Source organism: Heloderma suspectum, chromosome Z, assembly GCF_057233095.1.
Source record: "Heloderma suspectum isolate Gila_16-S chromosome Z, 16-S_ref, whole genome shotgun sequence".
In the NCBI taxonomy this organism is placed as follows: domain Eukaryota; kingdom Metazoa; phylum Chordata; class Lepidosauria; order Squamata; family Helodermatidae; genus Heloderma; species Heloderma suspectum.
The window spans coordinates 2212966-2284710 of record NC_139476.1 but is presented as its reverse complement, the minus strand read 5'-3'; the positions used below and the strand labels follow the sequence as shown (position 1 = coordinate 2284710).

The window sequence follows — 71745 nt, the reverse complement described above, 5'->3', positions numbered from 1 at the left end:
TGATCAGCATTCCCTGCACCTCCTCCTCCAAGTCATTAATACAAATGTTGAAGAGCGCTGGGCCCAGGACTGAGCCCTGCGGTACCCCACTCGTTACCTCTCCCCAGTTTGAGAAGGTCCCATTGATAAGCACTCTTTGAGTCCGATTCTGTAGCCAACTGTGGATCCACCGGATCGTTGTTTCATCTAGCCCACTTTGAGCTCATTTGCTCATCAGGAGATCATGGGGCACTTTGTCGAAAACTTTGCTGAAGTCAAAGTATATGATGTCTACAGCATTCCCACGGTCCACAAGGGAGGTGACTTGATCAAAAAATGAGATCAGATTTGTCTGGCAGGACTTGTTTTTGACAAATCCATGTTGGCTTCGAGTGATCACGGCATTGTTGTCAAGGTGCTTCCAGATGGATTGCTTTATCATCTGCTCCAGAATTTCCCAGGGATTGATGTCAGACTGACTGGTCTGTAGTTCCCAGGTTCCTCCTTTTTACCCTTTTTGAAGATAGGGACAACATTAGCCCTCCTCCAGTCATCTGGCACTTCCCCCGTCCTCCATGATTTCTCAAAGAGAATAGACAGCGGTTCTGAGAGTTCTTCTGCCAGTTCCTTTATGACTCTAGGATGCAGTTCATCTGGCCCTGGAGATTTGAACTCCTTCAAAGTAATTAGGTGTTCCTTGACCATATGCCTGTCGATCTCAAGCTGCAATCCTGCCCCTTCAGCCTGTACTTCGCCTTTGCCAGCGGGGTCATAGACCCTCTTTTGGGAGAAGACGGAGCCAAAGTAGGAATTGAGCACCTCTGCCTTTTCTTTGTCATCTGTTATCGTTTTGCCATCCTTATTTAAGAGCTGAACCACCATTTCTTTCCTCTGCCTTTTACTATGCACGTAGCTGAAGAAAGCCTTTTTGTTGTTTTCAGCTCATTCTCAGCTTTAGCCTTCCTGACACCATCCCTGCAATTCTGTGCTATCTGCCTGTACTCTTCCTTTGTTGCTTGGCCTTCCTTCCACTTCCTGTATGTGTCCTTTTTTGTTTTGAGTTCATCTCTAAGCTTTTTGTGAAGCCACATTGGCTTCTACTGTTGTCTTCCACCTTTTCTTCTTGTTGGAATTGTTTGTGATTGTGCCTTGAGAATTTCCTTTTTTAGAAGCTCCCACCCATCTTGGACTCCTTTTCTCGTTAGCGTCGCTTGCCATGGGACCTTACTGATCATTGTTCTGAGTTTATTAAAATCAGCTTTCCTCAAATCCAGGGTACGCGTTTGACTACACTCAGCTTTTGCTTCCCTTAGAACCAAGAACTCAAGTGTTGCAGAAATCTGAGTCAGAGAGACCACGGAGTGAAGGAAAAAGAGCTTTCTTTATTAACGCGCGGGCTTTATGGCTGGAATAACTTCCAAAGTGCCAAAAAGCCCCAAAGTACATTAGCAAATTGCTTTTATAGATATTGTAACTCATAGGCAAAATCTCCCCTGCCCCTTCCTTTGCGGTTTTGCAGTATTCAGCATTTCCTCTTCTAGCACAATTGTTTATGGTGCAGGAAATGTTTTATAGGACATGATAAGCAGAGAACATGATAAGCAACTCTGACCTTAGCCTTGTTGACAAGATAGGAAATTCCTGCATCTCTTCAGCTTGCAAAATGTATTCAAAAGAGAAAGAGCTCAGCAAAAGCATGAGGCTACTTAGTCTGACCCTCTACATTGCTACTACACAAGTGCAACATGGTCGCTTTCCCCCAGAGTTCCTGTAACTGCTACTTTATCCACTAAGTCATCTCTGTTGGTTAGGATCAAGTCAAGGATAGCCGATCCTCTAGTTCCTTCCTCTACTTTCTGTAGGAGGAAGTTATCCGCCACACAAGTCAGGAATTTCCTGGAGGGGCCATGTTTTGCAGAATTTGTCTCCCAACAAATATCGGGGAAATTGAAGTCCCCCATTACTACTACATCATGCTTCCTTAAAACATTGGCAATTTGCTTTTCAGAAGTTTCATCCTTGTCTTCTCCTTGATTGGGTGGCCGGTAGTAGACTCCGACCACCAGGTTCCTTTTATTCTTTGCTCCATTTATTTCAACCCAGATGCCCTTGATGGGGCTACCAAGCTCCTCCTCCTGTAACCAAGCTCCTCCTCCTGTAAATGATGCTGTCAAGGTGATGCATGCCATATGTCAGCAAATTTGGAAAACACAAGAATGGCCAACAGATTGGAAAAAAATCAACCTATATCCCCATACCAAAAAAGGGAAGCACCAAAGAATGTTCAAACTATCTAACAGTGGCATTTATTTCACATGCCAGTAAGGTAATGCTCAAGATCTTGCAAGGTAGAGTCCAGCAATTCATGGAACGAGAATTGCCAGATGTACAAGCTGGGCTTAGAAAAGGCAGAGGAACTGGAGACCAAATTGTCAATATCCGCTGGATAATGGAGAAAGCCAGGGAGTTTCAGAAAAACATCTATTTCTGTTTTATTGACTATTCTAAAGCCTTTGACTGTGTGGATCATAACAAATTGTGGTGAGTTCTTGGTGGTATGGGGATACCAAGTCATCTTGTCTGCCTCCTGAGGAATCTGTATAACGACCAAGTAGCAACGGTAAGAACAGACCACGGAACAACAGACTGGTTTAAGATTGGGAAAGGAGTACGGCAGGGTTGTATACGCTCACCCTACCTATTCAAGCTGTACGCAGAACACATCATGTGACATGCTGTGCTTGATGAAGCCAAGGCTGGAGTTAAAATTGCTGGAAGAAACAGTAACAATCTCTGATATGCAGATGATACCACTTTGACGGTTGAAAGCGAGGAGGAGCTGAGGAACCTCATGACGAAGGTGAAAGAAGAAAGTGCAAAAGCTGGGTTGCAGTTAAACCTCAAAAAAACCAAGATTATGGCAACCAGCTTGATTGATAACTGGCAAATAGAGGGAGAAAATGTGGAGGCAGTGAAGACTTTGTCTTTCTAGGTGCAAAGATTACTGCAGACGCTGACTGCGGCCAGGAAATCAGAAGACGTTTACTTCTTGGGAGGACAGCAATGACAAATCTTGATCAAATAGTGAAGAGCAGAGACATCACACTGACAACAAAGGTCCGCATAGTTAAAGCAATGGTATTCCCCGTAGTAACCTATGGCTGCGAGAGCTGGACCATAAGGAAGGCTGAGCGAAGGAAGATAGATGCTTTTGAACTGTGGTTTTGGAGGAAGATTCTGAGAGTGCCTTGGACTGCAAGAAGACTTCGTCCCGTGCGCCTTTCATGGGGGGGGGCGGGGGCTTCGTTCCGTGATGGATTTCGGGGGGGCCGAATGCACTGGCATTTGGCCTCACTGAGATCCATTGCAGAATTCTCTGACATCCCTATTGTTTTCTGCCTAATCTGGCCCATCCATTTCCTTGATCTGTGGTTCCTTCACGTGGCTGGATTCAGCCTTCACATGGGGACACAAGGCATCACTCAAAGCCTGGGACTCTTTCAGTACAGGGTAGAGCAACTTGGACAGAACCCATGACTCTATGCTTCTCTCAACTTGGAGAAAAGCGAAAATGGGCAGGGCCAGATTACATCAGTGGCCATCAGTGGTTGTTTAAGAAAATTGGCAATAACATTATTATTAGCAGTATTAGTATTATTTCTTAGCAGAATGGGATGAGATTTTCAGGGATAGTTTCCCTTTCTGCAGGGATCTGCTCTGCCAAGTTGCAGATGAAGAGGTTCCAGGATTTTTCTGCAAGCGCAGACTTTACATTTTGAGTATATGACATGTGTTCTCCTACGTCCTTTGTGGACCATTCCTTTGAAAATGACAGATAGCAAAGAGGTGGCCTGTATTATTTCCGATTCCCTCCCCCTGTATTTTTTGTGGAAATTCCTATGAAAATGGTAGACCTCATAGAACTGTTTCCAGGCAATAAACTTGCCAAGTTTCAGAAGGATTGGTGCCCTGGCTAGGTAGTTACGATGATTGAAAACCAGTTTAAGGATTTTTTTTCATACTGAAGCCTGGTAGTATTGGATGAGTGTTTGTCTCATAGTCCCACCTGTGCCCTCCTCCAAAACACAGTGATTGGAGAGCCCCTGGTAAAATGCCCTATAATTAGAAGGCAGACTTGTCAGTCAGTCGACCCATTTCCCCTGCCCTCCCACACACACATCAGTATTTAGAAAAAACAAACAAAAACCCAACGGATGCTATTTTTAAAAAGCTGTTTTTTGCCTTTGTGAAGACATATAGTGAATGAAGCCTCATGGAGGATCACTTCAGAGTGAATTTGCCTCAGGAAGCACCGCAATGGTCTAAAGGGGTCTAATTTGGCTGGAGCATCAGGGTGCAACTGGATCCAATGCATAGCCCTACTTGATGTTATCATAATCTTGGATGTCACAGGGCAAAATTTCATGTGACTTTCATTTCTTACACGTGTAACCCAAGTGCTCATAATGATGTAGGCCAATGATTGGGGTACTTCAGTTCCCATCAGCTGCAGCCAGCATGATTAATGATTGGGGGTTATGGAAGTTGTAGTCCAGCAACATCTGGACAGCTGTAGATTCCCCACCTCTGGTGTAGGCAGTCCTCCGGATAACCTGGTCCATTTAGGGCTTTGAAGGCCACCAGTAAATAAACTCAAGTATTATGGTACCGCCATAAGCCCTCCGAGACCTCTTCCTCTGAAGGAAGCCAAACCCAGGTACATAAGCAATGTGCCCATGTAATGTCTCACTGCATGTAGAAGAGGAGTGCATTGATAACTCATTTTGGCTCTCCCTCTTTCACAAGGATGTCCATTATACATTGGTGAACAGTGTTCTCAGACCAAGAAGCAACAGTTCAATGTGTACCATGGTTGAGACAAAGCTGGCGGGTGATGGAGGCTGCCTGGTTGTGCACAAGGATTTTATGTGGGTGTTTCAATGAGTCCTACAACTGACTGACCAAAGGAGACTTAAGCTGAAATCCTAAACCCACTTCCCTGGCACAAGCCACACAGAGCCGAATAGGACTTACTTCTAAGTAGGATTGCACTGGTGTTCCCCCCTCCCCAAATATTCAATAAAACAACCTCAGTTTTGAAGAAATCTGTTATACTGCTGTTCCTTATCTCAGCCTAATTTTCCAGTATTGCGGTAGCCCAAATTATCCATAATTTAGCATAATATACTCTTGCTGTTAGTATCATTCACTCTAATACAGAACCCAGGTGGAGAATGCCGACAGAAACTGAGCCAAAATGGGGCTACTGAGAAACATGAGTCGGTATTAGCATGCTCTGGGGAACACTGACATTTGCAGAAGAATCCCTCCACCCCCAAAAATAATATTAAAAAGAAACCTAGCCCATGAAAAACAACTCAGTGAGAAGGACTTTGAATGTTCAGTACCACAAAACTTTATGTCAGTTGGAAGAGAAAAACAGAAAACCATTGTGTCGTGACATAAGTGGAATTGAGTTCCATATAATTTATAATATCCCAGAAGATAGCATGACTGGCTAACATAGGGTGGAGGATATACTGCAGCACTCTATTTCATGTGCCATGGGAGATGACTATATATATATGAGTGTGTGTATAATTTCCTGATAATGCATTCGCGTGAATTTAAAATAATTCAAGAATATTTAGAGGTAATATTTTCAATAGAGAAAATAGAGAAAATCAATAGAGAAATCTATTTTTTAAATAGAAAATCTATTTTTCAATAGAGAAAACCATATTAAGTCTTCTGGGAAAGAGGAAATGGCTCACCAGTGGGCAAAGGGACCCTGTGTGGAAGGGACCACATTGTTTAACAAATAACTCAGCACAATCTTTTTTGAGTAATTGTATTTGCCTTCCTAAATAGATAAACTTGTTAGGAAACTAGACTAGCAGGGCTTGCTCTGCAGTGTTAGATGCATTACTTTTTTTTCCTTATGAGTTGATCCCTGATGTTGAGATTGGGCATCAGTATAATAATGTAGCATTTGGGGAGAAAGATGCAACCCAGGAGACCAGCCCCAGAGGCCAAGATGGAGAAGACCTCCACGGCCACCATGGACTTCCCCTTGGTGCTCAGGTAGGTGGGCACAAAGGAGACCCAAACGCTGCAAAACACCAGCATGCTGAAGGTGATAAACTTGGCTTCGTTGAAGCTGTCCGGCAATTTCCTTGCTGGGAAAGCCACTGTGAAGCTGACAAGGGCCAGGAAACCCATGTAACCCAGGATAGTGTAAAACATGGTGGCTGAGCCTTTATTGCACTCCACTATGATCTCTCCATCCAGGGAATGGAAGTCCAAGTTTGGGAATGGGGGAGAGGTCAGCAGCCAGACAGCACAGATCACAGCTTGGATGAGGGGACAGGCCAGGACAATGGCGTTTGTCAGCTGTCTCCTCAAGAGTTTTCTTGCCACATTTCCTGGCTTGGTGGCCGTAAAGGCCAGAACCACCATGACAGTTTTTGCCAAAACAGAAGACATGGCAACAGAGAAGGTGATGCTGAAGGCAACTTGTTGTAGAAGACAGGTGGTTTTCATTGGTTTACCGATGAACAGAAAGGAACAGAGGAAGCAGAGCAGGAGGGAGAGGAGGAGGACATAGGTGAGGTCTCGATTGTTGGCTTTGACGATTGGTGTGTCACGGTGTTTAATGAAGATTGTCAGCACTAGAGATGTGACCAGAGAAAGGAAAAGGCCTAGAGAAACTAAAATGAAGCCCAGTGTCTCTTGACAGGAAAGGAAGTGGATCTTCTTGGGGATACACCGGTCTTGGTTCTTGTTTGGGTATTGATCTTTTCTACATGGGGCACAGAGACCTGCATCTAGAATGAGCAACAACTATTGAATTACCACAGTCATGACACAGATGCTCTTTTTTTGGTGGCCAGTCCAGCCCTTAAAGGTGGTGATGGAAATAGCCATTCTCTAACTTATTTAAAACTTTGATTCTTTTCTGCTTAAATTTCAGCAGTCACAAGACCTGAGTCAGAAAAGTTACAAAACGTTTTTGTTTTGTTTTGCATATGACAGCCCACTGTACCACACTCATGTTCAATATTCTGCGAGGAAGAAACTCAACAATTGTGTTAGAAGAAATGAAAACCAAGTAACTGTAAGAACTAAACCACAATCTGTCAGCTGCAATGCCATCTGAATGTGCAAACAAATAATAATAATAATAATAATAATAATAATAACTGCCTGTCATTTTTCTAAGATTATGCACAGTCCCCTGAGGACATGTGTTGGTGCAGAAGCTGGGGTACGTATTACAGAAATCACTATAGATGAAAAGGTCAAACTGTTTGGCATTGGGGTAACATGCACAAGTTCTTACAAGGATGACCAACCACCTGCTTTGATCAGCATTTTGCCCAAATGGCTTCATGTCTGATGCCAAAGCAACTGAGGTTGGAAACATGGTCTTTAAAGAATTATGGAAAGGTGAGCCAGTGTGGATATGGAAGAAAACCAGACAGATTCTGTACTTCTGAATATTACTAATTTACTAGTATTACTAATTTAATAGTTATTAGTTTATTATTTAAACACATGATTTCTTTAGGAAATTGTGAATACTTTGCAAACAAGTAAACCACAAAGATATGCAAATCAAAATGCCTTTTATGCAAAAAGTATTCCTAGAGGAAATGGTGGACTCTTGTCCTTGTCTATGATCTTCCCTTTGACCCCACTCCACCCTTACCCCAGTAGGTTCTGCACTTTTATATGGCTCTCAAAGTTTGACGTACCTGTCAAGTTAGAAATTGTCCTTTCCAGACAACGATCACATCTGTAGCAGCAAACTGACTTCCCCTCTGGAACTTTTCTCCAGTGCCCTGGAGAACATCTCTTCACACACCTGGCAAAGGGCATCTTCTGAAAGGGAAAGGAGAAACAGTTGAGGATTTTCATGCAAGAGAAAATGCACTAAATGGAGTTACTCAATGGAGTTTCCCATTACATGATGGATAGGATCACCAATTTAAGAGGCCCAAATATCTTCTGGATGTCTGCAGGTTCCTTAGAATTCTCATAAAAGAGGCTCATATGGAGACAGAAATTGTGACGATGGAAATTTCTGTATCCTGATGATATCAAGGGGACAGGCCCCCACCACAAATTCCCTCTCCCACTAAGGGAGTCCACCCACCCACCCACCCACCTCACCCTCCCTCCATGCAGAGAGGGACATGGAGCTCCATACCATTCTCTTCATGGAGAAAGCAACCTGGTCCTGCAAGTCCATCCGAGTTGGATGTCTCCTTCCCACCACACTCATGTCCCAACTGGGGCATGAGTCTGATACAGAATATAGTCTGAAGCCTTCTACAGAGTCAAGCCCTTTGTCTACCTACCCCACTATTGTCTGTATACTGACTGGTTTCAGGCATGGGTCTTTTTCCAGCTGTACCTGGAGATGCCGGAGATCGAATCTGAGACATTTTCATGCCAAGATTTTATTTTATTTTTTACCACTGGAGAAACCTCTCCTTGAGCTCAATAGGCCTTTGGTTCTATCTAGAAAAAATTATTTAGTTCTCAAGGAACAGAACTACAACATTCTTTAGTTCTGCCATGACCCTGGAACTAGAGAAGACAACATTTCCGGGCCCACTGACACATTTGTTTTTTCAATCCTGAGGGCGCATTTGTTCCACAGCACTTTGGGCGTGTGGGCATTTATTTCTTTACTTGATCCCCCCTCCCCACTTGGATTCCCTCCTCCCTCTTCCACTTTTCCTTCATTGCTTCCCCCTGCCGCCACTGACACTTCTGTGGGGTTTGGGGTGGGGAAAGGGAAGGGGGTGAGGAGGGGGTCTGGTGGGTGCCATCATGTGTCTTGGCAGGTGCCCCACTGCTGATTAGAACATTCACTTCAGCCCCACCTTTGTAGCCCACACGATCGCATCAAAGTGAATGGTGAAGTCTTGGCCTGGGGGAGCCCGTGAATCCACTCCTCCAACTTTCACAGGAGAAAAAGATCCATTTGGGAATAAGACCCAGTTCAGAATATCATATCTGTTTCCATTTTCAGCAAAAGAGATTTCATCTCCAGCACTGTTGTTAAAACGGACATTCCTCAAAGAGGCAAGAATCTGAAACAGAAGAGAGACTTAGAAAATGGGGTACTTGTGAGTGAGTTTTGCTGTCTAACATGCTGTGACTGCCATCAAGTTAGAAGACTGCTTTTTCTTGCACTCCATTATTCAGTTCAATGCCTAAGTTGCTTCTTGATTGGGCACTAACTGCTTGGGTATGCTTGCCCCATAAATTGGGCTTTGGGGGCTGGTGTCTACTTGCTACAACACAGCCTCATATGTTTGAGTGGGAGCTGGATGGATGTTGCTCAAAGCACCAAAGAGGCCAACACTGGGTGGGAGGGGGTCAGCTGGCTGTAGGGATGTACGAATCCCTTACCTGGTTCCGCGCAGGGGCATCCGCGCTGGGGTGGGAGGCGCTCCTCCCTCCTGCTGGAATCCTCGACGGGGGGGGGAGGCACTCCGTCCCTCCCCCCAGAATCCTGCCCGGCTGGCTCCGCTCTGCGGCTAAGCCGCGGAGCCGCCGGCTGACTCCAGCCACCCACAGCCAGACATCCGGCCGCTGGGCAGCCCTGCAGGGACGCAAATGGCAGCTGTCGTAGCTGCCGCCATTTGCGTCCCTGTATTGAGCCATGATAGGCTACATAAATATTTACGTAGCCTATCACAGCAGGGGGGAAAACCCCAGCATACGCAAATGGCGGTAGCCGCCGCCATTTGCGTACGCTGGGTTTTTTTCCCCCTGCCATGACAGGCTACGTAAATACTTACGTAGCCTATCACGGCCTCTGCAGGGACGCAAATGGCGTCCCTGCGTTAGCTGTGATAGGCTACATAAGTATTTACGTAGCTTATCATGGCTATGAAGAGGAGGAAGCGAATGGCGGCCGCAGGATGACTGCTATTCACAAAACAGCGCGGACGGGAGCAGGTAAGTGCTCCATTTCGCACGCCTTTCGTGGGGTGGGGGTGGCGGGGACTTCGTCCCGCGTGCCTTTCGTGGGGCGGGGGCTTCATTCCGCGATGGATTTCGGGGGGCCGAATGCACTGGCATTCGGCCTCACCAAGACCCGTCGCGGAATTCTCTGACATCCCTAGCTGGCTGTGAAGAAGGAACATGGGACAGGGGGAGCTGCATGCTGTTTTGGGGGGACCAATACAGCTTTGTAGACTAGAGCTAAGTCTTTGGGGAGGGGGGTGCCTGATACCTCCATCAATATCCACAGCTGTAAATCCACAATTATTAGAGAAGCACCATAAGTCTCCTTTATGCCTTACTTCTTAATGCTCTTTAAGGGAAATGACAGCCATGGAAGAATCTCTTCCATGGAATGTCTTTCTCTGGAGATTTAGAATGAACTAATAGCCCTTCTCCCAGGCTCACCCTTTGCTTCCAGGATCAAACCACTGAGAAGCCACCAAGGCACCATTTATAAAATTCCCAACTCTGAAGGAGGATGTTACCTGCCATGGCTGAATATTCAGAAGGCTGTTATCTTCCCCCAGTCATTCCACATTTGGATTCAGATACAGCATGTAATGTGGGTGCCACAGAATGCACACCATTGTAGATGCTGTAGCTGCATTTGGACATCCTCCTTTGGAGGCTTCTTGCTTCTCCTTCCCAGTATAGTTTCTCCACCCTCATGGAGAGCTTTGGCCTGATTTCAGAAACTGACAGAGAAATACGCTTTCTTTTCTCTTCTGACAGAGAAATATGCTTTCATAGGATCTTTAGAATGGATGTTAGAGTAGATAGGGAGACATTTTGCATAATGCTAGAACCCAAAGGTCTCATCCCATGAAACTGAATGATGGAACCGATGTCGCTCTGGCAACTTCCCCATGGGTTCTCCATGGGAGCTTTCTCAAACAGCTTTTTAAAAGGTTGAAAAACCTGTTCATCTCCCCGCTGGAATTAAAAGGGGGGGGGCAAGGCAACTCTGGATAACATCTTGGAAAAAAGTATCCCCCACGAGATAGTGGCGGGGCTGGGTTCCAGGATAATCTCCCCAGAGCTTTACCAGTGCAAAAAGCTGTACTGAGACTCCTATTTCATAGGAGAAAACAGGGCTGATGTGTTCCATAATAATATATGCTTTAAGAAATATCAACAATTTCTGAGGGATGATTTAAGAAATGTTAACAATATTTGAGAACATCTGAGGACCTGTAAGATCTGTTTGAGAGAAACATGTCTGCGCCGAAGAGAAGAAAGGAGCCGGCATCGACTTCCCCCGCATCCTCTGTGTCAAAAGTGTTGAGAACAGAAGATATAGGGGAATTATTTACACTGATAAAGACTTTATCTTTGCAATTTATGGAGCAAGCCAAAAGGTTGGATTTAATCCAAAATTCCATCACCGCCTTGCAAGGAGCTGTAGATTTAATTAATGCGTCACGGCAAAAAATTGAGACAAAAATTAATGAGCTAGAAGCCCGAGTGGCAGGAAATGAAACTATGACACAAATTTGTTTTAAAAATACTTCTGATAGAATTTCTCAACTGGGGGCTTTCACGAGGAGATCCAATGTATGCATTATTGGGATTAAAAATCTGTCTAATGATGTAAAATTGCCTATTTTTGTGGATAAACTTCTGCATGAGATGCTCCCTATCCCATCTGATTATTTACTTGATATTGAGCAGGTATTTCATGTGCCAAATGCTAAAGGGACTAATTACATGATCACAGTTCAACTTGCAAAAGTCTCCACAAAGAATTATATCTTGCGTTTGGCAAGAGAGGGTGGAAGCCTAGATAAAGTTATGTTATGTCCAGACAACATCAAAGAGGTGGCGAATAAAAGAAGGCAATTTATCGAAGCAAAGAATATAGCAAAACAAATGAACTTACAATATTACTTAAAATATCTTGCTACACTTTGCATTGTGTCTGAAAGTCAGATGAAGAAGTTTCAAAATCATGAAATGGCATGGGCATGGCTGAACGTAAAACTGCGTGAGAATTCTGTTACAACCCCATGAACTGGAAACTTTAAGCAAGCTTTGTTAACTGTTCATGTTTAGTCTACATGATCCAGGCTAGCTCAGAAGAAAAATGATTATACATATATTCATTTACTGTCTTTCATCTTTTGTTTTTCCTAGAGATGTCAGAGAATTTCTCCACGAATCTCTGGGAGGCCAAATGCCAATGCATTCGGCCCCCCGAAATTGGTGGAGAAACGGTCCGCCACCCCCCCACCCCCCGGGATGGGACTTACCTTGTGCGAATGTCCCTCCCGGCGGCGGCTCCCGGCAGCGGTACAGCAGCAGCGGCGGCGGCCGGTCTTCCGACTGGCTGCCACCGCCACCATTTCCAAGTAAAAAAAACAAAACAAAACAAACAAACGTGATAGGCTACGTAAAGATTTACGTAGCCTATCACGGCTAGATTTTCAAAAAACACTATGATAGGCTACGTAAATGTTTACGTAGCCTATCACGGTTGACTTTGGGGGGACAAAAAAAGTGTGTACGCAAACGGCGGCGCCCATGGGTGCCGCCATTTGTGTTCCTTATTTTGGCATGGGTAGTCTACGTAAATATTTACGTAGACTACAGCGAAAATAAGGGCAACGCTATTTGCGTACGCGCTTTTTTTTTTTTTTCAAAGTCAGCCGTGATAGGCTACGTAAACATTTACGTAGCCTATCACGGCTGACTGCAGGCCAGGGACGCACGCGGCGGCGGCTACGTCCGCCGCCATTTGCGTCCCGGCAGGAGCAGAACTTTTGCGGCTGGAGAGGCGGGGCGCTCCCCCCCGGCCAGAATTTTGGGGGGAGGGACTGAGCGCCTCCCCCCTACCACGAAGCAAGCTTCGGGATCAGGTAAGTGACTTTCGTCCATCCCTAGTTTTTCCTAGGGATGTATGAATACCTTACCTGGCTCCGCACAGGGGTATCCGCAGTGGGGGGGAGGCGCTCTGTCCCTCCCCCCAGAATTCTCAATGGGGGGGAGGCACTCCGTCCTTCCCCCCGGAATCCTGCCCGGCTGGCTCCGCTCCTCCGCTCTGGACATCCGACCGCTGGGCAGCCCTGCAGGACCGCAAATGGTGGCTGTCGTAGCTGCCGCCATTTGCATCCCTGTATTGAGCCATGATAGGCTATGTAAATATTTACATAGCCTATCACGGCAGGGGGAAAAACCTCAGCATACACAAATGGCGGTAGCCGCCGCCATTTGCGTACACTGGGTTTTTTTCCCCCCTGCCGTGATAGGCTGCGTAAATACTTACGTAGCCTATCACAGCCTTCGCAGGGACGCAAATGGCATCCCTGCGTTAGCCGTGATAGGCTATGTAAGTATTTACGTAGCCTATCATGGCTGAAGAGGAGGAAGCAAATGGCGGCCGAAGGACGGCCGCCATTCGCAAAGCAGCGTGGACGGGAGCAGGTAAGTGCTCCGTTTCATGCGCCTTTTGTGGGGTGGGGGCGGTGGGGACTTCGTCCTGCGCGCCTTTTGTGGGTTGGGGGGGTGGGGGCTTTGTTCCGCGACGGATTTCGGGGGGCCGAATGCACTGGCATTCGACCTCACCGAGATCCGTCATGGAATTCTCTGACATCCCTAGTTTTTTCTTGCTTTTCTTTATATTTTTGATTTCAAAATAGATAATATATCTAGTATAAAATATATTACTGACTGTTGAAGGTTTATATTAAGGTTTATTATTATATAACTATATTTTATTGTTATTATTAATAATAACATAGGCTTCTGGGAATGAATTGTAGACCTTTTTCTGTGATATAAGATTGATGATATGATATTGAAATGTAAGGTTTTTTATTAAACTGTAAGATTGTTAAGGTTATAGATATAGTTTTTTTAAAAAAATGGCATTGGAGGCTGGGGGTATTGGAGTTTAAATTTCATTCTTTAAAGGGGAGGGAGAGGGGGAGGGAAGGGGAAATAATCTTCTTTTTTCTTCACTTCCTTTCCTCCTCCCTTTTCCTTTCTTTTTCTTTTTCCTTCTCTCTTTGTTATTGTGGTGTCCTCATCAGAATATTGTATTATTGGGAAATTGTAGTATTGATCAGGTTGTTGGTAATTTTGGTATTGTTTATTTCAATTATAAAGATAAAATAAATAAAATATATTTAAAAGAAAGTGAATGGTGGGAGATCCAGGGTGGATAAAAGGAAGTCTTTCTTAACACAGTGCATGGCTAAACTGTGGGATCCACTACCACAGGATGTAGTGATGGCTTTAAAAGGGGATTAAACAAATTCGTGGAGGATGAAGCTGTCAATGGCTAGTAATCCTGATGGCCTTGTGTGTTGTGCTACCTCCAGGCTAGCATCACGGGCAGTATGCCTATGTATACCAGTTGCTGGGGAACATGGACAGGAGGGTGCTGTACCATTCACGTCCTGCTTCTGGGTTACCTGTAGACAGCTGCTTGGCCACTTTGTGAACTGTGGACCATGCTCCAATCCAGCACAGCTTTTCTTAAATTCTTATGACTAATAGCCTTCTCCCAGGCTCGCTCTATGCCTTAAGTATCAGACCACTGAGGAACCACCAAGGCACTTTTTATAGGACTGCCAAACCTGAAGGTGGATGTTACCTGCCATGGCTGAATATTCAGAAGCTTCTTGCCTTCCCCCCTCATGGTATGTTTGGATCCAGATGAAGACATGGCATATAATGCATGTGCCACAGAAGAAACACTATTATAGATGATGTAGCTGCGACTGGTCATGCTCATATCAAACATGGTGGCTGGCAGGTCCTCTAGCTTCTCCTTCCCAGTACACTGTTTCTCAGGCAATTGAGAGGTTTGGCCTGAGCTCAGAAACTGACAGAAAAATGCCCGTTCCCACCAGTCACGCAGGAAGACGTCTCCTTGCGGCTGGAGTGGATCTAAAGCCAGGAGAAAATGCGTGAATTCTGGCACATCCCTTCTTTGGATGCTGAAGTGCAAAGCACCATGCAAGTTTTGTAGACTTAGGTTGTCCAAGTAAGATGCCGTCCTAGAAATTTCCCAGTGGGATGTCATGATCCAAACCTTCCTAAATGGGGTCTTAGTCTTTATTACATGAACCGTCAATAGCCCTGTTAATGCTGACATAACAGCAGGGTCCCCAAAGACAATAAAGACTTCGGACTCAAGCCAAGAACTAGGAAGAGAGCCAGTTTGTATTAGTGGATAGAGCTGGTTCATTTGAAATACCATTTCGGCAACGGCCACACAGATGTCATTCTGCTTGAGAATTGGTGTCAGTGTCTGGATGAAATGTTCACCACTGTCATCCTTGGAAGCTAACAGCCCAATCCAGTTCCAATGGAAATGCAGGAGCAGCCGGACTAAGCCCACATATTGAGGGGTTTCATTGGAATCAATCCGCTGAAAGGAAGGAAATACCCTTTGCGCTCCCTGAACAGGATCGAGCAAGCCATAACCAAGCTAAAGGAAATAATTTCCTGTTATTCTGTAGCAACAGAGTTTTGTGGCCTTTAAAGACTATCACAGTTTTATACCTTCAGCTTCCCTTGTCAACTACAGCCCACTTCATATGCATGAAGTCTTATCCTGAAGGAAGACACCCACTTTAAAAATGGATATGTAAATATAAAGTGAAGCTCTATGATGTCTCTAAGGGTCTCTTCCCCTGCCCACTTCCTTAGTAGGGATATCACCCCAAAAGTCAGGGCTACCATGCAAGTAACCCTGATACACTTGAATATGCCCTTGTGTGTATATTCAAGAAATCTGACTCATCGTATGCATATTGGGGGTGTTGTGTCTTTAGTGCTCCTTCTCCAAATACGTCTGGTCAAACTGGTTGCATTCCGTATCAAAATGCATCAGGACACACAAAACTCAAAAAGTTGCACAATGTTAGTGGGGCTTAATCAGACACCCCCAAAGAGCCCTCACCCCAAATACTCTCTGTTTACATCCTCAGGCTGGTGGCTAAAACGCAGGCCATTTTATATGGAAATAAGAACATGAGACGAGCCGTGCTGGATCAGATCAAGGTTCTTACATTCCAGCAATGTGTTTGCACACTGGCCACACAAGTGCCTCTGGGAAACCCATAAGGAGGACATGAGTGCAACAGCACCCTCCTGACCATGTTCCCCAGCCAACAGCTGTGCATAGGCATACTGCCTCTGAAAGTGCTGGAGGTAGCATATAGCCATCAAGACGAGTAGCCATTGAATTCCCAGTACATAAAAACAGACAAAATTTATATTGGCTTATGGGGGCAGGGGCGGCATCCCCCAAACCCCAGGTTAACTTCAGCAAGAACAACAAGGAGTCTTGTAGCATTTTGTTTGATTGTGAGTCTTAAAGGTGTCACAAGTCTCATTGTTATTTCTCCCAATCCTAAACCTTTTTCTTACTTGACAGACCCATTGCTGGCTATGATTAGTAATGTAATAGCCACCTGAGATGCCTGGCAACCACCAAGGTTATCATGTGGTATATTAGCTAAAGTCAGAAGGCTCTCTCCCCCTGCCATCCAAAATCAAGTCAACCGACTGCAAGGGCAAATCTGTTTTCAGAGTTTGGCATTTCCATTTTAGTGATCCTGAGCTCTGCGGGTTCCCCACATCTCTCCCCAGATGAATCCCCTTACCTGTGGGATCTTGAAGATACCCATTAAGGATGTGATCTCCCTTGAGGATTTGGAGTCGAGACCCCCAATAACGGAGAGCAGCTTATCCTGCCTATCACATTTATAATTGGGAACCAACGTCCACCGAGTGGAAAGCAGAGAGAGGCTGTTCTCATGGATCTCTCTGACAATTTCCTTGTGTTGATAGATGCGGAAACCGAGTGTTGTGTTTGGAAGGAGAGTAGGATCCTTGTTAAGCTCAGTGATGGCGAACACCAAGGCCAGGGAGTGCTGGTAGTTCTTTATCAGAGACCTGTAATGATAAGAGTTACATTGAGAGGTGGGTGAGGAACCCAACAGAACTGCCATGAAGTGGAGAGTTAAAAACCCCATCTGGCTCAACCCTCTTTTACAGAGACAGAATCTTCCAGACCAAAGATGTCAAAGAAGTGCTGGTAGTCATACTGCAATGGTGAGAGCGACATTGGGAAGTGGGTGAGGATCCCAACGGAACTGATGAGAAGTGGGGAGTTAAACAATCTGTCTGGTTCAACCCGCTAAGAAGTTCAGAACGAAGACAAATCCTTCTAAAGGCATCTACGTGAAGGATTCACAGAGAAATCCAGATTGTTCTATTGACACTCAAAGACACAAAGTGTTGCTAGATGCATTTCATAGGAACATCTGAAGAGCCCTGCTTGATGAGAGATCTAACTCAGCACATATACAATGTATATATTTCTTATCTATGTTCATTATTTATGTTCCACCTTTCAGGATGCAAATGCTTCCAAGGTTGTTGTTGTTCAGTCGTTCAGTCATGTCCAACTTTTCGTGACCCCATGGACCAACACCAGTTTGAGCATTGATCTAAAAGCAAGGGTCGGGCTGTGATAACACACTTCCTGACGATCTAACTGATAGGAGAGCTTAGCCCATAAACAAAACAAAACATTCATTCATATTTCATTTCTATACTGCCCAATAGCCGAAGCTGTCTGGGTGGTTCACAAAAATTAAACCCAAAAAACACAATAAAACAATATAAAATATAAAAACATCAAAGGAAAAGGAAACGTTTCTCCTGTGCAAGCACCGAGTCATTGCTGACTCCTAGAGGGACACTGCTTTTGCTGGTGTTTTCATGGCAGACTGTTGCTGTTGTTGTTCATTCGTTCAGTCGTGTCCGACTCTTCGTGACCCCGTGGACCACAGCACGCCAGGCCATCCTGTCTTCCGCTCTCTCCCGGAGCGTGCTCAAGTTCATATCCATTGCATCGGTGATGCTATCCAGCCATCTCATCCTCTGCCGCCCCCTTCTCCTTTTGCCTTCAGTCTTTCCCAGCATCAGGGCCTTTTCCAGAGACTTTCCTCTTCGCATTAGGTGGCCAAAATATTTGAGCTTCAGTTTCAGTCTCTGTCCTTCCAATGAGCACTCAGGGTTGATTTCCTTTAGGATGGACTGATTTGACCTCCTTGCAGTCCAGGGGACTCGTAAGAGTCTTTAGCGGGGTCGAAACATCAAAACCACAATATAAAAAAAATACCAAACAGGGCATTTCTATTCTGCCCTCTTGAGTTGATGTATCAGCCTGGGTGATACCTCTGAAAGCCCCCAGAGGCCTAAGCCAGCCCCCCTTTCCTTTGGGATTATATGAATAACTAGCTAAACTCTTAGGCCCCGGGCTTCTCACTCCGGAACTGGGCACCAAACTCTTCTGGACTGCTTCTGATCAGATTCTGACTGTAAACTATAGAGCCTGTTGCCGCACTGGGGCTGGGCCCTGACATCCAAGAGGTTTCCTTCGAGCCCCACAAAAAAGAGAGGAAGGCAACAGCCCTCCTTTCTTCTTCTCCCCCACATAACAACTCCTGTTCTGTGGTAGACTGCCTCTCGTAATGGAATCTCTATGTAGCTATCATGGGTCAGAGCTGCCAAAAGACCTGTCCTCCAAGAACTGGTCTGATCCTTTTCAGAGCAAACTTAACCTAGCAGCCTAATCAATGCCAGCAGTGTTGACCTAATTGCTCCATGAGGACATGTCGTTGTCATTACCACATGGTCAACATGAAATTAAATTGTTAGTTAGCTCTGCTTCTGCTTCTTGCACAAAAAGCAGAGCCAGTGTGGTGTAGTGGTGAGAGTGCTGGACTGGGAGCCAGGAGATCGGGGGTTTTGTCCCTACTCGACCATGGGAGCTCACTGGGTGACTTTGGGCCAGTCACAGACTCTCAGCCCAACCCACCTCACAGGGTTGTTGTTGTGAGGATAAAATGGAGAGGAGGAGGAGGAGAATGTAAGCCGCCTTGGTTTCCTTGAAAGAGGAAAAAAGCCGGGATATAAATGCAATAAACAAACAAACACCATCAGAATGAAGCCAGAGAAGATCCCTCAAGGTTCTGAGTGTCATGATGGGTAAAGCCAATCATGACATGCCTCTGAGACTCGCATATCAAACTAGCAAATTTTGAATGTCAGCAGCATTGCCAAAGTATTTTCCTGGAAGTAGCCCTCTAAACTAAAAGCAAAGCAGGTGAGCATCCATCCCAGAAAGCTCTTATGGAAACTTACAACAGATCAGCAGAGAATTTTGATGGAGCCAAACTACGGAAGTCACGTGTGTTCATATACTCAAAACTGCCAAGTGGTAAATTCCCACCAACAATGAGGTCTCCTGGCCTGTAATAGTCTCTGTTCAATGCATACTTCTTTGTCATGGGGAAAGCAGACCTCAGCAGTCTCCGGGTAGCCTGAGTCAGGTGCCAAAACAGCAGTAGCACTTGCAAAAGCATCTGCAGCACAGGGACCTTCCTTTCCAAGACAGACACAAACAGAACCTTCAAGAGAGTGAACTTCACAGGCTCCAGCAGAGGAATTAGATCTTAGCCAGAACTGACCAGGTGCCAAATGAACAGATGCCATCCCAGCCCCACATGGAATGACTTAGGGCATGTGTGTGTGTGTGTCTGTATATATATACATATATATATATATATATAGAGAGAGAGAGAGAGAGAGAGAGAGCGATGTTTCCTCCAGGATGTCTTTGTTATTGACCTGTTGGTTGGAAATCCTCCATAATTATTGTCATTTTGATAATTCCAGACTAGCAAAAGAACTACAGCCCCAGAGAGCTGTGTTTCCTTTGCACATTTGAGGGGGGAAAACAGGTTCGCATCACTCTTTGCTTCTCTGTGGGCCACTTGGACTTGACATCAGTTGTCAGGTTTTGTCCTTCAGCCTGTGTAAGGCTGACCACCTAAATCCAAGATGGCATCCAGGCTGGGTCCAACATTCACTAGCCCAGTTGGATTGCTGGGAAAGCGAGGAGTTGGTGCCTGATTATACCAGGACAGTGGGCGAAAAGGCATTGCTGGATGGAAGGACTCATCTGTCTGCAGGTATAACAACCTGCAGGGTGCAGGACCTATTACGACGGTGTGCCCTGAAAGGACTATGGAATCTAAGGAATTCCTGAATGTTTGGAGGGAGTTTTCTTTTGGCATGGCAGTGTCTCACCGTGGAATAGAGCAGAAGTGGTGCAAGTATTGGCACATATGTGGCCAAGCACTGGTGAGGGCACATTATCATGCTACCAAGTGGTGGTGGTGGTGGTGGTGGTAGCGAAACAGGCCTACTTTGTGGCCACCATTGCACCTTCAAGTCTATGGATTTGACGTTGGATGTCAGGGTCTGCACTTGGGCCCCTGCGAAACTGAGCACCTCAACTCAAAATTGTCTTGGCCCCGGGTGGTGGCATCTTCAGAGGAAGAGCTGTAGCTCCCCCAGGCAAAACGCAATGAGGAGCAGATCATGCCCAGAGACCAGGATGTGGAGCGGAAGGAGCCTGGGCCCTCAGGGGAGATGTCTGTGGGTCCACCCTGCAGACGAGGACACTGTGGGAACAGAAAGGGGGTAACCACCCCACTCTCCCCTTTTCCCTGCTTCTTATAGCGCCCAACAGCAGTTGCGTAGGACACACCCAGCTTCACTCTCATAGGTTGGATGTCCCAAGATCTCTGGGCAGCTGGACAACATCTAAACATGGGGCCATGAGATCCCCACCGTTACAGCAAGTTGGGGTAGGGGAGCCATCACACAGATGGAATGAACGAGGACCCCCACACTTTCCACATCGTACATTATCCCGACATACCGCAGACACGGGCCCAAAGGCTTGACAACGAAAACAAGGGGGGGGAGGGACATATGGCCTAATCCTAAAAGCCTGATATCCAAGCTATAAATGCTCCGGGAGAGTTTGTCCCTTGATAGAGAAAAGAACAGTGGTTGAGGGAAGAACCTCGCCACCCTGTTTGTACGCAAAATGCTTAAGTTGAGTAACTATGTCTCCCCGCCAAAGCCTTGTTAATATCAGCCTCATTGATTGATTGATTGATTGATTGCATTTATATCCTGCCTTTTTTCCTCTTGCAAGGAACCCCAGATGGCTTACATTATCCTCCTCTCCAAGTTATCCTCACAGCAACAACCCTGTGAGGTAGGTTGGGCTGAGAGTCTGTGATGGGCCCAAAGTCACCCAATGAGCTTCCATGGCCGAGTGGGGACTAGAACCCGGATCTCCCAGCTCCCAGTCCAACACTCTAGCCACTACACCACACAGGCTCTGAGTATGAGGCAGAACTGAGTATTCCCACTGAAAGCAGTCCTTTATTATGAGCCATGAGGACTGGCATCTTGCTTGAGTTTTAACCAAAGCACCAGAAGACCTCCTTTACATATGGAAGCCCCCAGGTTCAATCCCCAGCAGAATTTCTATGTAGGATGGGAAGGAGAGCTGATAGAGAGTTGCTGCAGGGGAGACTGAACTAGATGGACCAATGGTTTCTCTCAGTAGAAGGAAGCTTTCTGGATTCCTCAAGCAGTTTTGTTTTGCTTCCTTTACAGAGAGTCTGGAGAGGAATTGCTGAGTCTTTTGTGGTCCAAAATATCTCTTAACATATATGTCAAATGATACAGATCGATACGTAATTTTAAAAAGGGGTCCAATTTGTTATTTTAGTGGGAAAATGGCTTTGTGCATAGAAATGGAGAAGACTGCTAGGATAATGAAGTACAAAGTTTTTTTTTTCTTTTATTTTCTCTGGGGGGTGGGGTTTTTCGAGAGGGGAGCTAATCTCTCATTCTTCCATTAAATGTATATTTCAGTATGTTTTTTTTAATGAGCGCTTATTCCTTGCTATAAATATACAACTAACTGTTAATTAGTTCAGCTTTTGATTACTGGAGCCTTATTTCTGCCGCTACAAAAAGGTTGTTATACATATTATAACAACCTGCAGGGTGCAGAACCTATTAGGACGGTGTGCCCTGAAAGGACTCTGGAATCTAAGGAATTCCTGAATGCTTGGGGGGAGTTTTCTTTTGGCATGGCAGTGTCTCACAGTGGAATAGAGAGCACATTATCATGCTACCAAGTGGTGGTGGTGGCAGCAAAACAGGCCTACTTTGCGGCCACCATTGCACCCTCTTGAGACTTCTGGCATTTCTGTGAAAGGAGATTTATTTACACACGCATACAGGCTGTTCGTAAGATTAAGTTCCGCAACATTAACACTCCAAGAGATCCCTTTTCCAGAGGAACCCAGAGTACCACAGAATTTCCGCAGAGAGGGAAGTCCACCCTCTGCCCCCTTTTCAGATCCAGTTCCATCTCAGACTGTCAGTTACACACATGGGCTTAGCTGGTTTTTCTAGATGCCTTGAGTGCCATTTTTGGTAGAAAGGCCGGGTACAACTCAAATACCTTGTTATCACAACAAACTCAGCTAGGACATTCCTTAAGGAGGGGGAAGAGAAAGGTAAGCCCCCTCCTGCAACAGTCCATTAGGGGGAAGAAAAAATAAATAATTTCTCCCCACCACATCTGCCTACTTGACCCATCCTAGTTCCCATTGGATGAGTCTAGCCTGTAACCATCAACAGAAGCTAACAGGCTATTTGTCTCCTGTCCGTTGTCAGGTCATTGTGATGCATTACCTCCAGGCATCTACTCTACTTAATGAAATCTTAGAATCAAGTCACAGAGTTGGAAGGGATCCTTAAGGTCTTCGCACTAAGAATCTTTGGACTGCAAGGGGTGCCTGAAAGGGCATGCAGACCAACCCCAAATCCATAACAGTATTACAGCTTTCCATAACTTGAAACTAATGAACAAGCAAACAAAATGCTATTCCACCCAGCCGGTATAAAAATCTAGAGCAATAACAGACATGTTTAAATAAAACAAAGCAAATTGGGATCACAATAACTCCTGTAAGACTAAATATAGTGTTAAATTGTGACTGACTGACAAATGAATTAGCAGGGACTTTTCCAGTGTAGTACGATCACAGCTCCTTTCTCCTTATTAGGTGATCTTTACAATTGAGATTGGGCCTCAGGAGAATAATGTAGCATTTGGGGAGAAAGATACAACCCAGGAGACCAGCCCCAGAGGCCAAGATGGAGAAGACCTCCACGGCCACCATGGACTTCCCCTTGGTGCTCAGATAGGTGGGCACAAAGGAGACCCAAACGCTGCAAAACACCAGCATGCTGAAGGTGATAAACTTGGCTTCATTAAAGCTGTCCGGCAGTTTTCTAGCTGGAAAGGCCACTGTGAAGCTGATGAGAGCCAGGAAACCCATGTAACCCAGGACAGTGTAAAACATGGTGGCTGAGCCTTCATTACATTCCACTATCACCTCTTTGGCCAGGGAATGGTAGTCCAAGTTTGGGAATGGGGGAGAGGTCAGCAGCCAGACAGCACAGATCACAGCTTGGATGAGGGGACAGGCCAGGACAATGGCATTTGTCAGTTGTCTCCCCAAGAGTTTTCTGGCCATGTTTCCTGGCTTGGTGGCCATGAAGGCCAGAACCACCATGACAGTTTTTGCAAACACAGAAGAAACAGCAACTGAGAAGAAGATGCCAAAAGCAGCTTGTCGGAGAAGACAAGTGACTTTCCCAGGTCGTCCGATGAACAGGAAGGAGCAGAGGAAGCAGAGCAGGAGGGAGATGAGGAGAACGTAGGTGAGGTCTCGGTTGTTGGCTTTGACGATTGGTGTGTCACGGTGTTTAATGAAGATTGCCAGCACCAGAGATGTGATCAGAGAGAGGAAAAGAGCCAGAGAGACTAAAATGAACCCCACTGTCTCTTGATAGGAAAGAAATTGGATCTTCTTATAAATACATTGGTCTTGGTTCCTGTTTGGGTGCTGATCTTCTGGGCATGGGTCACAGCGATCTGCATCTGGAATGAGCAAGAACTATTGAAACATCCCAAACATGACAGAGATGTTCTTTCTTTGTGGGCCAGTTCAGCCCACAAAGAAGGAGATGGAAATATCCATTATTTAGCTTCCTGAACTCCGAAGCATATAACGATGGTTTGACTACTATCTAAGTTTCAGCAACTTATTTCATAAGTCTACAGATGGAAAAGGTACAAAATACTTTTTAAAAACATAACTACCTACTGTACCAGACTTACATTTGCTATTACACAAGGAGGAAAAGTCCAAATTCTGTAACCAGGAATGAAAATTGAGTAACTGTAAGAACTGAACCATGATCTTTAACCTGCAGCTCCTTCTGAATGAGCAAATATATAAAGGGATTCCTATCTTTCACTTCCTTCAGATTATGGTCAGTCCTTTTGAGATGTATTGGTGAGGAGGTTGGAGAACAGGTTAGAGAAAGAACTATAGAAAAAAATCTGTTTGACATGCTTCAGTTGTTACAAGGATGTTCAGCCACCTGCCCTGATCAGCGTTCTATCCAAAAGGCTTCAGATCTGATGTGAAAACAACCATTTTAGAAAACGATGCATGGCAGTTATTATTTTATTACTAGTGTAAAGCCCATGTCACCACAGGCGCTAGTAGTCTGAGAATGACTAGATGAAATATGTTTGGCCGTTTTGCCTTGCAACTGGAACAACTTTCAGGAGGCATTTCCTTCTTCCCCTCCCTCTATCCTCTCTCAGCTTTCCAATTATGTCCCGCAGCAGCTTCCCTTCAATGAGCACCCCAATAATATGACCTCTTCCCACTACATTAAAGCAAGCCTCCCCCACCTCCCTCCCTCTCAGTCACCTAGACAATTAGCCTCCCTCCTTCCAGTAAGAACCCCCTCCCATTACATAAAAGCATAGGCAGACCCACCCCTCCTCTGTTGCAGGGAAAGAGGGTCATTTTTCAGACCCAAGAAGCCCCACCCCCACCTTCACCTGGGCCTGAAAAATGAAAGGTGAGTTGGGGCAGAGAAGAAAAAACAGCACCTTTCTCTCACCTGCCCTGAGCTAGAGCCATCCAATATGGTGCCAGCCTTGCACTCCGCCCACTCTGCCATGTCACCTCACCCACTACCTCCCTGTCAGGTTTCCCTTTTTGCCCCTGCTGTAAACTTCAGAACCCAAATCAAAACACAGACAAGAGGCTTCTATCCACAGCTCTTTAAACCTTTTCCTTCAATGGGTCGTACAGATGCAAATTGTCAGTAACTCACAGTCTACAAAGGCAATGCCTTCAGGGAGTTCAAAGGGAAACTATGAAGGTTGAAAGTTGCCCACCATTTGAGAAAAGGCGGTGGGAGTGGATATCTCCCTCTATCTTGTGAAGTCTCTACACGTAACTGTTCCCACCGAGCAGATCGCCTAAGCTCCACCCTGCCATCTTTCTCTTGGCTCTGTGTCTGCATCTGGAGTCTAAGAATTCAGGCTCTCCAAGCCCCACCTCTCCCTGTTCGCTATCTCTCACAGGAGTGTATGAAGAGAATCCCTCTCCGTCCAGCTGGACTATTGAAACCTGAGGAGTCTGTCTCTCCCTGTCTGGAAGAATCTGGGAAAGTTCCTCCCCCACGTTTTGTGGGTCCTCTTCAGAACTGGAGCTACTCTGCCACTGCCTATGCTCAGAGGCACCCCTGACACTCCCCCCCTCACATGTACACACGCACACACACAAATACTCAAACCCCACCCATGCACAGGGCATTAGGGGAGCAGCAGCAGCAGCAGCCACTTGCTCTCTGATTCATTCCATTCCAAACAATACAATCTGATGGGGGGAGCATGGCTGTTGCCCCTAGCAACTGCCCCAAAGCCTAGCAGCATTCCCTGAAGCCTGCCTGTGAAACAAAATGAATAAAAATAAACAGAAAGAGAAAGAAGGAAAGCGAGGCGATGCAGGTAGTGGAGGTCAAAAACATGTGCTGTCAGATCAGGCACTGTTTGGCACATTCTTTTTAAAAAGATCATTTAGTATTTCTTTAAGTTTCAGGATAAAAAATGTGATGTTAGATCAGGTTCTCTTTGGTGCAGAGAAAATAAACCAGCACTGAACTGTAGAGCACTAGGAGGCCGTTTGGTACAGAGCAAATAAACATACTGTTTTGCTATTAAAGCTCGAGCTTTGAACTTTTTTGAAGTTTCAATATTTTCTGCACATCTACACTGCTCAAGCTTCAGTGCTTTGTTTTGTTTTTAATGAGCTAAATCAGTCAGTACATTGTGGTAAGCGTTACACTTATGTATTCTTATATACATTTAAAATGAAGATTTCTACAAGGAACTGAATACTTTGCAAGCAAATAAACAACAGGAGTATGGAATGGAATTTACAGAAAACTATCCCATAGGGGAAATGGCAGACTCTTCTCCTTCTCTATGATCTTCCCTTTGTCTCCACTCCACTCTGAACTCCAGTATGTTCTCTACATTTATTTGGCTCTCAATGTTTGAGGTACCTGTCCAGTTAGAAATCGTCCCTTCTGGACAAAGATCACATCTATAGCAGCAAACCACCTTGCCTTCTGGAATTTTTTTCTGGTGCCCTGGAGAGCACCTTTCCACACACCTCGCAAAGGGCATCTTCTAAAAGAGAAAAGACAAACACTTGAGGATTTCCACAGGACAACACGTACACTAAATGTAGATACTCAAGAGAGTTCCCCAAGACATGATAGGATGGATAGGAGTTCCAGATCAGGAGGGCCAAATATGTTCTGGATGTCTGCAGATTACTTAGAACCATCATAACAGAAGCTCACATAGGAGACAGAAATCGTAACACTGGAAGCAGCTGTTTCCTTATGAGGTGAAAGAGCCCCCCCACACACACACAAATCCCTGCCTCCTCCCATCACATCAGGGAGACCAGCCTGGGCCATTTGCTTGCATAGATTGCATTTTACCACCATATAACAACACCCTCCCTAGACTCAAAAGCCCTTTGGTCTCATCTCAAAAGACAACTCTTGTTTCCAAAGAAAACTACAACATGAACTTCAATTCCACCTCTATAGGCCACACAATTGCGTCAGAGTGAATTGCAAAGTCTTGGCCTGAGGGAGCCCCTAAGTCCACTCCTCCAACTTTCACAGGAGCAAAAGATCCATTTGGGAAGAAGATCCAGTTCAGGATATCATATCTCTTGTCATTTTCAGTGAATGAGACTTCATGTCCAGCACTGTTGTTAAACTGGACATTTCTCAATGAGGTGAGAATCTAAAATGGAAGAGAGAAGCAATGGTGAATGAGTTCTGCTGTCTTCTTACAGAATGTGACTGCCATCAAGTTAGGAGACCATTGCTTTCAGTACTGCGTTGTTTAGTTTAATACTTATAGTTCATCTTCTTTGGGCACTAACTGTTCGAATATGCTTGCCCAATAGTCTGGGCATTTTTGTTGGTGTCTTCTTGCTGTAACCCTCTATCATATCTTTGAGTGGGAGCTGGAGAGAATTTGCTCATAGCAACAGCAACAAAGGGACCAATATCTAAGTGTTTTCAGCTGCCTGTCAGGAAGGAACATTGGGCAGGGGGAGGTGCCTGCTGTCTGCTTCTGAGGTTTGGTGGGGAACCACTATTGCTCGCAGACTAGAACTATGTATTTTGGAGAGAGACCAACCTAATTCCTCCCCCCTCAATATCCATACTTGTAAATATGTAATTACTACCGAAGCACTGTAAGTCTCCTCTACTCCTTACTCACTTACTAATGCTATTAATTACTAATGAATCCCTTCCACGGAATGTCTTTCTTTGGAGATTTAGAATGGACTTACAGCCTTTTCCCAGGCTCAACCTTTGCTTCCAGGATCAGACCACTGAGAAATAACCAAGGAACCTTTTATAAGATGGCCAAGCCTGAAGGAGGACATTACCTGCCATGGCTGAATATTCAGAAGCCTCGTGCCTTTCCCTGTCATTGCACTTTTGGATCGAGATACTGCGTGTAATGCGTGCACCACGGAATTGACGGCATTGTAGATGCTGTAGCTGCGACTGGACATCCTCATTTCAAACAGGGAGGCTGGCAACTCCTCCAGTTTCTCCTTCCCAGTACATTTCCGGTATCCCCATTGAAAGGTTTGGCCTGTTTCCAGAAAATTACAGCCAAACGCCCTTTCCCACCAAAAACGGAGAAAGATGTCTCCTTGTGGTTGAAGTGGATCTAAAGCCTGGAGAAAATGCCTGAACTCTGGCACCGCCCTTCTGTGGACGCTGAAGTGCAAAGCACCATGGATGGTTTTTAGATCTTGCCCACTCAAAGGGGATCCTGTCACAGCAGTTTCCCAGTGGGAGGTCATGATCCAAACCTTCCTAAATGGGGTCTTGGTCTTTTCTTCATGAATACCCAACAGCACTGTTAATTGTATTATAACACTGGAGTCCCCAAAGACAATCATCACTTGGGGCTCAAACCAAGAACTGGGAATAGATCCACTTTCTACTCGAAGCAGATGTGATGGGTCCATTGACTTGAACATTTCTATGATGGCCACACAGATGTCCTTCCGCTTGAGCATTGGTGTCAGTGTCTGGATGAAATTTTCACCACTCTCATCACTGTGAACAACCAGCCCAATCCAGTTCCAATGGAAATGCAGGAGCAGCTGGACTAAACCCACATACTGAGCAATTTCATTGGGATCAATCTGGAAGAAGGAAGGAAATACCCTTTTCTCTCCCTGAAGAGGTTCGATCAAGCCATAACCGAGCTGAAGGAAGGAATTTCCTGTTTGTCTGTTGCAAGAGAATTCTGTCACATTTTAAAGACTAGCACATTTTTATGGAATACCATTACCTGGGACTACTACAGCTGAGTTCAGATCCAAGAAGTGCTACCAGGAAGGAAGACATCCATTTTTTAAAAAATAGGTATCTAAATATAAGCTGTAGTTCTGTGATTACTCCTCCTGTGTTGATATTACCCCCAAAAGTCAGGTCTGCTCTGCAGATAACCCTGACACAGTTTCTAACCATTGCAATGAATATGTGTATGGGTTTACATTCAAGAAATTTGACCCTTTGTAAGCATTTGGGGGGTTTCTATCTTTAGGGCCCCTCCTCAAAGGCAGTATAGATATCTCAGTACATAAAAGACTGACAAACTGAATATTGTTGCAGGAAGGGCTTCCCCCAATCCCAGAGAGGTAGGTGCATTAGTCGATTGCAGGAAGAAGAACAAGTCTTTAAATTGTCACAAGACTCCTTGTTGTTTCTCTCAATCCCAAAACCATTTTTACATAACAGACCCATTGCTAGCTAGGATTAGTCAGGCAACAGCTACCTAAGATTCTGGGCTACCTCCGAGGTTATAGTGTGGCAGTTTGGAAGGTCCTTTACTTCTGCCATCCAGAAGCAAGACAACACACCCACCACATGAGCAAATCTATTTTCATAGATTGGCCTGTCTTTATTAGTAATCTTGAGCTCTGTAGGTCCCCCACATCTATTCCAGAATGTATCCCCTTACCTGTGGGATCTTGAAGATGCTCATTAAGGATGCGATCTCCCTTGAGGATTTGGAGTCGAGACCCCCAACAACGGAGAGCAGCTTATCCTGCCTGTCACATTTATAGTTGGGAAGTGTTCGCCCCCGAGTGGAAAGCAGAGAGACACTGTTCTCATGCATCACACTGACAATGTCCATGTGCTGATAGATCCTGAAGCCAAGCGTTGTGTTGGGAAGGAGATTTGGATCCTTGTTTAGTTCATTGATGGTGAACACCAAGGCCAGGAAGTGCTGGTAGTTGTTGATTATAGTCCTGCAATGATGAGAGTGACAATGGGAGGTGGGTGAGGATCCCAGGAGAGTGGATGAGAAGTGGAGGGTTCTCCATGTGTCTCAACCCTCTTTGAACAAAGACAAAACCTTCTAGACCTTCGACATGAAGGATTTATGGACAAATTTAGATTTTTCTATTGACACGCAGAGACACCACGTAATTTTGCAAGCTGCATTTCATAGAAACATCTGAAGAGCCCTGCTGGAATAGACCAACATTATCCATCTAGCTCAACATCTTGTTCCTGATTTTGGTCAGCCAAGATGCTTCCTGGGACCCCCACAAGAGGAAGGTGAAGGTAACAGTCCTCCTCTCTTCTTCTTCTTCCCCAGACATCAGGCTTGCGGGATCTGTTTCATTTTTTTACAAGCACCCTGAGATCCCCCAACCAGAGCCTGCACTTTGAATTAAAGACATGCACTTTGAATTAAAATATTCTGAGCTCAGGCATTTGTTTTGAGTACTACAACTGAATAGAGCCCACAAGACTTGTAATTTACTTAGCAATGCACCATTTTCCAAGACGCTATGTATCTTTTAGTGTTAGTGTGGTTTAACAAGTAAATTCCCAAGCTGTTTGTTATGTTGGATGTAACTAGAAAAAAAAGTTAACTTAGCTAAGCTAATTCTTATGGCTTGTTTACTTAGATACCTATGTTAGAATCTATCACTCAAGTTTACAGTAGAGAAAGGTGCAGCAAGAGAAATCTAGAGTTGCAAGTTGCCACTGGATGTCATATTTTCCTATTTTATATAACACAATATATGCCCCTTATTTTGGAACATCATTGCAGACCATAATAGTTATGCCATAAATCTATTCCCTATTTTACTTCAGCATAACTCAGCTTTCCTAAGCAACCCTTTTCTGCACTTGTTTTCTCCAAAAAAACCATGGGCCATTAGGGACAATCCACCTCAGTGTTAGTCACAACTAAGCCCATTGAACTGAGTTGGATGGTCCCAAGTGAGTTCAATGGAACTTACTGCAAAAGTCATTCTTCACTTTTTTGGGTAATTTGGAATGGATCTGCTGCATCTGTGCTTAATATAAATGATTAACCTAATAATAGAATGAGAAGAACTGAGAAGACTGAGTCTACTAGGACTTACTACTTAAAATCATTTGTGTTTCAGAACCCTGCTTAAGCACAAGAGACTTTAACTATCTACGTGGAACATTTTTAGAATCATCATCATCTGTTGGTACTTTTAGAGAGAGTGCTACAACTGAAGTATCAGTAGCTAGGGATGTTGGAGAAATCCACAATGGAACCAAATGAGTTCAGATTTTCATGAATCCAACCTGTGGATTCTGCAGTGGACTGCTGGCTTTCCCCCTATCAGACCGATTCCAAGGACTTGGGGACTGATTTTCTAATTTTCCCAAATTTTGCACACATTTTGTCATAGAAAAATATGCAGAATTAAAAAAAAAACACCTGGCCAAAAATTGGGATTTCCCCCATAGGCTAAAGCATGAAAATGTGCTTTTGCAGGAATTTGTGCATTTCTGCATGTGTGAAATTGTGTAACTGTGCAATTGCACATTTACGCAAATGCAAATTTGTGCAAATTCACAAACAAAAAATCCAATTTCCATTGATGGACAGATGATGGAATGAAAGGTGCCTGACAATCCATGAAGCATGGAACAGATTTTACACTGTCCATAGATCCTTATCAGTGGCAAGCAGAAGACTGCAATCATTCAGCAAAACTACCACCATGGATACTTTTGTAGTAAGGACCAGCAAATACCAGCAAGACACCATAGGTAAAAAAAATTGCTCAGCTTATTTCTGCTACAAATTCTCCTTTTTGCATCGTTAAATTTAAATACTGCATTGATATGTTGGAGTCCTTGCAACCAGGTTACACTCCACTTGGTAGAGAAGAAATCGGTGGAAGGTTGCTAGATACAGTGTAGGTGTAGGAATTGGAGCCATATGCAAGAAATACTGAGAGGAAATTTGCCAGTTTAAGCTTTGATCGATGGAGCAAGGTCCACAACAATCCAGTAATATGTGCTTATGTTACAACAGAAGATGGGGTTACATATCTTTCAGAAATAATAGATACACTGGGAAATGCCCACCCAGGAGAATTTTTAAAAGAAATAGCAGTGAAAGCTGTAATAAACTCTGAAGAAAATTTCAAGTATTCTGTGTGCAGTTTTGACATAGACCATGCTGCAAATGTCACAAAGTTGAGAGGATACTTGGAAGAAGGAACAGAAGGAACCACCTTAATAACACATAGCTGCAGTGTTCCATTCAAGACATGTTTTAGCCAAAAACGTAAGTACTCCAGGAATAAAAGAAAGTGTTGAAATTGCAAAATACTTCCATAACAATCATTTTGCTTCAGCTTCACTGAAGAGAACAAGAGGATCCAAACTAATCCTCCCTGAAGATGTTTGATGGAATTCTGTGGCTGATTGCTTTGAACAATTTATTAAGAACTAGCCCATTCTCATAAAAACCTGTGAAGAAAACCATGATAAAGTAGATGGAAGCATCTCATCCAAAGTATCTAACACTGGATTAAAGAGGAACAGAGAGTACTTGCTCTGTATACTGATACCTGCATCCATAGCCTTAGAAAAACTTCAGAGAGACCATTGCTGAATTGCTGATGCTGTTGAAATTTGGAAGCTGCTTCAAGAAACACTGAAGAAAGCAATACCTAACCAGAAAGTTCAATTTCAGGCAATAATAAAGAGGCAGAAGGATCGAGCACAACACTTCATTTTCTTGCAAACGTTCTCAACCCCAGATATAAAGGTAGATGACTAATGTCTGAAGAATATAATGTTGCTATGGCATAGGCATCTCAAAAACCTCCTCTGTTATGCCAGTCATTATAAATTTCAGGACTGGGGAGGAGTCATTTAATCATGACATGTTTACTGATGAGATTTTGAACAAAGTCACTCCCCTGAATTGGTGGAAATGATTGGCCAGACACTTTGAACCAGAGTTCTTCCAGTTGGCAAGCCAACTTTTCTCAGCAGCAGCTTCCTCTGCAGGCATCGAGAGAATATTTTTATTTTTTGGCATTGTTCACTCAGCGAAGAAATCGACTGAGAGGTGAACAAGCAGGAAAACTCGTATTTCAGTTTCAGTCCATGAATAAAAATGACAGTGTAAGTGGGAAGACGATATGTAACCGTGAAAATTTAAAGGACAGTGCTGCACATGTAGTGTGATGACTTTGTTAGAATTAATAAAAGCTGATTTTTTTAAAAAAATGTTCAAACAGTTATCAGCTGGCAACTCAGGAGACTCCTGCAATGGGAAACCTTTATGCAAGATTTTAAAAATAGAAATAATATACCCCTGCTGCATCTCCAGCTTGACCCAACACAGGTAATATGTACAATTCCCTAAATTATTAAAAACCAAGTTATCTAAAAACTTACACCAAGTGTACCCTCCTTCCTAGTAAAATGCTGCATTGAGTTATAAATTAACACATTTTAGTAATCTGACTGGCACCATTGTTTAGGAAATATCTGAAGAACTGTAAGGGACACACTTGATTTAAGTCAAGGTTTTCTGTAGGTGACTTAAATCATGATTTAAATCGATCCACCCAGCACAACTGGTAGCCACTGCAGATCACCTAGAGATCTGCCAGTATATCCTAATCTGTCTTCCTCAGCTGTGTTGTAGATGAAGTCTCCTTGGGGCAGAAACGGGGGACGTTTCAGTTATGACAAGCTTCTGAGACTCATATATCAAGTCAGGAAATTTTGAACCTTAACATCATTGCTGATGCATATCCGTGGAAGGCGCCTTCTGATTTTATTGCAATGTGGACAAACATCTATCCCAAATCACTCTTGTGGAAACTTACACCGGAATAGTTAAGAACTCTGATGTGGCTAAACTACGAAAGTCTTCTGACTTTGTATAATAATAACTCCCAAGCGGTAAATTCCCACCAACAGTGAGGTCTCCTGGCTTGTAAAAGTCTCTTTGCAGGACATATGGCCAGGTCAAGAGGCAGTTGGTCCTTTGCACCTTTTGGGTGGCCTGCGGCAGAAGCCAAAATAGTAAAAGCAACCAAATCATCAGTGGCACAAAGACATCTCCCTCCTAGGTCGGCAAGAAAAGTGCTGACTTCAGAAGCCGCAGCACTGCAATTAGATCAGCAAGAAATGAACAGACGCCAAGTGATCAGACACTACCCCAGCCCCACACAGAAGGGCTCAGCACATTTTCTCCAGGATTTCTTTGTTATTGATTTCCTGGATGGACATCCATGGGGGATTCCTCAAGAATTACTGTCATTTTTATAATTCCTGGCTAGAGAAATAACCACAGCCCCCAAATTCTGGGCTGCCCTCACACCTCTGAGGGAGAAAAACAGGGTTGTATCACTCTTTGCTTCTCTGTGGGCCGGTTGTCAAGTTCTGCCCTTTCTCCTGTGCAAATCTGATGGAGTCCAGGCTTGGGCCAATGCTGGGCTGGGAAAGTGCACCTGCTTATAGCAGTGCAGAGCTGGGCAATAACACATTGTCTGTCTGCAGTTATAACATACAGCAGGGACTAAGGACCTATTAGAATGGTCCACCCAGAGAAACCAATGGAATCTTAGGGATTCCTGAATGCTTTGAGGGAGTTTTTGCTTGGGGAAGTCTCACTTTCGTGCCCAGGCATCCTCTCTGGCACTGTGGCTCTCAGATGGCTCCCTGGATTTCAAGAGAGCTTCATGCTATGAGGCAGCCTGGACAATGGCTAGAGCTCAAGTTGTCTGAGTATCAGAACAAAGGCGACCGAGCAGAGGTGAGAGCACATTATCACGCCAACCATGTGGCGGTGATGGCATGTTGCTCAGACTGAGGTGACAGCTCTGAAGGGGAGGCATTCTAGATGTTGGATAATACGAACAACTCCGCATGCTTCCAGACACTAGGGGGTGATAGAGAATATATTGCATCAACAGCTGCTTGTCTTGCTCATTCCTTGCTGTCTGATCACTTCTTTTTTCCTGCTCCTTCCTCTTCCTCTTCCTTCTTCCTCCTTCTCCTCTGCCTCTGCAACAAGGGTCATGTGGTCTCTCTGGAAAGGGAGCAAGTATCCATATTTCATGCTTTCGCTTACCCACCATTAAGGCGTGCTTGCAGTTCAACACTGTTAGATAGCCTTCTCTGACAATGTGTATAAAAGCACTAATAAATTAAGCCAATCTGAACTTCTTCTAAACTGGCTCTAGCCTGCGTTTCTTGCCTCCTGTACCAAGTGTTGTGCTGCCACGCTTTTTCTATATAACACAACTCTGATGTAAGTCATACCAGACATTCCAAAAATAGAGCCTGGTGGCAGGGACTGGCCCTCATGAGGTCAGCTGACAGAATGCTCGGCCAACTATGTTTCCTGCTTTGAAGCCTGTCCCATTGACATCAGTGGGGCTTCCTCACAAGTAAATGTGCTCAGGAAAGCAGCCTTAGGGTGTTGGGGACAGAGCAGGAGGCAGGTAAAAAAGCAGGTCGCAGTGGTGAGGGGGAGGGGGAGCAACTCCAGGGGGTTCTTCTCTGTGGGCCCCTGCTGGATTGTGGGTCCTTGCCAGTTTCCCCACGATGCTGACCCTCAGTGCCAGCTGAGCACTGCACTGCACACACACAAACACACCAGAGGTCCAGTTGGACAGCTCCTTGCATTACCGATCATCAGGCAACGGGTGATGGGGTCAGTAGGCAAGATCTGGGGCTAACCAGGCTGGGGGCTGGGGGGCTGACCATGCTCACTGCTTCATCCAATTAATTCCTATTTGTTTAAATGTTTAAAAACATTTTAAAGTCGGGAGGCAGGTGGCTGGGCCCATACATGGAAACAGATGCCCATTTTTAAAATTTGTTTCTTTCCTGCAGCAAAAAGGCGCTTGTTCCCAATAAAAGTGCTTTTAGCATCAGGGTAGCAAAGCAGACTTCAATTAACACATCTGATCATGACGATGATATAATTTATATACATGTTTAAAAACTGGAACTGCACATGCTCAAAGCATTTATCATAGAATCAGAGAATAGTAGGGTTGGAAGGGGCCTACAAGGCCATCGAGTCCAACCCCCTGCTCAGTGCAGGAAACCAAGTCAGAGCATCCCCGACAGATGGCTGTCCATCCTCGTCTTGACCGCCTCCAGTGTGGGAGAGCCCACCACCTCCCCAGGGAATTGGTTCCATTATCGTATTGCTCTTACAGTCAGGAAGTTTTTCCTGATGTTCAGCCGGAATCTGGCTTCCTGTCACTTTGTTAGATAAAAAGTCCTTGCTTTCGCTTTAGAAGAAAAGAATGCCAGGCAGGCAGCAGTGGATCCAACACTATTTTATTGAACGTTTTGCAAAACGGGTGCAGAGCAGTCTGGACCCCGAGACACGTGTGCAAAAGCCCTTTATATCATATCGCTTCTATTGTTCTTACCAGTAACCAATGAAACAGTTAGTAATTCGGCTCACTAAGTCAATATCCAATAAACAGTCACTATCAGCTTACCAAGCTGTTAGTCATGAGCGTGTCAGTATGATTCCCTTTTTGCTCCGCCTATATTTTCCTGCCACTCGGGCTCTTACATAACTTGAGACGCCAACGGTTATGGAGTCTCCTTTTTTCTAACAACTTGAGCCCATTATTCCATGTCCTGCACTCTGGGATGATCAAGAAGAGATCCCGGCCTTCCTCTCTGTGACAACCTTTCAAGTACTTGAAGAGTGCTATCATATCACCCCCAAGACTTCTCTTCTGAAGGCTAGACATGCCCAGTTCTTTCAGTCTCTCCTCATAGGGCTTTGTTTCCAGTCCCTTGATCATCTTTGTTGCCCTCCTCTGAACCCTCTCCAGTTTGTCTGCATCCTTCTTCAAGTGTGGTGCCCAGAACTGGACACAGTACTCCAGATGAGGCCTAACCAGTGCTGAGTAGAGGGGAAATAGTACTTCCTGGGATTTGGAAACTATGCTTCTATGAATGCAGCCCAAAAGAGCAGTGGCCTTTTTTGCAGCCACATCCCACTGTTGGCTCATCTTCAGCTTGTGATCAACAACGATTCCAAGATCCTTCTCGCTTGTAGTGTGGTTGAGCCACGTATCCCCCATCTTGTAACTGTGCATTTGGTTTCTATGATTCTAGCCCCATTCCCCTAAGAGCCAATCATTTTGTGGTTTCCTGGACCCTTTCTCCATAACAACAGAAGGAGAAGTGAATGAAGGAGTACCAGATTTTTAAAAGGAATCAGTTTTGCTGCACTTTGGTCCATGCAGGGCTCCACAAGCAGGTTCCCCACACCAGTAAAAATTGCTTCACAGAACATACTTCCAGGTGGGGGTGGGGGTTGGAGTGAATATCAACTGACTGGCAGGGGCTGCTCAACCAATAAGAGAGGCTCCCCCCCCCCAGCTCTCCCACCCTTCTCCTTTCTCCTGCATGAAGCTCCAGATGCACCTGCATTTCAGGAACAAACCTCATTGAGCACAATGGGAGTTGTTTCTGTGTAGACACACATGCTTGTTCTGAGAAAGGGGGGAACATAGGGATGAGAAACCAGCCCCCTTTCTAACCCGATGCTGCACAGGATCTCTATAATGAAGGTGTGAAGTAGTTACATCCTAAGGCAATAAACCAAACAATGGAGAATCAGATCATGCTCAAGATCATGCTTTACAGCCTTTAGGAACGTCGTGCATTAAACTGTGCCATTTCAGTTGAGGGGGATCTCTGTAAATTCTGATGTGGGCATTCAAGGGACAAGCCTCATTGAGCACAAAGGGAATTCCTTCTGAGGAGACACTAATTGGTTTGTGCAGGGATGGGGAAACACACAGGAAACACCCCTTGAGCGGGGTCACGGTGAAAGGCACACCCCTGGGCAGGACTAGAATAGAATAATAGAATCATAGGGTTGGAAGGGGCCCACAAGACCATCGAGTCCAGCCCCCTGCTCAATGCAGGAAGCCTGATTCCCTGGCAGTCTCCCATCCAAGTACTAACCAGGGCTGATCCTGCCTGAGGTCAATGTGGGAGTTTGGGCCCACAGCAACTATATCGTGGAGAACCTAACTTAAGGAAAATAACTGGACTTTAAGCAGGCTCAGGACATCCAGTTTTTCCCTGATAAGCTCTGGGGTGGCTGCAGGAGGGCCACAATGTCATATTTCCCGAATGACCTCCAAATGCAGCCAGTTTGGAGTAAATTGCTCATGGAGACACCCCCCTCGATGTTGCACATTTTCCTCCCAGTAGTATTTTCTCAGTAGTATTTCCCCCATCCCTTTTGTTCTTTGCCCCGCTTTCTACTGGAATGCACCCCACCCCCCCAGTGAGAGCTTCTCTGAAACTGAATTTGGCCCTTGGGGAAAAAAAGAGGTTCCCAGCTCTGCTCTGACATATCAGGGTTGTAGGAGGAGTTGGGAAGCATGGAGTGGCAGTTGGGGAGGAAGGGAATGTGAGTTGTGTGCTTTGGAGCAGATGAAATGCCCAAGGCCATGTAAAGAGGGACCCTCATAAGTCCCAGGTCTAAAATGACCTGGCAGAATCACGGCTAGCCAGGTGGGGCGACAGAGTTTAACTGCAGAGAAGCAGGTTGACACAAAAGAGGTGTGTGTGGGGGGAAGCTTTTGATTTGTTTCAAGTGGTTAGGATAAATAAACAAACAAATAAATAAATAAATAGATTTCAATTTCTTCAGCAACATGCTTTAAATAAAATGATGTAAAACATTTGGCTTTGCGTGCACTTAAGCAGACAAAGCTACTTCCAGGATGGTTGTATATCAGATAAAGGGTTGGACTGTCTCTCTCATCTGTTGGACTTTGGCAGAGAAAGTCTGCTTCAGGAAGTGGTAGATTCTCCTTTGCTGGAAGTGTTTAAGCAGAGGCTGGTTGGCCACCTGTCAGGGATGTTGTTCCTGTGACCTGCATTGCAGAGCCTGCATTGGGCAGGGGGTTGGACTAGATGACATCCAAAGTTTCTCCTGAGTCTTTGATTCTATAATCTTTAGAGAGCTAGGAAGACAGACATTTGGACCAAGGGCACAGAGATCTTTCACGTAGGATTAGAGCTGGTTCCGTCCTACAAATAACCCATGGCTAATGGGTTAGCCAGAGTTTATCCATAAAACCCTCCTCCAAGGTTTGCCAGGAGGACGTTTCTGAACAGCTTAACTTTGTGATCATTCATCCAGCTCCCCACTACAGACCAGTTAGATAAAAAATTGGGATAGACAGATATATTGCAATTGAGTAAGCAGGAAAGACACAAAAGTGTTAGATTCCCTGTTCCCTTTTCCTTACTAGATGATCCCTGCTGTTGAGGTTGGGTCTCAGCACAATAATGTAGCTTTTGGGGAGAAAGATGCAACCCAAGAGACCAGCACCAGAAGCCAAGATAGAGAAGACCTCCACTGCCACCATGGATTTCCCCTTGGTGCTCAGATAGGTGGGCACAAAGGAAATCCAAACACTGCAAAACTCCAATGTGCTGAAGGTGATAAACTTGGCTTCATTAAAGCTGTCGGGCAGTTTCCTTGCAAGGAAAGCTACCATGAAGCTGACAAGGGCCAGGAAGCCCATATATCCCAAGACAGTGTAAAACATGGTGGCTGAGCCTTCATTGCACTCCACTATTATCTCTCCAGCCAGGGAATGGAAGTCCAAGTTTGGGAATGGAGGCGAGGTCGCCAGCCAGACTGCACAGATCATAGTTTGAATGAGAGGACAGGCCAGGACAATGGAGTTTGTCAGTTGTCTCCCCAAGAGTTTTCTGGCCACGTTTCCTGGCTTGGTGGCCATGAACGCCAGAACAACCATGACAGTTTTTGCCAAAATTGAAGAAATGGCAACAGAGAAGGTGATGCTGAAAGCAGCTTGTCTGAGAAGACAGGTGGCCTTTGTGGGTCGCCCAATGAAGAGGAAGGAGCAGAGGAAGCAGAACAGGAGGGAGAGGAGGAGGACGTAGGTGAGCTCTCGGTTGTTGGCTTTGACGATTGGTGTGTCACGGTGTTTAATGAAGATTGCCAGCACTAGAGAGGTGACCAGAGAAAGGAAAAGGGCTAGAGAAACTAAAATGGAGCCCAGCGTCTCTTGAAAGGAAAGGAAGTGGATCTTCTTGGGGATACACTGGTCTTGGTTCTTGTTTGGGTGTTGATGTTCTGGGCACAGGGTACAGAGAGCTGCATCTGGAATGAAGAACAGCTACTGAAGCATCTCAGACATGACACAGATGTTCTTTTTGTGGGAGGCAGTAAAGCCCTTAAAGAAGGGGAGGAAACGATCTATTATCTAACCTATTTTACCACTTCGATTATTTTCTGTTTACGTTTCTGCAATCATAAGCCAGTGTCAGAAAAGGAATAAATGCCCCCTTCCCCATGATTGCCCTTTGTATCAGACATGTTCAGTATTCTGCAAGGAATATGTAACTAGAAATGAAAACCAGGGGACTGAATTGAACCACAATCTGTTACCTGCAGTGCTGTCTGAATGGACAAACTGTTTTTTAAAAAAACATGTGTTATTTTCTTAAGATTACACACCATCCTCTGAGGTGATGCGTTTGTGCAGAGGCTTTGGAACAGTTTTCAGAAATCAATAGAGAAAAAAAGGGCAATTTTGACATTGGGAAAACATGCTCCAATTGTTATGGGGAAGACTGTCCACCTGCCCAACTTCTGGAAATTGTGAATACTTTGCAAACCAGTTAACCACAGGTATGCAATTCAAATTTTACAGAAAAACTATTCCTTGGGGATATGGCAGACACTTCTCCTTGTGAATAATCTTCCCCTTGTACTGGTGCCTCTCTTGTCCCAGTATGTTCTGCACTTTTATATGGCTCTTAAGGTTTGAGGCACCTGTTGAGTTAGAAATTGTCCCTTCTGGACAACGGTCACATCTGTAGCAGCAAACCGGCTTCCCCTCTGGAACTTTTCTCTGGTGCCCTGGAGAGCACCTCTCCACACACCTGGCAAAGGGTCTCTTCTAAAAAGGAAAAGACACTTGAGGATATCCAGTAACAGAAATCACACTAAAAAGGTTTACTCAACAGAGATTCCCACTACATGATGCATAGTTTCGCTAATTTAGGAGGGGCAAATAGTTCTGGATTTCTGCAGGTTTCTTTGAACCATTTTAAAAGAGGCTCAGATGTTGGAAATTGGAATGTTTGAAGCTGCTATATCCTGATCACATCAAAGGGATGCTTCCCCTCCCCCTCCAATCACATCCAGGAGTCCACCCCACTCACTTTCCCCCTCCTTACCTCTCTCTGCACTGAGAAAGCAGCCTGGTCCTGCAACTCTGTATGATCTGGGTGGCACCTTCCTGCCATGATCCTGTCCCAGTTGGGCTGTGTGGCTGATCTAAAATATATTCTAAACAGGAACATTGGTGGCTGCCTTCTACTGAGTCAGAACCTTGGTCCACCTAGCCCAGTATTGTCTGCACTGACTGGCAGCATATCTCCAGGGTTTCAGGCATGGGACCCATTTCCAGCCCTACCTGGATATGCTGGGGAATGAATCTGGGACAGTTGCATGGAAAATAGTTCATTACCACTGGAGAATAACTCCTCGACTGGAATCAGTATTACTTTGGTCTCATCTAGGAAGGCATCTTCTGTTTGCAAGGGACAGAACTGCAACATTCCTTAGTTCTCTCATGACCCTCTTCAGGCCCATTGGCATGTACCTTTTATTTTCAAAACCAAGAGCACATTTGTAACACAATCATTTCAGCCTGTGGTCATTTAATTCTTTTCTCACCTCCCCCCTTTGACTTCCTACTTTTCTTTCAACCCATTTGGATTCCCTCCTGCATCTTCCTTCCATTCCTCATTTCTCCCCCCCCCACATTCCTACTGCCACTTCAAAGGGGTTGAGGGGGTAACAACGGTGCCCTATTGCTGACCCCTGCCCTAGAACTTTCACTTCAGCCCCACCTCTGACGGCCACATGATCGCATCAGCGTGAACGGTGAAGTCTTGGCCTGCGGGACCCCCTGAATTCACTCCTCCAACTTTCAGAGGAGTAAAAGATCCATTTGGGAAGAAGATCCAGTTCAGGATATCATATCTCTCATGATATTCCATGGAAGAGACTTCATCTCCAGCACTGTTGTTAAACCGGACCTTTGTCAAAGGGGCAAGAATCTGAAATAGAAGAGAGGCTTAGAAAATGGCATAATTGTAAGTTCTTGCATCTTCTAAAACATTGTGCCCCCATTAACTTAGGAGACTTCTTTTTTCTGTACTCTACTGTTTAGTTGAATACTCAAGATTCATGTTCTTTGGGTTCTATCTGCACCAATGTGCTTGTCCAGTGGTTTACATTCTTTTGGCTGGTGCCTACTTGATGCAACACCCTCATATCCTTGAGTGGGAGTGGAGGTAGTTTGCTCTTACCAGTGAAGAGATCAACATCTAAGGGTCTTCAGTTGGCTGTCCAGAAGAAACATGATGTGGGGGAAGTTGCCTTCTGTTTGCTTCTGTGTGTTGGTGGGGGACCATTACTGCTTTGTAGACTAGAATTATGGGTTTATGGTAGAGGCTTCCTCCCTCCTCATTACCCACAGTTGCAAGTACATAATTGTTACAGAAGAACTCAAAGTCTCTGCTACACTCGACTCACTTCCTAATGCTCTTCAAGGGAAAAGAAATGTATCACAAAATATCCCTGGGCAATGTCTTTCTTACAAAGAAGGCAGGGACCTAACAGAAGCAGATGAGATTAAGAAGAGGTGGCAAGAATACACAGAAGAACTATACAGGAAAGATCTGAATGTCCCTGATAGCCATGATAGTGCGCTCACTGAACTTGAGCCGGACATCCTAGAGAGTGAAGTCAAGTGGGCCTTAGGAAGCATTAGTAACAACAAAGCTAGCGGAGATGACAGTATTCCAGCTGAGCTATTTAAAATCCTAAAAGATGATGCTGTTAAAGTGCTGCATTCAATATGCCAACAAATCTGGAACACTCAACAGTGGCCACAAGACTGGAAAAGGTCAGTTTACATTCCAATTCCAAAGAAGGGCAACGCCAAAGAGTGTTCAAACTACCGCACAATTGCGCTCATTTCACATGCCAGCAAGGTGATGCTCAAAATCCTACAAGCTAGGCTTCAGCAGTATGCGAACCGAGAACTACCGGAAGTACAAGCTGGGTTTCGAAGAGGCAGAGGAACTAGAGATCAAATCGCCAACATTCGCTGCATCATGGAGAAAGCAAGAGAATTCCAGAAAAACGTCTATTTCTGCTTCATTGACTACGCTAAAGCCTTTGATTGTGTGGATCACAACAAACTGTGGCAAATTCTTAAAGTGATGGGAGTACCAGACCACCTTACCTGTCTCCTGAGAAACCTGTACGAGGGTCAAGAAGCAACAGTAAGAACCAGACATGGAACAACCGAGTGGTTGAAAATTGGGAAAGGAGTACGACAAGGCTGCATATTGTCGCCCTGCTTATTTAACTTATATGCAGAGTACATCATGAGAAATGCCGGGTTGGATGAATCAGAGGTCGGAATTAAGATTGCTGGGAGAATTATCAACAACCTCCGATATGCAGACGATACCACCCTAATGGCAGAAAGCGAAGAGGATCTCAAGAGCCTCTTGTTGAGGGTGAAAGAGGAGAGTGCAAAAGCTGGTTTGAAACTCAACATTAAAAAAACGAAGATCATGGCATCTGGCCCCATCACTTCCTGGCATATAGAAGGGGAAGAAATGGAAGCAGTGACAGATTTTACTTTCTTGGGCTCCAAGATCACTGCAGACGGTGACTGTAGCCATGAAATTAAAAGACACTTGCTCCTTGGGAGGAAAGCTATGGCAAACCTAGACAGCATAGTAAGAAGCAGAGACATCACCTTGCCGACAAAGGTCCGTCTAATCAAAGCTATGGCTGTACCAGTAGTAACGTATGGCTGTGAGAGCTGGACTATAAGGAAGGCTGAGCGCCGAAGAATTGATGCTTTCGAACTGTGGTGCTGGAGAAGACTCTTACGAGTCCCCTGGACTGCAAGGAGGTCAAATCAGTCCATCCTAAAGGAAATCAACCCTGAGTGCTCCTTGGAAGGACAGATAATGAAGCTGAAGCTCCAATATTTTGGCCACCTAATGCGAAGAGAAAACTCCCTGGAAAAGACCCTGATGCTGGGAAAGACTGAAGGCCAAAGGAGAAGGGGACGGCAGAGGATGAGATGGCTAGATAGCATCACGGATGCAATGAATATGAACTTGAGCACGCTCCGGGAGAGAGCGCAGGACAGGAAGGCCTGGCGTGCTATGGTCCATGGGGTCACGAAGAGTTGGACACGACTGAACAACAACAACAACAATGTCTTTCTTAGCATCTTTAGAACGGACTGATAGCAGCCCTTCTCCATGGATCATCCTTTGCTTCCAGGATCAGACCATTGAGAAACCACTGCGGCACATTTTATAAGATTCCTGGATATGAAGGAGGACATTACCTGCCATGGCTGAGTATTCAGATGACCCTTGCTTTTCCCCATCATGCCAGGTTTGGGTCCAGATACGGCATGTAGTGCATTTGCCATGGAATAAACACCATTGTAGATGCTGTAGCTGTGACTGGACATGCTCATTTCAAACATGGAGTCTGGTACATTCTCTAGCTTCTCCTTCCCAGTACACTTTCTCATTCCCCTTGGAGAGGTTTGACCTGATTTCAGAAACTGACAGTTAAACGTCGTTTCCCACCAGAAACGGAGAAAGATGTCTCCTTGAGGTCGGAATGGATTTAAAGCCCAGAGGAACTGCTTGAATTCTGGCACATCCCTTCTGTGGACTCTGAAGTGCAAAGCACCATGGATGGTTTTCAGAAGTCGCTCAGCCATGGGGAATTCTGTCACAGCAATTTCCCAAAGGGATGTCATAATCCAAACCTTCCTAAATGAGGTCTTGGTCCTTACATTATGAAAAGCCAACAACACTATTAATTGTGCTATAACACTGGAGTCCCCAAAGACAATAATCACTTGGGGCTCAAACCAAGAACTAGGAATAGATCCACTTTCCACTTGAAGGTCATGGAGAGGGTTCAATGGGTTGAACATTTCGATGACGGCCACACAAATGTCATTTTGCTTGAACATTGGTGTCAGTGTCCAGATGAAATTTTCACCACTGTCATCCTCAGGAGCAATTAGTCCAATCCAGTTCCAGTGGAAATGCAGGAGCAGCTGGACTAAGCCCACATACTGAGCCATTTCATTGGGATCAATCCGGTAAAAGGAAGGAAATACACATTTCTCTTGCTGAACATGGTCAAAAAAGCCATAACCAAACTGAAGGAAGGAGTTTTCTATTAGTCTGTTGCAGGCAAATATTGTGACACTATAAAGACTACCACATATTATGGTATCAACTATCATGGACGACTACCTTGGCAGTTGACACAATCACTCCCAAGCGCCCTCTCCCTCTGAGCAGAGCCTGGGCAGCTCCTTGGTATACACCTTAGCTGAGGGCAATGAAGCAAGAGGGGAGATGGCTAGACCGCAGGTGGAGGAAAACTCATGCCAAGACCAACCAAACACAGTTTAGAGCTCATTGTTGAGCCTACTCTGTGGAGGTGAGGGTGGCAAAGAGAGTGTTCTTTCCCACCACCATTGCATCTTCTCTGTGTGGTCCACTGGAGCTTTTCCAAGCGATTCATGGCCTGTTACAAACTGGGCATGGGAAAGAAATGGGAACCCTTCGTAACACACTGTGATGAGTTTGCATAGCATTTTGAATATAAAATTGCTCAAATTCATTATGAATTCAACACCACAATTAATGCAGAATTAATTAGTAATTAATTAATTACTAATTAGTAGAAGTGTTCAGAGCACTGTCTGGTCCAGTTTTATTGAATGAGTTTCAGTTGTTGAGGCTCGAGGATGTGGACAAGGTGCTTGGCCAAGTCTGGTTGACCACCTGTGTGCTCGACCCGTGCCCTTAATGGCTTATTACATCAAACAAGGAGGGGATGTCCGGCTGGGTCCAGGAGGTTGCAAATTCCTCCTTGAGAGAGGGAGTGGTGCTGCTGGCCTCTTTAAAAGAGATGGTAATCAGACCACTCCTGAAAAAGCCTAAGCTGGACCTGGAGGACATTAGCAATTATAGGCCAGTGGCCGACATCCCCTTCCTGGGCAAGATGCTTGCGCGGGTGGTTGCAGGACAGCTCCAGGCACTCTTGAATGAAATGGATTATCTAGAACCATTTCAATCGGGCTTCAGGCCTGGTTTTGGAACGGAAACTGCCTTGGTCGCCCTGTGGGATGACCTCTGCCAGGAGAGGGACAGGGGGAGTGCGACCCTGGTGATTCTCCTGGACCTCTCAGCGGCTTTCGATACCATCGACCATGGTATCCTTCTTGATGGGTTGTCTGGGTTGGGAGTTGGAGGCACTGCACTGCAGTGGTTCCGCTCCTACTTGGATGGCCGACTCCAGAAGGTGGTGCTGGGGGATTATTGCTCTGTGCCATGGCAATTGTGCTGTGTGGTTCCACAGGGCTGTATTTTGTCCCCCATGCTGTTCAACATCTACCTGAAACTGCTAGGGGATCTTATCGAGAGATATCATGTCACCAGTACATGGATGACACCCAACTCCATCTCTCCTTTTCATCAAATCCAGGGGTGGCAGTGGCTGTTCTGAATCAGTGCCTGGGCACAGTAATGGACTGGATGAGGGCCAATAATCTGAGACTCAGTCCAGACGAGACGGAGGTGCTGTTAGTGGGTGGTTCGTCTGCCCGGCTAGGTGATGTTCAACCTGTTCTGGGGGCTGCACTCCCCCTGAAGGATCAGGATCATAGTTTGGGGTGCTCCTGGACCCAGAACTGTCACTTGAGGCACAGATGGACTCGGCATGGAGCACCTTTTATCAGGCTGATATACCTTTTAGGCTGATATACCAACTACACTCTTATCTGGACAGAGAGAGCCTAGCTACAGTTATCCATGCTCTGATAACCTCTCATCTGGATTACTGCAATGCATTATATGTGGGTTGCCTTTGAAAATGGTCTGGAAACTTCAGCTGGTCCAAAACAGGGCAGCAAGATTGTTAACAGGGACTGTTAACAGGGCATTTGAGTTGTCAGTTTCTGTTTTAAATCTGGTATTGCATTTCAAAATCTTTGCACTGCTGCTAGCCTCTATTTGGTTACTATTTTTATTTTTGCTGTAGTTTTAAACTTTTAAACTGTTATATTGTACTTTATGATATTGTGTTTTATGGTTCTAATCATTGTGAACCTCCCAGAGAGCTTCAGCTATTGGGCGGAATAGATATGTACTAAATAAATACATACATACATACATACTGCAGCCCGGTTCACATGCATGAAGTTCAATCCTAAGGGAAGATGTCCTTTTTAAAAATGGATATCTATACATAAAATGAAGTTCTATGATGTCTTTATGACTCTTCCACTTTGATTATCACCCCAAGAAGTCATACCTTTACATAATTTCTAACCATTGCAAAATACAACAAAAGGCCCTTGTGTCTATATTCACAAAATGTTACTCTTTGTATATTTATTTTGGGGACTTTCTGGCTTTAGGGGCCTCCCCAGATATGATTGTTTGGTCAAACTGGTTCCATGCTGTGTGGAAATGCATCACGACACACAAAATAGAAAACGTGACACAATGTTCGTAGGGCTTAATAAGAAACCCTGTACCGCTACTGCTGAATGTAGAATATGGCCATCAGGATTAGTGGCCATGGATAGTCCAATACATAAAAGACTGACAAATGTGATATTGTTTTGGGGTTTGGGTTCCCCCAATCCCCAGAGGGGTAGCTGCATTAATCGATTACAGCAAGAACAATAAGGAGGCTTGTACCCTTTTGTTTGTCTGCCAGTCTTCAAGGTGTCACAAGACTCCTTGTTATTTCTCCCAATATGAAACCTTTCCTTATGGAACAGACCTATGGCTGGCTGGGATTAGTCACACAATAGCCACCTGAGATTCCTGGCTGCCACTAAGGTTATCGTGTGGTAGGTTAGCCAAAGTCAGAAGGCCCCCAACTCCTGCCATCCAGAATCAGCGCAACACAGCCACTGCATGGGCAAATACGCATTCAGAGATTGGGGTGTCTATCTCAATGTTCCCAAGCTCTGCTGGTCCCCCACATCTCTCCCCAGAAGAATCCCCTTACCTGTGGGATCTTGTAGATGCCCATTAAGGATGCAATCTCCCTTGAGGATTGTGAGTCGAGACCCCCAATAATGGAGAGCAGCTTATCTTGCCTGTCACATTTATAATTGGGAACCCTTCGCCCCCGAGTGGAAAGCAGAGAAACACTATTCTCATGCATCACTCTGATTATGTCCATATGCTGATACATGCGGAAGCCGAGCGTTGTGTTGGGAAGGAGAGTCAGATCCTTGTTGAGCTCAGTGATGGCGAACACCAATGCCAGGAAGTGCTGGTAGTTCCTGATTATCGACCTGCAATGATGAGAGTGACGTTGTGAGGTGGGCGAGAATCCTAGTGAAACTGCCAAGAAGTGGAGGGTTAAGAATTCCATGTGGTTCAACAGACTTTGAAAAAAGACAAAACTTTCTACATGAAGGAGTCGCAAGCAAATTTAGATTTTTCTGTTGACACGCAGAGACACGGAGTCTTGCTAGATGCATTTCTTATGAACATCTGAAGAACTCTGCAGGATCAGAGATCTAATTCAGCATGTTTATAATTTATTTACGTTTACATCGATTTTCATTATTTATATTTCACCTTTCAGGATACAAATGCTTCCAAGGTGGCTTACAGGTAAAACCAACATACAATAATAAAATCACAATAAGAGTTGTTGTTTTTTTTAAAAAGTAAAGGTTTGCCAGGACCCTCTCCACAAACAAGCTCTATCAGGCTTGACAATGGCTAACCACTCTTGATTGAATCAACGAGAACAAAGGAGAACATAGTAAGAAGAACCTGAGATGAGCCCTGCTGGATCAAACCAAGGTGGCTCCATCTAGCTCAGCATCCTGTTTCTGGCTGTGGTCAGCCAAGATGCTTCCTGAGAGCCCCACAAGAAGATATGAAGGCAACAGTCAACTTTCTTCTTCCCCACCACATAACGACTCCTGTTCAGTACTAGACTGCCTCATAATGGAATCTTTATTACGGTATCGTGGTTAAGACCTGCCAATAAACGTGTCCTCCAGGAATTTTTCTGACCCTTTTTAAAGCAAATTTAACCCAGCAGCCAATCATTGCAGGCAATATTGACCTAGTTACACAAAGCTCTTGACATGGCATAAAGCAGCTTCCAACTTACATCAACTATTTATTCAGAACCATGAGGACTGGAAACTTGTTTTATTTTTTAGGAGAAGGACCTTAGTTCAGTAATAGAGCACCTCCTTTGAATGCAACTCCCAGGGTCAGTCCTTGGCATGTACAGACAACCGTGGGAGAGAGAGACCCTGTCTAACATCCTGAAGAACTGCTGTAAATACTAAGCTAGAGAGGATTGATGGTCTGAATCAATATGAGGCAGCACCCGGTGTTCCTGTTTAAAGCAGCCCTTTATTCAGAGCCATGAGGACTGGCATCTTGCTTTTGCTTTAGCCAAAGGACCAAAAGATCACCTGCTTTGCACATGGAAGCCCTCAAATTCGATCCTCGGAAGAATTTCTAGGTAGGTCAGGAATCGAAAGCCACTGCCATGCAGGAGAGATTGAACTAGATGAACTGATGGTCTGTCTCTGTAGAAGGAAGTTTTCCAGGTGGCTTCAATTTTGCTTTGCTCTCTTTCCAAAGCACCTACAGAGGAACTGCTGAGTCTAAAATATATCTTATCTGTCAAATGATATGGATGGATGGATGGATGGATGGATGGATGGATGGATGGATAGATAGATAGATAGATAGATAGATAGAGATAGATAGATAATTTTCAAAAGTTTGCTGTTTTACTTGTGAAACAGCATTGTGCACAGAAGTGGAGAAGAGCGCAAAGGTAATTAATTGAGTATAAAGGTTTCCTTTTCTTTTCCCTTCTTGGGATTTCTTCTTGGAGAGGGGAGCTAATCTGTCATTGTTGCATTTATTGTATATTTTTAGTATGTTTGAAGTCCCCCCCCCAGCTTATTCCTTGCAATAGATATACTACTGACTGACTAACTGTTCATCATTTCAGTATTTTATTATCAGAGCACTTATTCCTGGTGCTACAAAAACCACACAATTATTCCACACTACAGAATCTTGTCTGCACCCTTCAGAATGCCATGGGGATGCTGTCCATGTTTCCAAACCTTGGGTCCCCAGAACAATGCTTATGTTCCCCTGCATTTGACTATGGATGATAGGAGTTGTGGTCCAAACCACATCTGGAAATTCAAGGCTGGGAACCAGATCAGGAGTGGGAAGACTTCAAGCTTGCAGGATCAACGTCATTTTTGAATGGCACCCTGAGTTCCCCCCACTGGAGCCTGCACTTTGAATTAAAGACATTCGATATGAATTAAAATATTCTGAGCTCAGGAGTTTGTTTTGAGTACCAGAGCCCACTGGCCTTGGACACAAACCCCCACTCCTGGTTACCCCCAAGTTTTCTTCAATTCAGCTGTAGAGTTTCATGGCTATTACTCCACAATTGGGAGTCAGAAATGCTTGCTGATTCACTGCACCCAGAGATCTACCAGACCTACCAGAGACCTACCAGAGATCCAGACCTACCTTCACCACCCCTGTCGTAGATGAAGTCTGCTTGGGGCATGAATTGGGGGACATTTCTTAGTTGTTACCAGATTGTCACCATGAAACTAAATTGCTGGTTGCCTCTGCTCCCTGCACAAAACCCCTCAGAATGAAGCCAGAGAGGATTCCCTCAAGACTTTGACTGCTTTATGGGATGAAGCCAATTCTGACAAGCCTTGGAGATTCATATAGCAAATCTTGAAAGTTTAAACCTCAGCAGCATTGCTGGTGCATTTCCTTGGAAGGTGCCTTCTAATCTGAAAGCATAGCCGGCAAGCATCTATCTCAGACACCCTCTTGTGGAAACTCACATTGGAATGAAGGAGATCTCTCCGACGGCTAAACTTTGAAAGTCTTGTGTCTTTTCATAATGATAACTGCCAAGTGGTAAATTCCCACCAACAATAAGGTCTCCTGGTCTGTAATAGTCATGCCATTCATGAGGTCTTATCAAGAGGCACTTGGTCCTCCGGATCCTGTGGGTGGCCTGAGGCAGGAGCCAAAACAGCAGCAGCCAAATCATCAGTGGCACATAGAGAGGTTCCCGTGTAGTTCAGTGACCAAACAGTAACTGAGAAAGAGCTGACTTTACAGTCTCCAGCAGGAGAATTAGATCTTAGCCAGAAATCACCAGACACCAAGACATCAGACACCACTCCAGCCCCGCCCCCAGCCCCCCAGAATGGCTCAGGGCATATTTCTATTAAGCAAGTTATCTCTAGTATTTCTTTGGTATTGACTTGCTGGATATAAATCAGTGGGGGATTCCACAAGAATTACTGTCATTTTGATAATTCCAAGGTAGTGAAAGAACCACAGCCGGGCTCCCTTTGCACTTTGGAGGGAGAAAAACAGGTTTGTGTCACTCTTTGCTCCTCTATGGGCCAGTCGGACTTGACTTTTGTTGTCAGTTTCTGCCCTTTGGCCTGGGTGAGTCTGAGCACCTAAATCAAAGATGGAGTTTGGGCTTGTGCCAACATTCCTTAGCCCAGATGGGTGGCTTGGAAAGGGAGAAGTTGGCATCTGGTTATACCAGTGAAAGACTGGGCAAAAGGGATTTCTGGATGAAATGGCTGGTCTGTCTGCAGTTAAATCATCGTCAGGCAGGATGTATTGGGATGGTCCATCCCCAAAGTCCTATGGAATTTGAGTGATTTCTGAATGCTTTGGGGAAGTTTTTGTTTGGCATGGCAGGTGCCGCTGCCAAGGCCCAAGTCTCACTGTCGTACCTAAGCATCACCTCTGATACCGTGGAGCTCAGGTGGCTCCTTGGATTTCAGGATTGCTTTGGACTATGAAGCAGGCTGGATAATGGCGAGAGCTGAAGTGGTACTGGAAGTATGGATGCCAGAGAATTCCGCCCGGATTTTAAATGGGTTCGAATTCTGACAAATCTGGTCCACAGAATCCTACTCAGAATGGGGCAGCCAGGTCAACCCGGACCAGAGCTCACACGGACCCAATTTTTTTTCCTCTGGCAAAGGGCGGATTTTTCAAAAATAATTACGAAAATAAAAACGTAAATTGGAAATGGAGGAAGAAAGACCCTCGAGCAGCTTTACCTTTTTTACGAGGCATTTTCCGGAAGCTTTCTTTCGCTGGGGCTGAGTCATCCACAGAAATCCTCCATCTTTTCTATTTATTGTCTGTGGAGGTCAGGTCAGGTCAGGTCCAGTGAGGTCAGGTCAGGTCAGGTGAGTTCAGGTGACTGGAAGTTACACAGGGAATCCCCGCAAAGGGCTTTACTCTTACGGAGACCGAGAGCAAGCGGAAAGGATTTTTTGGCAGGAATTACAAAAGTATTTACTTAAGTTCCGGAGCTGGAAAAAAAATGGGGGGGGGAATCCAGGGCAGGCGGACGGCGGAACGGGGTGGCCCTCGGCTCTGTGGCATCCTTGTGGAGCGGAGCCGCTCTGCGAGGATTCCGGGGGGTGGGGAGGAATGGACTCTGATATAAGTTAAATAAGCAGGGCGACAATATGCAGCCTTGTCAGTCCTTTCCCAATTTTGAACCAATCGGTTGTTCCATTTCTGGTTCTTACTGTTGCTTCTTGACCCCGTACAGGTTTCTCAGGAGACAGGTAAGGTGGTCTGGTACTCCCATCTCTTTCAGAATTTGCCACAGTTTGTTGTGATCCACACAATCAAAGGCTTTAGCGTAGTCAATGAAGCAGAAATAGACGTTTCTCTGGAATTCTCTTGCTTTCTCCATGATTCAGCGAATGTTGGCGATTTGATCTCTAGTTCCTCTGTCTCTTCCGAACCTGGCTTGTACTTCCGGTAGTTCTCAGTTCACATACTGCTGAAGCCTAGCTTGTAGGGTTTTGAGCATCACCTTGCTGGCATGTGAAATGAGTGCAATTGTGCGGTAGTTTGAGCACTCTTTGGCATTGCCCTTCTTTGGAATTAGAATGTAAACTGACCTTTTCCAGTCTTGCGGCCATTGTTGAGTGTTCCAAATTTGTTGGCATATTGAATGCAGCACTTTAACAGCATCATCTTTTAGGATTTTAAATAGCTCAGCTGGAATACTGTCATCTCCGCTAGCTTTGTTGTTACTAATGCTTCCTAAGGCCCACTTGACTTCACTCTCTAGGATGTCTGGCTCAAGTTCAGTGACCGCACTCTCATGTGTGTCAGGGACATTAAGATCTTTCCTGTATAGTTCTTCTGTGTATTCTTTCCACCTCTTCTTAATCTCATCTGCTTCTGTTAGGTCCTTGCCTTCTTTGTCCTTTATCATGCCCGTCTTACTAATAATATAGGCTTTTGAGAATGAATTGTAGACCTGTTTCTTTGATATAAGATTGATGCTATGATATAGAAATGTAAGGTTGTTTATTAAACTGTGAGATTGTTAAGGTTATATAGTTTTTAAAACAGAATGGCATTGGAGGCCAGTGGGTGTTGGAGTTTAAACTCAATTCTTTAAGGAGGAGGGGGAGGGAAAGGGGGAGGGAAGGGAAGGGAATTTTCTTCTTTTTTCTTCACTTCCTTTCCTCCTCCCATCCCCCCCCTTTTCTTCCTCTTTTTTCTTCTCTCTTTGTTATTGTGGGGTCCTCATCAGAATATTGTACTGTTGGGAAATTGAAGTATTGATTAGGTTGTTGGTAATTTTGGTATTGTTTATTTCACTTATAAAGATAAAATCAATAAAAATATATTCAAAAAGAAGAAGAAGAGGCAAATGGAGACATCTCGTGATGGTGCCAATGTCTGAAGGATTGGTCTTTGCCTTCAATGGGCAAGAGAGGGATGGGGGCAGAAGTCACGGTGGCTCCCGGTAGCCCACCAGCACACCTAACTGGCCCACATTGTCTCCCTGAACACACACCTCCAACATCCCTCCATTCACTCTCCAATTTACTCTGATATGAGCCTCTGTTCACATAGGAGGGGAGACTGGAGGAGCTGAGCTAGTAGGAGAGGCAGGTAGGAAAGGGTTGTTGTTCAGTGGTAGAGCACACACTTTGTGGGCAGAAGGACCCAGGTTCAATCCATAGCATCTTCAGGTAGGATTGGAATAAACTTCTGTCAGAGAACCACTGCACTCTGTTAAACAGGGGCAGGCAACGTGGCGCCCATGGTCAACAGTGTGCCCTTGGGCACCTTGGACATGGTGGCTTCTAAGTCTGCCCCTAACTGTAACCAGTATCCAGCTACCTTTTTATACAGCTACTGTTTATATTACTGCCATCTCGAATGTTGCATGGTGGAACTACAACCCCATTGGCATATACCTTTTTATCAGGTGCCTCCAGGAAATCACCCTCAACATCAGTCTGACTGGCTTTTGGTGCCTTAATTGCAGTCCTCCATGCAGCCATGAGGATGTCCCCAATTTTAGGAAGAGGGTGGGGCGCTGGTGTGGATCATGGCCCAGTGTCCCAAATGGAAACTCTGAAAACAAGAGATACCAGGCAACCTTTTTAAAGGTGGCCACTTCTAGGCCAGGCACCTTGAGAGAGAAAACACTCAAGTGTAATAGGAGGATGTTTTACTCACTTCAGCTTGTTAAGGTCAATCCTGCCCTCCATTATGAACTGGTAGCTTCCAGAACCCCAGTGGTGGCAGAACCTCTGGAATAACTAGCTATTATGTAATTTGCACAAATTAGGGCTGAAATTTTCATTGTTGTTTATTCGTTCAGTCCCTTCCGACTCTTCGTGACTTCATGGACCAGCCCACGCCAGAACTTCCTGTGGGCTGCCGCCACCCCCAGCTCCCCCAAGGTCGAGTCCGTCACCTCCAGAATGTCATTGCTGGCTGGGGAATGCTGGGAGTTGTAGGACTTTTTAAACATGTATAGGATTGTGCCATGCAATTCATCTGGCAGAGCTTGGCCACTTTTAAGATTTTTTTTTTTTAAGCAGTTGCTTTAGGTGGGAAAGCAGTGCTTGGGTGGGAAAGCAGTGCCTGTGTCACCTCCAAATCAGAAGGCAATTTGCTTTCAATGGGATTTCTCTCCCTTCTTGAAAAGAGGCAGACACAGGCAAACCTCCAGAGTTTGCAAATGGCAAACCGGAAAACGCGGACTGGATTCAATACACTTTCTCAAATCACTGCGGATGACAGAACGAAAGTTCTCTAACAAGCTACGAAAAACAAACAGAATGGTTTTCATAACATTCGTACATCACTACTCTTCACACACCCCTGTGAGAGATAGCGAACAGGGAGAGGTGGGGCTTGGAGACCCTGAATTCTTAGATGCCAGGCGCAGATGCAGAGCCAAGAGAGAGATGGCAGGGGCAGAGCTTAGACGTTCTGCCCGATTGGCCCGGCGGGAACAGCTACGCTTAGAGTCCTCACGAGAGAGAGGGAGATTCCCCTCCCTGCCCCTTAAGTTAGGATAGCAGCCCACCTTTTCTTCAAACGGTGGGCTAGCTTTCCTTTGAACTCCCTGAAGGTGTTTCTTTTGTAGACTGTGAGTCTCTGACCATTTGCATCTGTATGACCCATTGAAATAGTGGAGTAACAGCTGAGAATTGAAGCCTCTTGTCTGTGTTTTGATTTGGAGTTCTGAAGTTTACAGCAGGAGGGAAAGGGAATCCTGACATTCCCTCAGCCGCACTGGGAGGAGAAAAAATAAAAATAAAATAAAAGAGAACTGCTGGTTTGTCATCAAAACCTGATGTCAAACTGCTGCCTAGTCCTCAGTAGTGATACAAGTGCTAAACGTACATTGCTATCAAGGTATATTTGTCCATTTTAGCACTCTATAGCTGCTACAGAGTGCCATTTTGTTTCTAAAAAATCCTTGGGGTAGCCCTGGGGTGGTGGCGACAGGGTCTACATGTTGTCCACCCCTGAATTAAAGCAACAAAGAATTAAAAAAACAACAACAACAAGCTTATTATGGCATAAGCTTTGGTGGCCTGGAGACCACTTCAGTCCCTGAATGCTCTCGATGTAGGAAATTAATTAAATAAAGTGCCACAAGACGCTTTGATGTTTTTGCTGCAACAGACTAACACCACGATGGGCCCTCTGGAAACTGTTGATTGGATGAGGCCCTACTAGCTTTCAGGCTGCACTTAGGACCACTGAGCATAGGAACATAATGGCTGATCCAGGTCCACCAGTCAAAGCCTATTCCTCCATCTCTTTTGGTGGGGACATGTTTGCCCTGGCCCTACCGATGAGAAGATGGGGACATGTCCTGTGGGATGCTTGCATCATCACACAGGCATCCCAGGGAAATTCATGTGTGGTGAAATGCTTGCGAGGGTAGTCTAGTGAATGAACAACAGATAGGATTTGTAGGAGGGGCATCAGCCTCCCAGCCTTCCTCCTTTTCCCTCTTGCAACGAAGCTCATGTGGTTCTCCTCCTCTCTGTTCCACCCTTACCACAACCGTGTGAGGCTGAGAGTCAGGGACTGGCCAAAAGCCACCCAGGGGACTGGCCAGGTGGGGACTTGAAGCCAGCAGTCCCCATCCAACACTGTAACCACAACACCACAATGGTTTTTTTGTATATGACAAGTATACTAGGAATGTGAAATGTTTCCACAGTTGCTGCCCCAGAAAGTACAGGGCCCTGCCTAAGAGGAGAAGCCAAATGTGCGAGGATCAGGGATTATCAAGCCCTTCAAAAGCTATGGAGAAGTTGGATTGTGATGGTGCCAAAGCCTGGTGGATTGGTCTTTGCCTTCAAAGGACAAGACCAAGATGGGGGATGGAGTGACTGTGGCCCCCCTCCAGCACACCTAAGTGACCCACATGGTCTCCCTGAACACATACCTCCAACATGCCTCCATTCTCCCTTCCCATTTACTCTGATATGAAGGTCACATAGGAGGAAAGGCTGGAGGCGCTGGGTTGGTAAGACGGGGATGCAGGTGGACAGCAGGGGAGAGCCGTGGCTCAGTGGTAGAGCACACATTTTGCATGCAGAAGGTCCCAGATCCAATCTCCAGCAGCTGTGGGTACCACTGGGAAAAAAGGTCTTAAATAAAGACAAATTCTGACCAGAGATTTTTTAGCTCTTACTACCAGAACCAGGATCAGAACTCTGTATAATCAGGCATTGCTAGATCCCCTGCCAGAATTAATCGCCTTTATAGAAAGGCAATAGTTCCTAGATGAAAAAGGGATGTGAGTCCTTCTCCTTCACTTCAGCTCTTTTATTATTTACAAATATAGACTGACATCTCAGTAGAAAATAACAGAAATATTAAAAGAATGCAAGGGAATCTTGCAGTAACCCCAATATCCCCCACTCTCCATTTTAAGCTCCACTGGCTCCAAATATTGAGACAGGTAGTTTGTCCCAGGCAGGCAGGCAGGCAGGCAGGCAAAACCTAGGAAGTCCTAACCCCTTGGCCCCCTCTGAAAGATTCCCTTTCTCTCTAAACCTTGCAACACCCGGCCTTATCTCTCTCTTTATTTCTCAGCCTTCCTCATAAAACCAGGTGTCCTCCTCACCATCTCCCAGCTGTCTCAAGCTTTGCAAGTATTTTCCAAGGGCAAACCACTGCTGCAATCTGTGAGAATCCAGCCCCTTAAAAGAAGCCCCCACCCCAGCTTTGACAGGGCAGCTGCCACTCTTGAATCTAGGGCTAGACACAACGGCCAAAGCCCAGGGCTCTGCAGCTCCCAGGGCCTGGGGACTACTGCCCAGAAGGTTACGATGGAGGCACCAGCAAAGGAGCACAACTTCTAGGGCCAAGTGGGGCTGATCATGCTCATGGCTGCACTTTCTTCTTGCTTTTAAATAAGCTTTTAAAGTTTGGAGACAGATGGCTGGGCGTGTGCATGGTAAAAGGTTAATATTTTTAGGGATGTATGGATTGTGTAAAATCTGCTCCATCTATGTTCCACAGATTGTCAGGCACCTTTCATTCCATTGCCGGAATCGGATCCCCCCCCTTGCAAAAATACGTACTTTCACACTTCCAAAAATGTGTAATTCCTCCCAAATGCACGTTTTCATTCTTGAGCCTATGGGGAAGATGCGTATTTCTGGCTGGCTTTTTATTTCTACATATTTTTCTGTGACAAGATTTGTGCCAAATTCAGGAAAGTTAGAAAACTCTACAACTCCACAGAATCCACCCAACAGGGGAAATGCTGGTACACTGCAGAACCCCAAGTCAGATTCATGAAAATCCAAACTCATTTGGTTTTTTGCATATTTCTCCGACATCCCTATTATTTCTATTTTTCAATTACAACATGGTGCACATTACCAAGTAAATCTTTTTAGTGTCAGGGCAGAAGAAACAGACTCTGTTTTATTGCTGGTGCTATGATTACACAAAACATGAAATGTGTAACTGCACATGCTCAGAGTATCTCTCATTTTTTCAGAGTCACCAAATATTCTTCTCCTTTTATGTTGTTGCTCTAACAGGTCAGGTACAAGGAAATGTAAAGCATTTAGTGGCATTAGGGGGGAAGGAAATGTGAGTTGGGTGCTTCAGAGCTGAAGAAATGTCCATGGCCATGCAAATAGGGCCCCCCAAAAGATGATTTAACTCCAGGGTCTGATGTTATGTAGCTGAACTACTGTCAGCCGCCTGGCATGTGGGGAGAATGAGATTTAGCCTGGAGAAGCAGGTTGAAGCAAAGGAGGTTGGAAAAATGCCTTTGATTTGATTCAAGGGGTAGGATACATAGAAGTTTTAAAAGATTTCAGGTTCTTTGGTGACATGTTGTAAATACAAGGACATAAAATGTTCAGCTTTGCCTGTACTTGAGCCAGTTAACTACTTCCATGTGCAGTACATACCAGGGCACGGGCTGGACTGACTCTCTTGCCAGTTGGACTGGAGGTGGAAGTGACTACGTGGGGAGATGGTGGGTTCTCCTTGGCTAGATGTCTTTCAGCAGAGGCTGATCAACCACCAGTCAGGGATGTTGTTCCTGCATCCTGCATTGCGGAGCCTGCATTGAGCAGGGGGTTGGACTAGATGACCTCAAAGATCCGCCAGTCTAAAAACCTATGAGCTTCAGAGAGCCAGGAGGGCAAACATTTGGACCAGGGATGGGGCACAGAGATCTCTCACATAGGACTGGAGCTGGTTCCCTATAAAACCACGCCAAGGCTGAGGAGATGGAGGTTGTTCATGGCCTCCTCCTCCACACCTTTGCCTTTATGCCTGGAGGACATTTCTGAAAATGCTTGGATCAACCAGCCAGCTTACCTCTACAGACCAATTTGACAGGGAATCAAGATTCACTGTTAGATTGCAACTGCATAAGCAGGGCATGCTCTTACGTGAGAGGTCCAGATCCTTTCCTTGTTAGATGATCCTTTGTGTTGAGATTAGGATGCAGAACAATAGTGTAGCATTTAGGGAGAATGATGCAACCCAGCAGAACAGCCCCAGATGCCAAGATGGAGAAGACCTTCACAGCCACCATGGACTTCCCCTTGGCGCTCAGGTAAGTGGGCACAAAGGAGACCCAAACGCTGCAAAACACCAGCATGCTGAAGGTGATAAACGTGGCTTCATTAAAGCTGTCAGGCAATTTCCTTGCTAGGAAAGCCACCGTGAGGCTGACAAGAGCCAGGAAACCCATGTAAGCCAAGACACCATAAAACATAGTGACTGAGCCTTCATTACATTCCGCAATGATCTCTGCTGCCAGGAAATGAAAGTCCAGGTCTGGGAGCGGGGGAGAAGTTACCAGCCAGACAGCGCAGATAATAGCTTGGATGAAGGCACAGGCCAGGACAATGGAGTTTGTCAGTTGACTCCCCAAGAGTTTTTTTGGCCATGTTTCCTGGCTTGATGGCCATGAAGACCAGAACCACCGTGACAGTTTTTGCCAAAATGGAAGAAACAGCAACAGGGAAGAGTAGGCCAAAGGCAGTTAAAAAGTCAGTCTGCTTCAACCCTCTATGAAGAAAGAAAAAAACCATCTAGACCAAAGACATCTTCACAAAGGGTTCAGAATGAAATTCAGATTATCTTATTGTCACACAGAGAGACAAAGTCCTGTTACCTGCATCTGATAAGGACATCTGAAGAGCCCTGCTAGATCAGAGATCTAGTTTAGCACATTTACAATGTATTACTTTATTAACTATTTTCATATCTTTATGTTCCACTGTTCAAGATAGAAATGTTTCCAGTATGGGTTACAGGTAAAACCAAAATGCAATAATAAAATCAAAATAAGGCAATAATATTTTTAAAAAATTTCCAGGGTCTTTTCCACAGTGGAGCTCTATATGACTTAAGAATGGCTCATTGATTTTGATTTAACCAGCCTCCTCCATTAATTTCTCAGAGAAGAATCTATTAAGAAGAACCAGAGATGAGCCCTGCTGGATCAGAACAAGCTGATTCCATCTAGCTCAGCACCCTGTTTCTGGCAGTAGTCAGACAAGAGTCTTCCTGGGAGCCCCTCAAGAAAGACATGAAGGCAACAGGCCTCCTTTCTTCTCTCTCTCTCCTTCTTCCCCCCCCCATAAAAAGGTAAAGCTGTCCCCAACCAGTCGTGTCCGACTCTAGGGTGTGGTGCTCATCCCCGTTTCTAAGCCGAAGAGCCAGTGCTGTCCGAAGACGCTTCCGTGGTCATGTGTGGCCGGCATGACTTAACACCGAGGTGCACGGAACGCTGCTACCTTTCCCGCCGAGGCGGTACCTATGTATCTACTTGCAATTTCTTGCTTTCGAACTGCTAGGTTGGCAGGAGCTGGGGCCGAAGACGGGAGCTCACTCCGTCACGCGGCACTCGGGTCTCGAACTGCTGTCCTGCCGACCTTCCGGTCTGCAGTTCAGCGTCTTAACCACTGGGAATATTGCAACCTGTCTTGTAAGTTACTGGAAGGGGAAAGTGCTGCAGTTAGTTAGTTCATGGGAATTTTTACCACAGCTAGCCTCAGGAACTCTATAGCCTACCAAGTGGTTTCCTGTGATTTCTTCCTTTTGTTCCTCCCCTTCCTCTCCCCCCCCCCGCCTCCAACCTTCCACCACTGCTGAGAGCTCATGTGTTTACATTACTCCTGCTGATGTAATGGAACACAAACTGGACTGAACAACCTCCTTTTAAAACTCGACGCTGTGCATGCATTGTATATGCAAGAATGTTTGTGACCAAAACTGTTTTCTTCACTGAAGAAGGGTGTGGTCTCCTTTTATCATTCTAAGACAGCCTGTGTGGATGTGGGACTGGTAAACACTCATTCTGTTTTACCTTTTGTTTTTTTCTCTGCTTTCTAACGTGAGGCGCCATTATTAAATAATCCCATCAAGAACAATTCCCGCTCAGTGGTAGACAGCCTCCCATAGTGGAATCTCGGTTTAGCTATCCTGGTGAAGACCTGCCCATAAACCTGTCCTCCAGGAACGTCTGATCCTTTTCAAAGCAAATTTAACTCATCAGTCAATCTCTTGCAATATTATCTAATTGCAACAAAGCTCTCACATGACATAAAGCAGCATCCTAATTAAATCATACCTTTATTCAGAGCCATGAGGACTGGCATCTTGCTTTAGCTTTAGCCAAAGAGCATCTGCTTTCCACATGGAAGCCCCCCAGCTTAAATCCCCGCAGAAGCTCTAGGAAGGACAGGGAAGGAAAGCCACTGCCACTCACTGCAGGAGAGACTGAACTCAATGGACCAATGGTCTCTCTCAGGAGACAGAAGCTTTCTGATTTGCTCTGTCAATTTCCCTTTCCTCCATTTACAGAGCAGTTACAGAGGAATTGCTGAGACTTTTGTGACCCAAATATGTCTTGACACTTATGTCAAATTATATGGATAGATGTGTAATTTTAGCAAGAGACCCACTTTACTATTTTAGTGGCGGAAAGACTTTGTACAAGAAATGGGGAAGAATGTAAAGGTAATCAAGAACTGAGTTTTTCCTTTCTTTTCCCTTCATGGGATTTCTTCTTGGAGAGGGGAGCTAATCTCTTATTGTTGCATTTAATGTGTATTTCTGTATGTTTGAAGTTGTTTGTTTTTCCTGAAAGCTTATAACTTGCAAAAAATATATACTGCTGACTTACAGTTAACTCTTTCAGCCTTTGATTATCAGAGCCCTTATTTTGGGGGCTACAAAAACCACCCAGTTATTGCCTACTACAGAATCTCACCCACACTCGGCAAAATCTCTGAAGCATCCAGCTGTGGGGATGCCTTCAGTATTTCTCAGCCTTGGGTTCCCAGTATACCTCCTATTATCCCATGCATTTGGCCATGGATGATGGGAGTGGTGGTCCAAACAATATCTAGGAATCCAAGGTTGGGAACCAGATCAGGACTGGGCAGACTTCAATCTTGCAGGATCTTCTTCACTTCCTACATGCACCTGGAGGTCCCACAACTGGAGCCTGGTACAAGATTGACACACGCACACTTACAGTTAAAGTGTTCTGAGCTCAGGAATTTATTTTGAGTACCAAAACTGAATGGAGTCCACAGGCCTGGGAGACAAAACCTGAGCGAGACAGCGTTGTATTGACTCCATCTGATACGGCGGCTGCATCCCTACCTTCTTGACCTTCTGCTCCCATTGGTAGTACATGCCCTGGTCTCCTCTCGTCTAGACTACTGTAATGCGCTCTACGTGGGGTTACCCTTGAAGATGGTGCAGAAGCTGCAGCTGGTGCAGAACGCAGCAGCTCGTCTGATTAAAGGCAGCCTCCGGCAAGATCACATCACTCCAGTGCTGAAGGAGTTGCACTGGTTACCAGTTGTTTTCTGGGCCAAATTCAAGGTGTTGGTTTTGACCTTTAATCCCTATGCGGTTCCAGCCCAGCCTATCTCAAGGAGCGCCTCCAGCAACACCAGACAGGCCACTCAACAAGATCAGCCTCGGATGGCCTTCTCTCTGTCCCATCAGCCAGGACAGCTAGGCTGGTGAGGACGAGGGAGAGGGCCTGCTCTGTGGTGGCCCCCACTCTGTGGAACTCCCTCCCTAGGGAACTCTGCCATGCCCCCTCTTTAATGAGCTTCCATCACGCACTGAAAACTTGGTTATCCAGGCAGGCATTTGGAGTGGGTTATGGTATTTTTAAATAAAGTTTTAATGTATAATTTTACTGTTTTAAATTGTACCATTGTACATTGCCCAGAGTGGCCAGGTGACCGGCCAGATGGGCGATTAAGAAATTTAATTAATGAATTAATCAATTTTCTTCATTTCAGCTGTATAATTTAAGGTGAGAGGGAGTCATTTGTTGCTGCTCTTATTCCACAATTGGGAGTCCGAAACGTTTGCTGATCCACGGCTCATCACCTAGAGATCCACCAGTAGAACCAGACCTCCCTTCACCACCCCTGTCTCCCATCGAGTCTGCTTGTGGCAGGGAAAGTGACATTTAGTATTTACCAGATTGTCAATATGAAGCCAAATGGCGGGTTAGCTCTGCCTCTGCTCCTCCTTGCATAAAATGCCTCAGAATGAAGCCCGAGAAGATCCCTCAAGTCTGTGGCTGTCCTGACAGGTCGAAGCCAATCCTGACAAGCCTCGAAGACTCATATAGCAAATCCTGGAAGTTTAAACCTCAGCAGCATTGCTGATGCATTTCCTTTGAAGGAGCCTTCTAATCCGAGAGCAAAGCTGGCAAGAATCTACCCAGATCCCTGTTGATCAAACTTATGCTGAATAACAGGACATCTCTAATCGGGGTAAGCTATGGAACTCTGCCGCCTTCATATAAATGTAACTGCCAAGTGCTGAATTCCCATTGACAATGAGATCTCTGAGCCTGTAATACTCTTTCTCGTCCTTAGGCCCCCATGACAGGCACTTCTGTCTCTGCATCCTCTGGGTGGAAAAGAGCAGCCAAGTCATCAGGGGCACAGGGAGAGTTCAAATACAAACAGAAATGGGAAAAGAGCTGAATTTCCAGGCCCCAGCAGGGGAATGAGATCTCAGCATGAATGGGCACCAAGAAATGAATGGACACCAAGTGACCAGACACCACCAGGCTCCACATGGAAGAGCCCAGGGCATATTTATAGGAAGCATGTTTTCTTCAAGATGTCTTTTTTATTGGCTTGCTGGATGGAAATCCTTGGGGCTTCCTCTAGAATTACTGTTAATTTGATCATTCCAGGGGAGCAAAAGAACCGCAGCCCCAGAGAGCTGGGCTCCCTTTGCACATTAGAAGGAGAAAAACAGGTTTGCGTCACCCTCTGTGTCTCCCTGGGCCAGTTGGACTTGACTTTAGTTGTCAGGTTCTGCTCTTTGGCCTGTGTGAGGCTGAGCCCCCAAATCCAAGACAGAAGCCGGGCTTGTGAGCAAGTTCATGAGCCCAGATCGAGGGCTTGGAAAGGGAGGAGCTGGTACCTGAGCAGTGCAGTGCGGGGCTGGGCCATGAGGCACTGCCAGATGAAATGAGTGGTCTTCTTGCAGTCATGTCATCTTGCAGGGCAGAGGACCTACTGGGACGGCCCACCCTGAAAGACCTAAGGAGTCCGAGGGATTCCTGAATGCTTGGAGGGAGTTTCTGTCTGGCATGGCGGTCCTCCCCGCCCAGGCCCAAGTCTCACTGCCATGCCTACACATCCTCTCTGGTTCTCTGGAGCTCACATGGCTCCCCGGATTTCAGAACTTTGGGCTATGAAGTAGGCCAGGAAATGGCTAGAGAACAAGTGGGGCGAGGATCAGAACAAACATGACCAGCACAGTTGAGGGCAAAGATCACGCCTACCCCATGGTGGTGGTGGCAGTGAATAAGGCCTATGGCTTGGGCCCCTATTGCACCCTCAAGTAGATGGATTAGACTGCTGTTACCAGGACCTGCTCTTCAGCCTGTGTGAAGCTGAGCACAGGATTCCAAGTTTCCCAGCTCAGGAGCCAAGGCAGCAGGGACCTTCCCCTGCCACCCCTGGATAGATGTCCTGGCTGAGCACCAGAACTGCAGCCTGAAATTGGTCCTGCAGAAGGTTACCTGGAAGCACCCTCAGACCTAGGAGGACGTGTTGCTTTGACCCACCTCTGCACTGACATGGATGCCTGCTGTTCAGTCCTCAGGGCTGTCCCTCAGGCTACAGATAGCATTGTCTATACCAGTGATCTTCCACTTGGTGCCCGAGGGATCTGTTGAGGCAGAACTCCCAACTTTCCAAACCAGTACGGCCATTGATTTTTGTCACTGGGAATAATGGGACTTGCAGTGCAGCACATCTGAAAGGCACGAGTGAGGGAAGGCAGGTCTACGCCAGTTGTACCTTCCTCCAATTGTGACGGTGCCACAGCCTGGCAGATTGGTTTGTGCCTTCAGCGGGCAAAATAGGGATGTGGGAGGAAGGGGCTGTGTGCCCAAGGACACCTAAGCAGCCCACCTTGTCTCCCTTAACACACACCTCCATCAAGCCTCCTTCCCCCCTCCTCAATTTACTCTGCTATCGACCTCTGGTCACATTAGGGGCGGAGGCCAGAGGAGCTGAGCTTGTGGGACAGGTGAGCAGGGAAGGGCCATAGTTCAGTGGCAGAGCACACACCCTGGATGCAGAAGGTCCTGGATTCGATCGACCCCAACACATCCAAGTAAAGTTTGGAAAGACCGTTGTCCAAAATCCTGGAGAGACAGTCTGTATAGACCAGCAGTAGACAGTGACACCCGTTGGGACCATTCCACCCTCAGAAAGCTTTCCTGGCCCCCACTGACATGCCCGGCCCCTCTTGTTTTTAACACTCTTTTTCTTAAAATGACAAAATGTCTTAGTCACAGCTGGGATCCCTTCTAAGCCAAGTGGGGGCTTCCAGCTGCTCCCTTCCTCTTTCCCCCTGAATGTCCCTTGGCTGCATGTGGGGCTCAGAGACATTCTCAGGAAATGAAGATGGGTGATGGCATCAGCAGTAGCGGAGGCAGCATCATGATTTCATGTGGTTATGTGACTCCCTCTGCCTCACTGTGCACTCATGAACTTCAGGGCACTTGATTCTCTGTGCAATGGGAATTGTTCCTGGAACAAGAGGACATGGGTCCAAAGGAGTGCTTTTGCTTGGCTGTCTGATTTCCCCACACCCTCCTTCGTACAGACAGTATGACAGTCCATGTGCCTCAGTTCTTCTTTTCTGGGCTATGGGCTACTGGGTATTGGGGATTCACAGCCTGTTCTGCCTCTGGTGACCCTTTGGCTCTTCCTCTGGTGGCCTCTCCTCCACCCATAAGCCAAATTAGCCACCAGCTTCCACAGATTCTTTCGAAACGAAAATGGCAGATGGCTTCAGGGTGGGGCTAGACAAGCTAGTCCCCTTCCCATACTGTAGTCAAAGGATGAGTCCTTGTCTATTCATCACCTAATCTTTCTTGGCCCATCCAGACTTCTTGGAAAACGCATCCCCAGAACAATACCAACCATCAACTTCCCTTTCCCTTAGAGACCTTACAGTAGGGCACCTGCCTTGATAGCTGGACTGACAGAAATCTTACAGTCAAGGGCTACAGAGCTGGAAGGGATCCTGAATCTCTTTGCAGTCAGAGGTGCTGGGCTGAAAGGGACTCCTGAAAGGTCATGAAGACCATCCCCACCCCATAACAGTATGTTAGCTTTCCAAAATTGGGAGCAAACAACAAAACACCATTCCACCAAGTCAGTTTGAAAATATACAGCAATAATGAAGTTGTTTGGACGGTTCTATTTTAAAATACAACCAGTTATGATCACGGTGCTTCCTGTGTGTATAAGTAGCATGGTGAATTGTCGTTGACTGACTGAAAAATGAAATGGCAGGGATGTTTTTTCTCAGTGTATTATCATCACAGTTTCTTTCCCCTTATTAGATTATCTTTACAATTGAGATTGGGCCTCAAGAGAATAATGTAGCACTTGGGGAGAAAAATGCAGCCCAGGAGACCACCACCAGAAGCCAAAATGGAGAATACCTCCACGGCCACCATGGACTTCCCCTTGGTGCTCAGATAGGTTGGCACAAAGGAGACCCAAACGCTGCAAAACACCAGCATGCTGAAGGTGATAAACTTGGCTTCGTTGAAGCTGTCCGGCAGTTTCCTCGCTAGGAAAGCCACTGTGAAGCTGACAAGTGCCAGGAAACCCATGTAACCCAGGACAGTGTAAAACATGGTGGCTGAGCCTTCATTACATTGCAGAATGATCTCTCCGACCAGGGAATGGAAGTCCAAGTTTGGGAACGGGGGAGAGGTCAGCAGCCAGACAGCACAGATCACAGCTTGGATGAGAGGACAGGACAGGACAATGGCGTTTGTCAGTTGTCTCCCCAAGAGTTTTCTGGCCATGTTTCCTGGCTTGGTGGCTATGAAGGCCAGAACCACCATGACCGTTTTTGCCAGAATGGAAGAAACAGCAACAGAGAAGAAGATGCCAAACACAGCTTGCCGGAGAAGACAGGTGACCTTCATGGGTTGGCCAATGAACAGGAAGGAGCAGAGGAAGCAGAGCAGGAGGGAGAGGAGGAGGATGTAGGTCAGGTCTCGGTTGTTGGCTTTGACGATTGGTGTGTCACGGTGTTTAATGAAGGTCGCCAGCACTAGAGAGGTGATCAGAGAGAGGAAAAGAGCCAGAGAAGCTAAAACAAATCCCAATGGCTCTTGATAGGCAAGGAAGTTGATCTTCTTGGGGATACACTGGTCTTGATTCTTGTTTGGGTGCTGGTCTTTTGGGCATGGGGCACAGTGATCAGCATCTGGAATGAGCAACAATACCAAAGCATCTCAAACATGGCACAGATGTTCTTTAGGGGCCAGTTCAGCCCTCAAATATGATGATAGAAATATCCTTTCTCTAGCTTATTTTACAGCTTTGGTTTTTGTTGTTTGAGTTTCAGAAATCCTAAGAACCAAGTCAGAAAAGGTATAAAATAGTTTTTTTTTCCTTTGATGGCCCGCTGTACCAGAATCATGTTCAATATTTTGCAGGGGGGGGGAGCCCCAAATTTTGTAACTGGGAATATAAACTGGGTAACTGTAAGAACTGAACCACAATCAGTGCCATGTCAGTGAGCACACACACAAATACCTATCTGTCATTTTCTTAACATTACGGACTCTTCTCTGTGGAGATGTGTTGGTGGAGAGGGTGTGGAATGGGTTACAGAATCACTACAGGTAAATAGGCAAATCTGGTTGACTTCGGGGTAACATGCTCCAATAGTTGAAAGGCTGACCAACCTCCTTCCCTGACCAGTGTTCTGCCCAAAGAGCCTCAGGTCTGATACAAAGCAACAAAAATGACTCAGGATGGAAATTTGGACTTAAAAATATATATGCATGAAACTTTGACCAATGACCATATGGAAGAACACCCAACACATTCTGTACTTGCGAGTATTAGTAATTTCCTGGGAGTCATTATTTCATTATTCAAAAAGAAGATTTATTCAGGAAATACTCTGCAAACCTGCAGACCACAGAAGTTTGCAGTCCAAAGGTGTAAGGTACCTGTCCAGTTAGAAATGGTCCCTTCTGGACAACGATCACATCTGTAGCAGCAAACTGGCTTCCCCTCTGGAACTTTTCTCCGGTGCCCTGGAGAGCAGCTCTCCACACACCTCGCAGAGGGCATCTTCTAAAAGGGAAAGGAGAAACAATGGAAGATTTCCAGGTGAGAGAAATTGCACTCAGCAGGACTCAGAGTAACTCAACCAAGTTTCCCACTACATGGAGGATAGGAACACCAATTTATGAGGTCTGAAGCTCTTCTGGATGCTTGCAAGTTACTCTGAACCAATGTAACAGAGGCTCATATGAAATATATTCTGAGATCAAACAGGAAGTTTGGAAGTTGTTTTCTACTGAATCAGATCCTTGGTCCACCTGGCCCAGTATTGTCTCCAGACTGGCGCTGCCTATCCAGGCTTTCAGGCATGAGAACTTTTTGGAAAGATCATATTTTACAACTCTGCAACACCCCCACCCCCACCTCCCAGGACTCAGCAGGTCTTTGGTCTCACCTAGAAATACATCTCCTGTTCTCAAGAGAGAGAACTGCAGCATTCTTCACTTCTCCCATGACCCCAGAACATTCACTTCATACCAACCTCTGTAGCCCATGTGATTGAATCAGACTTAATGGTGAAGTCTTGGTCTGGGGGAGCCCATAGATCCACACCTCCAACTTTCACAGGATAAAAAGATCCATTTAGGGAAGAAATCCAATTCAGGATAATATATGTTCTGTTATTTTCTCTGAAAGAGACTTCATCTCCAGCACTGTTGTTAAACCGGACATTTGCCAAAGAGTCAAGAATCTGAAATGGAAGAGAGACTTAGAAAATGGGCAATTTTGACTGAGTCCTGGCGTCTTCGAACATACTGTGGCTGCCATTAAATCTATTTTCTTGTCTTCCATTGTTTACTTTAATGCTTAACATGCATCTTCACTGGGCACAAATTGTTCAAATACGCTTGCCCAATGGTTTGGAATTTCCGGCTGGTGTCTATCTGCTGCAAAACACCCATGTATGTCTGAGTGGGAGCTGAAAGGAGTTTCCTTTTAGCATTAACATCTGAGGGTCTTCAGCTGGATGTCAAGAAGGAACACAGTGGAGAGGGAGCAGGATGCTGTTTCGTTCTGAGGGTTGTGGCAGCAGCGCGGTGGGGGGGACGGGACGGGACACAATACTGCTTGATCGAACACAACTATGTCTTTGGGATACAGGCTTGCCTGATTCCTCCCTCCTCGAAACCCACAACTGTAAATAAATAATTATTCGGGAAGCACCATAAATCTCTGAAAATATTTACTTGTTAACGTTCTTCATGAGAAATGGCAGCCATGGAAGAATATCCATGGGGAATATTTTTCTTATCATCTTTAGAATGGACTAATAGTCCTTCCCCCAAGGTCACCCTTTGCTTCCAGGATCAGACCACTGAACAATCACCAAGAGAGGTTTTATACAATTGCCAAATCTAACAGAGGAGTTTACCTGCCACGGCTGAATATTCAGAAGCCTCTTGCCTTCCCCCGTCATTCCACGTTTGGATCCAGATACAGCATGCAATGCGTGTGCCACGGAATAAACACCATTGTAGATGCTGTAGCTGCAACTGGACATGCTCAGGTCAAAATGGGGGATTGGCAAGTTCTCTGCATTCTCCTCCCCAGTACACTTTCTGTATCCAATTTGAAAGAATGGGCTTGATTTCAGAAACCAACAGAAAAATGCAAATTCCCACCAGTCACGCAGGAAGACATCTCCTTGAGGTTGGAGTGGATCTAAAGTCGAGAAAAAATGCTTGAATCCTGGCACATCCCTCATGTGGACCCTGAAGTGCAAAGCACCATGGATGGTTTTAAGATATGGTCCACCTGAGGGGTATCCCGATACAGCAAGTTCCCAGTGGGATGTCATGATCCAAACCTTCTTAAATGGCATCTTGGTGTTTTCTCTATAAACAGCCAACAACACTGTTAACTGTGATATGACACTGGAGTCCCCAAAGAAAATAATCACTTCGGGCTCAAACCAAGAACTAGGAATAGATCCAGTTTTTAGTCGCTGACTATAGAGTGGGTCCATTGACTTGAACATGTCGGTGAAGGCCACACAGATGTCCTTCCGCTTGAGCATGGGTGTCAGTGTCTGGATGAATTTTTCACCATGGTCATCACTGTGAACCACCAGCCCAATCCAGTTCCAGTGGAAATGCAGGAGCAGCTGGACTAAGCCCACATACTGAGCCATTTCATTGGGATCAATTGGGTAGAAGGAAGGAAATGCATCTTTGTCTCCCTGGGCAGGGTTGAAAAAGCTGTAACCGAGCTGAAGGAAGGAATTTCCGGTTAGTCTGTTGCAGCAGCCATGTGTGGCATTTGAAAGGCTAGAAAGGTGAGAGGATGCTGTAAAGGATTTTCCTGAAGAAAAGCCCAATGTCTTTCGGCCTCTTTCTTTATTATTAGGCCTTCTTCAAAGGGCTTTAACAGCAATCACATAAGATATGGCTAAGTGTGGTAACTCTTAAGGAGTTGTAACAGCATAGTCAGAAACACATCTGCACATGCTCAGAGATTAAACTATACAGCAACAGCACAAACAAAAGGAACAATTCAGTATATACTTCTTGTATCAATGGAACAAAGCACACATTCTTAAGCAACTCACTGACTTGAATCTTCCAGTTTGGGGTACATCCTGGCCCATAAACGATTTGTGGTTATCAGTTCTACACTCAAAGCAACTCCTCTCACGCCTTGTGCAACTCTCAGTTGACCGTCACTCGTTCACTACGCTTTGCAGCATTTCTATTACACTCTGGTTTTCTACAAGCCTCTACTCCAGCTTTCCCCAACCTGGTGCCCTCTACACTTTCTGTCTACTTGCTTCTCACCGGTGACTTTCAGCAAAAATTTACACTTACTTTGACTATATAAAAGTCTCATTTTTTATCATAACAATTTCAGCATATATAAGAGCCATCAAATGAGTGGATGGCAGCAAAACCCGACACGTTATCAGGATCACACACAAAATTTCAGCTCGAAATTTTACTCAACAAATCTCTTCTTAATAAATTTACTGGACCGTGTTTCATTAGTATAAAAGCATAGTTGATTTTCAAGAACGGGGCATTCAATTTCAGTTTCAAACTGTTGGGTGTCAGGGCAAGGTCTTTTGGCTTTTATGTGGAAATCTCCCTGGGACCCTCATTGCCTACTTTCTGTAGTTCCTATCTCTGCTCCTTGGTATCCACCCACATTCTGTCTTTCTCTGGGCCGGTAGGGGCACCTCTTTTTCCAATAACCCGGCTGCTGGCAATATCCTGTCCAGCAGTATTGAACTGCTGACCAGGACTGGGCTGTGGATTGGAGAAGTGTCCCCTTCCATGCCCCCTTCCATGCCCCCTTTCCCTTCTGCGACCCCAGCCCCTGCTGCGGCCTCGAAAGTCTGTGCCACCCAACACCGCAGCCAACATTTTCACACTTGTCTCTTGCTCTTTCT

The 71745-nt window shown here is 45.5% G+C and overlaps 2 protein-coding genes across 2 annotated transcripts; both read right to left on the bottom strand.

Moving 5' to 3' along the window:
• Positions 1-22949: 22949 nt before the first annotated feature.
• LOC146333483 (vomeronasal type-2 receptor 26-like) lies at positions 22950-50439 on the bottom strand. Its single transcript, XM_084826356.1, has 9 exons — positions 50369-50439; positions 47943-48143; positions 44142-44337; positions 41597-41796; positions 29360-29651; positions 27765-28571; positions 26897-27106; positions 26347-26473; positions 22950-23854 (listed from the first exon to the last, which is right to left on the bottom strand). The coding sequence occupies exons 1-9, from the start codon at positions 50437-50439 to the stop codon at positions 22950-22952; spliced, it is 3009 nt and encodes a 1002-aa protein (XP_084682482.1).
• Positions 50440-66583: 16144 nt separating this feature from the next.
• LOC146333482 (vomeronasal type-2 receptor 26-like) lies at positions 66584-70377 on the bottom strand. The gene is made up of 3 exons (XM_084826355.1): positions 69733-70377; positions 68243-68369; positions 66584-67488 (listed from the first exon to the last, which is right to left on the bottom strand). The coding sequence occupies exons 1-3, from the start codon at positions 70375-70377 to the stop codon at positions 66584-66586; spliced, it is 1677 nt and encodes a 558-aa protein (XP_084682481.1).
• Between the last annotated feature and the right edge of the window lie 1368 nt (positions 70378-71745).

Excerpts from the sequence above, each read along its gene's own strand:
- LOC146333483 (XM_084826356.1), bottom strand. The coding sequence starts at position 50,439 with ATGTCCCCCAATTCATGCCCCAAGCAGACTTCATCTACGACAGGGGTG. Across the intron at positions 26,474-26,896 it reads CAATTGTGTGGCCTATAGAG|AAGATGCCCTTTGCGAGGTG; the intron begins GTGGAATTGAAG and ends TTTCTCTTTTAG. Across the intron at positions 23,855-26,346 it reads GACGATTTCTAACTGGACAG|ATGCAGATCGCTGTGACCCA; the intron begins GTACCTCAAACA and ends TGCTCATTCCAG.
- LOC146333482 (XM_084826355.1), bottom strand. The coding sequence starts at position 70,377 with ATGCTCAAGCGGAAGGACATCTGTGTGGCCTTCACCGACATGTTCAAG. Across the intron at positions 68,370-69,732 it reads TGAATATTCAGCCGTGGCAG|AAGATGCCCTCTGCGAGGTG; the intron begins GTAAACTCCTCT and ends TTTCCCTTTTAG. Across the intron at positions 67,489-68,242 it reads GACCATTTCTAACTGGACAG|ATGCTGATCACTGTGCCCCA; the intron begins GTACCTTACACC and ends TGCTCATTCCAG.